Source organism: Saccostrea cucullata, unplaced genomic scaffold (genome assembly GCF_032062105.1).
Source record: "Saccostrea cucullata isolate Sc308-1 unplaced genomic scaffold, CSIRO_AGI_Scuc_v1 ctg241, whole genome shotgun sequence".
NCBI lineage: Eukaryota > Metazoa > Mollusca > Bivalvia > Ostreida > Ostreidae > Saccostrea > Saccostrea cuccullata.
In genome coordinates, this window is record NW_026924811.1 from 87697 (window position 1) to 159785 (window position 72089).

Sequence of the window (72089 nt, forward strand, 5' to 3'; positions counted from 1 at the left end):
AGTAACTCAAGTAACATATCCTAATCTTCCTTGTTTTCATTCGCAGAGTTAATAAGAACAAAGAATACCGATGGACACAATTCATGTCGCTGTAGTCTTAAGCTCTCATGAAAAATAATAAAGGTAAGGTCCACCACCCATCCCAATCCTAACCTTAATCCCACATTAACAATAAAATAATATCATATAACAAGTTATCTTATTCTGAGGAGAAATGTACTTAGCCCAAAATTAATGTCCATGTTTACTGTTTTTCTCAGGTTTGAAAAGGTCATCAAGGAGATATGGTCTTCTGTAGGGCTTCTGTTTCCTTGCTGATGGTCGTCTTGGCATATGGTAAACAACCGATTTCAATCTGGGGGGTAGCGGGGACTTCTTCCGGTATGAAACATTAGGGTGTTCACCTTCCCCTGGTCAGTGATGCATAGACCACATATCCTGCTGTGTCTGGGATTTCTTGAGTTCTTTGAGCCTGTTGGTGGCAAGGGTGTTATTCTTCAGAGCTCTGGCCTGTTTCTCGATGATGGTTTTTATACGCCCGTCTTTAGACGGGACGTATAATGTTATAGGCTTCGTGCTCGTCCGTCTGTCCGTCTGTCTGTTAGCTTTTTCGTTTCCGGCTCATAACTTTTATACTATAAGGCCAAGGATGGACTTTGTCATCTGATGCATCTTGGGTGGGAGGTGTGTCGCGCACAAAAAGTAGGTCGCTCTGACCTTTAATTAAGCAGATATAGCCAAAAAATCCTTTCCGGCCCATAACTAGAAAACTATAAGACTTACAATCATCAAACTTGGCCAGTTTATGCATCTTAGATAGAAAATATGTTGCGACCTATTTGAAGATCACTGTGACCTTTAATTTAAGTGAAATTAAAAGAAAAATGTGTCTTTTTACTATTCATTTAAGCATCCCAAATAATGTAAAAGTATTGCACTGTCCTTATTAAAAAATGTTAAATCAAGAAAATACTTATTTTTTTTAGGTATATACTTGACAGCAATCCGTAACAAATATTATGTATGTTAGAGAAATCCTACTTCTCCCTTGAGTGTAATTACATGTATCAAGCACTGGTCAAGAAGAATTTTGATAAAAGAAAATTGCATGTCAAATTAGAGAGAAATTAATAATTTTTGAGTGTGAGTATCTAACTGATAGAGCATCAGTGTTATCCATATCCCTTGGGTATTTGGCAGATGGGTAAGCCTGTTGGATTAAAAATAGCTCTTGTTGGCTAGCCTAAGTTTTAAAATGAATTTGATGAAAAGTAATTAAAACTAATTTGATATTGCATAATAGACTAATCTGATATTATATAATATTATTAATTTAAAAACTAATTTTAAGGGGTGGGGTGGAATCAGCATGTTTATATGAATTACATATTAAAACTTGTCGGACATTAAATCTCAACCAAAAAAATCTTTGAATATTTTATATGTTAAAAAAAAATTATTGTAGATAGTGCAGACCCATTCATCTCTTGGTAGTAATGAGTAGACAAGCATCCAGTTAAAGATTAATTAATGAGTTCAATGTAAGAAGGCTAGCTGTCTCAATCATCAGTCTTATCTGTATCCTTTGGAGATTAGACAGAAGAACTGCTGGTCAGTTTATAGCATATGTCATTTGATGGCCGGCTTTTTCTTTTCAAATTTAATTTAGTATAGATTAAGTTGTTAAGACTAATTTGATATTGTTTAATATGATGGACATTTGACAAGGTCTAACACAACCAGCATAGAAATCTATTAATGATGTAAAATTTATTATAATCAATGCCTATATCACAGGGAATGGATAAATATTTGAAGGAATGGAAAAATCATGGAAATCTTAGAATCAAGGTTGACGTTATTTTCTTGCATGCTAAACTGTTCAAGAAAATTGTTGTTTTTTTTTTTGACGTGCGTATCATTCTGTGGCGCGGCACTTTATTATTTTTAAAATGTGTTAATTGATTAAATTTGAATTAGAAAATGCATAGCAGTTGTTTTTATTCGCAATTCTTGAAAATATATTTGAGATTTACTAATTTTCTCTATATAATATGATTAATTTGAAAGATGAAATTGAAGAAGTATTATGAGTAAAAAGACATTACTTTGAAAATCCATAGACATTTTTGTGAGCATTTTCAATTAGTCAATGCTTGATTTTCAGAATCTGAGGGTCGGAGTACCTTAAAATAATTTTACACTACTACCAATTGAGCTATTTTTATTGATTTTCTATTGACCAATTGCAGTTCTGAAGACTATAGCACAGAGCCTATAGTTTTACTTTCAATAAGATACTTTCTTAATGATTTAGTGAATGTGCCTTTAATTTTCTTTTTAAAATTCCTTGGTAGGATTGATGATATTTACATAGTAAAAAATTTAGAAACATCAATTAAAATCATCAAGACAACAAAGAAATGCAGATGGATAGTACTTATCTAAGAACATAAAAGTATTTTAAAGAACTATATGCAATATATTGCATATCTTTGCCCCAATAAAAGTCAAACAATGAAAAATCCTTGAAATGTGCTGAATTCTATACATTGTATGAAACAGATAAATTAACAGAACATATTGAAGTTTTAAAGTAGTTTATTAACAATTTTTGTTTTTATGAAGTCACAAACTAGTCCGATTTTATATTATTTCTTAGAAAGAGGACAAAACGGACAAAATTTTAACAATTTTAGCTTTAAATTTATAGAGCGCAAGTTTGCTCAGGAATAATAATTACATATCTCATTGATATTATCATTCTACACATTATATCAAAATATTGATCCTGATCCGACCTGCGCTCGGTGACATTTACTCAAAATATCGATGTAAAATATACATTTTTCTGTAGAAATCATGGGAATTTTAAATTTACGCCATTTTCATGACGTCATTTCAAACATATGACGTCATTGCTTATAAAAATATTCAGTGCTTTGAAGTCAGCAAAAACTCCCCTGTTAAAGAACTAGATTAAATATTTCTCCGTCAAAATTTGATTTGGGGGGCAAATATTGTTTACTACCGAATAAAGTTCTTTGCTATTTTAAGAATTACTTGTTACAAGTTTTTTAAACTGTCTTTATTCAGAATAAAAAAGCTGCTCAAAGTCATGGGTACTTGTATTAGACAAGGCCCCGTTAAGCATAATTTACCACGCTCTGATTCATCTGCTACCTTGTATCAAGTTTGTGACCTGATATCTTATTTTCCTTTTTTCCATAGTTAAACATGCAATATCTGTTAAGAATATTTTATCAAGGGGATCTGTGATATGCAAAAAGTTTCATATTATAATGTTTTAGAGCAATTTAATTAAAAGAGGGTGTATGTATTTAGTCCTTGTGTAATGTTTTTCACAGCTTTATTTGTCATTCTAAAACTGTACGATCTAGTTATAAACGTTATGTATTAAGTTTCGATTTAGTACCAGTTACAGTTTTTATAATTCAATATGCAAATGAGGTATTTACAAACAAAACAAAAGGATAAGCTGGCTTAATGACCCGAATATTACATCGAAATGAATATTTATTTTGTTTAACTTTGTGAAAATTTCACTAAGTCACTAAGATTTTCTTCTGTGTGTTTCATTTCTTTCTTTTTTTGCTATTTCTACAAATGAGTGTATTTTCATCATAGATTACAAAATAGGGCATTTCACCGATATACTGAATATGAGAATAAAATCATACATGTACCTTTTCCCTATTTATCTTATCCGGATAAATTATGCTTTAAACCGTAAACAGGGAGATAAATTCCCTCTGATCTCAAAAGAGAAGGCTTGGATCGTTAGTGCTCTTGGTATCTCAAGGTATCCTCTTTCTTACCTGGAAAAAATATTGATAATTCAATTTTTTTTTATATCCATCCAAGAAGGATAAAAAATTGAGGTGAACTTGTGACCTGTCGACCAATTATATTAGTGGTTCATATTGATAAATTCATTAACAGTTTAAAATCAAAGAATTTTATGAAATCTTGTACACATACTCATGCAAAAACATTATGTTTGGTAAGCATTACAAATTTTCTGCGTTAAGTTTTATGCAATGGTATAATCGTATTTTCCGAGTTTATACCAGTTTTTCCAGGGTGAAACGTTGTAGAATGGTGGAAAAAGTTGGTATCGTACATTTTATTTAAAGTGTTCAAACAATCGAGGACTTAAAAATGACGCCGAAAAGAGGGAGGCAATAATAAGCCAAAATTAGCACCTCCGCTAAAAAAAATCCTCCCAGTTTACGATAATTCACATTCTGACATTCATTATTTTTTTTTTCTACATGACATAGGCACAAAATATTTTTGTTTTATTTTGAGATAGTGCTTTGATGCTAAATCCTTTGATGCTAAATCCTTGGCAGATTAATTATTCTGTTATTTGTTTCATAAGATAATATCGTTTTGGGATAAATACGCAATATAAAAATAAAGACCAGGAAAGGAAGTTCACGAAAACTTGTTTCCTATTGTATAATAAAAGCAAGCAAAACCATGTTTGATTCCTGCAAGTATTTCCCTATAGGTTTAGGCAAGTGTTACCTTATGTTATGGCCTTTAATGTTTCGCGCTTCAAATACAGACAGGAAAAATATACTTGATGCATGATTCAGTCAGTGATATGTCAAATGTCGATCAATATCTACATGTCCAAGCAGTGCGAAGTTGTGTACATATTCTTTGTCTTAATTTCTTCAAAGTCTTTTTTTTTAATTAAGAAAATATTCGCATGCCTTTTCTTAATTCGGCGTATATAGATAAAACATTCCAATCAAAAGAGATAAGTTTCAAATACCTTACATTTACCTACGGAAGCGTATTATGTCGTATATACGAGAGAATATGTTGTTCGTATGACGTAGTATGTCTTACCTACGACTTACTATCTCGTATTTACGATTTACATGTACTATCTCGTACGTACGACGTAGAATTTTTTTTTCAAGTGGCAGCAATACGCTTCTGTATATACTTGATTTCATACCTTCCAAAAATAATCCTTACAAAGACAGGTACATCGCAAAGAAAACAAGCTAATTTAGAGAATATGTGTCCCCCAGTTAGGGAAAAAGTAAACCATGCGCAGTTCAGGGGAAGGGGGGAGTCGGATTCCCCTGACTGAATTTATAGAATTATTAAAGTATACATGTATACTGAAGCAAATAAAATAAGCCAATATGGATATATAGATTTGATTGCTTATTCTTTATTATGTGTATAGAAGATTCTTTTTATTTGGAATATTTAGCACATTGTAGTGATGATTTTATGAGTTTGTGCAAGCCAGACCTCATATATTTTTTATTTCACATGCTGAATATTATTATTTAGAAAAAAAAATATTTCGGAAAAAAAGAAAATGGATCGTCTGGGCTGCGATCCCGGTACCTCTCACATGTGAAGCGAGAGACTTACCAATGCACTAAGGAACCGCTTTAAACCGCTAAGAATAGTACATAATCGTCAGATTTTTACACAATGCATTGTGTCTGATTAAAAAGTTCTAATAGATGTAACAATGAGAATGCAAAGTCCGCCGAGAAACTGTTTTATACGTAATAACTCTCCACATGCCCCTGTGCTAAAAATAGCGACATGTAATACAATAAATACTAATAAAACAAACGGGGCGGGGCACTTTGAGAGGGGTGAGAGCGGTCCTAGGGAGTTTTGATATAAAATTACATTGAAAAAGCTCAAAATCTTCTCGACATATCCCCCAAGAAAGGACAGAGTTACACACAGACAGAATGTAAAAATTTACGAACTTGAAGTTGACCTTTTGACCTTAAATTCAATAGCGGTCTTCCTAAGACCATAGGGAGTTGTTACAATATAAAATTTCATTGCAAAAGCTCAAAGAATTCTTGACATATCGCGCGGAAACAAAAGTGTCATAAAAGACAAAATTTGCGAATTTATGACCTTGACCTTTGACCTTTTGACCTCAAAATCAATAGGGTTCTTGTTTTGCCCATAGGAAGTTGCTGTGCAAAATTTCATTGTGAAAGCTCAAAGGGTTCTTGAAATATCCTGTGGAAACGAAAGCGTTGCAGACAGACAGAAAGACGGAGAGCTAGACAGACGGACGGACGACAGACCCAAATTAATATTCCCTTTTCAAGCAGGGGACAAAAAAGTTCAACCTTTTCTTTGCTTCAAACAGAATCATTAGATCAGTGAAGTAAAATACATGAGAAGTATCCTGCTAAAAAATCGTAAAGAGTACTGATAATGAAATGTGAATTCTTTCAAAAAAGAAATTTAATTTTTGAAACTTTTTCTCTCAAAATCAAAAGCATATAAAGATATGCTTTATGAAGCTATGTGTAGCATTACTTACAGTAAATTGAAATTCAGTCATTTTACATCATATTTAAGTGCTTTTTACAAAAAAAAAACTTTTTGTGATGTCTTGAAACTTAATTTACGAGCACAATTTTTGCATACTTACTTTATGCTTTCATTTCTGCAATATTCAAAGCACATTGCATTACATTACATCTACATCGTAAATATTGAGTTGATATTTTAACTTATATCACTTTATGATAAATTTACTCCACAAAAGAAGTTCAGATAGATATTGTAAATACTCATTTAATTTAGCAGTGTTTACAAGTATTGATTCATCTACATACATGATTGTATAATTTTTTAAAAATAAAAATCATTGTTGTGATTTCGATCAATAAATTGTACAAATTGTGACTACTGGCAAAAAATTTATGTAATAAAACTTTCAATAATTTAAATTGATTAAAAATAGGACTTGGTTTCCAGTTTCTGAGGCCAACTACTTTTAAACTAAATTACAATTTTTCCAATATTGAGGAATCACGGAAGGTTTGACCAGTGAGAGTGGATGTTTACTTCTACATTTCCTACTAGGCACGGGATCCATTCCCGATCTTTCTAGAAGTCCATGGTTTCCTCTGTGTACAAATCAAATTGGATCTCATTTCATAACAACCACTTGCTCATTAAAATTAATGTCATTCAAACAAGTGCTAGGAAATGATATCGTAATTAGACATCACAATTTGCGAAACACTTGGTTCACTTCCTTAAACTATTCAGTATAAAAAGATGGCTTGTTTGTCGTAAATTAAAAAAAAATATAATTGCATGAGGGATAACAAACTCTCCCTAAGATCTCAATTTCTTTTTTTTTTTTAATAATAATGAAATTTCTCATTTTTTCTCTGGTTCTATTTTTCAAAGAAATTTTCGTCAATTCACGCTGTTCTGGGTAAGTTTTGGAAAAATAAATTGTGCTTAATAAATTATTATATTGTTCTTCTTGTCTAAATAGCAACTATTTTCATTTTCAGGAAAAATGGACTGGTTTGTTGCTCTGGTACTGTATGGGACAATTTAAAACAAGAGTGTGTTGGTGTGTATTTATCGTTTATATATTTTATTATAAAATAACTTTTCCTTAAATATCAATATGGAAATCAATTAACATTTTATCATATTGGGTTTTATTTCATATTTGTCAAAAATTTTAAATTTTTGATTATTTATAGAATGCAATCCAGGATATTACGGCTTGAATTGCACTAGCGTATGTCAGTACCCAACTTATGGAAAGACTTGTAAGTTTAAGTGTTCTTGCAATGAAGAGTTTTGTGATATTGCCTTTGGCTGTCCAAAAGAGAAGGGTATGATTTTCTTACTTATTTTTTCTCTATAAAAATTCTATGATTTATATCATAAAAGTTTGAAAGTTATATTATAAGATTCAGTGAGACTTTAAAGAATTAGGTTTAAAAACAAGCATAAATCTTAAATCACTTTTAATGCTTTTAGTTTAATAATACTGATTGTATGGAACACTATTTTTTCTGTATAACCCTCGGTTTTCAACACACATATTGGTGTACCCAAAACATTGCTTTGAACAGAACGTCAGAAGAGATTACTTAAATTTTTCCCCTTACTCAACAAATTAAAATATTTTGGTTTTAAAAAGTTCAGAGGAGAAAAAAAAAACATTTTAATTTGCATGCATTCCATCCCTGATATACAAGATTCGAAAATAACAATTTTAAAATTGTTTTCTAGTTCATTACTTGAAGGTCATATGAAAAAGCAAAATTTATATTCAACTAAAAATTCTGTAAATGATAGTCAGGACAACAAATTTGTTAATAATACAAAGTATACATAGTGTATAAAAAAAACTTCGGAGAAATAATTCATTTCACATCTATTTTACATCCTATAAAGCTTGAAGGTAGATGATTATCATATCTGAATTTTCGAATTCATAGAGAGGGATACAAACAGACAAGTTCCAAAATTGGAGGGAGCATTAGGTGTGTCAAGAGAATTAGGAATAACATCATTTGCTCTTCCTACAAATGTTGGAAAGACTTATAGGCCACTAACACATGAAGATATTAAACGCATTATCGAGGATAATGATACATTAACATGGAAATTAGTATTTATAATTTTTGCCAGCTGTAGCACTTGTGTCACGTTTATTATCATATGTTTCGTCTACAAGATTTTTAAAACAATTAAAAGACCCAAACACCAACCAGATAAAAAATTGTCGGTTGGTCCAGGGGATTATAGTGATTGTGAAATGATGGAGTTGAATATAACAACGGAAAAAATAATATTTGAAGGACTGGTTAATGCAAAAATAGGACACAACGCCATTCAAAATGTTTATGCAATACAACTACATGGGGTCTGTCCAAACTCTGATATTGATCAAAATGCTCAAGGATTTGAAATCAAATGTGAAAATTCTCCACAGTTTTGCGAAAATCATCTTCTTTCTCATGGACATGGCTATGTTGAACCAAAGATTGATGAAAAAAACCATCTTCTCAGAAAAGATTCTGACCATGAATCCAGTCTTACAGGTGATCAAATATTGGACTCTGAGAATAGAAATCAATATCTCATTGTAACGAAGTAACAAAATTAATTACCTTTCATTTTTCTTCTTATTATTTTACTATACATATACGAGGGTCATTTAAAAAGTTCGTAGACTTTTGCTTTAACTTTTTTATTTAACGTCATATTATAACCAGATTTGGTAAACATATTTTAACAACAGATTCAAATAATTATAGTAAAAAAATATATCTTCCTATCTTTAAAAATTATCAAAGATTTAGAATAGCAAAAATGGGGTCACGGAGCACCGTCAAAATTGAGTAATTTACTAATTTTCACTATATAGCATTTATAGCAATATCTCTAATAAATGTAGCTGAAACGAAATAAAAATGACATGTTTTAATTGCTGTATTAAGCAAAATGATATCAGGCTATGTAATATGTCGCTCCGCTTAAAAGATATCAATTTTTAAATATATATGGACTTGATTTTAAAAGGCAAAAAACCATGACGTTGGAGAACGTCACGGAGCAGCGAGTAGCAGTAAAATTGTGCTTTGCATTCGGGGAACTTTTTTTACAAACTTAAAAAACTCTGTATAAACCAAATCTGGAATGAAAATTAAGCCGTGTATTTGTATACTCAACAAAAAAAGAAACGCATATTGTTTTACTCGTCAAAGAAATTTTTAAAATGTACATGAAACAATTTTTTTTTATATCATTGGATACCTGTGACCTATTTAAAGGACAACATGGGGTTTTAAAACCCAAGTGTTGAATTATCTCCCTTGATTAAACATGTTTATGAAAGTAGTATTTTTCATGATTTCTTTTAAATCAAATGTCTATTTTCATTGATATTTTGGATTTAGAGAAACTTTTAACACTTCTATTAAACCCATATTTAAGATTTGATTGCAGTGTTAATACTGCAATGCCACGCCCAAACAAAGATGAATACATCCAGGCTAACGATGATACTAAATGGAGCTACGCAACAGGAAGTTGCAACTGTATTTGAAATAAATCAATGGGCTTTGCAACCTTAAAACTAACGTCTGAAGACCACTATCTGGCCATCCGCAGGTAACCACAACAAGGCAGGACCGTCAGACACCCCTCCCCCCCCTTCATCACCTCATGCGATTCAGAACTTGCTGTAAAACTGCTGCTACAATTGCTGGATGAATAAATCAGCATAAAAATGCATAAACTGTTCGTATGAGACTAAAATGAGATGATATTCCCCCACGATATCCGTACATTGGAAACCCACTAGCATTGAGACTTTGCACAGTACATATTGTTATGCCCCTTGAATTTGGGGGCAATGAAAATGACCTCAACTTGACTTTTCAATTTGCAACATTGATTTTTATCACAACACACTCTAAAATCGCTTAAATAATCAAGGTTTAAACTGAAAGCTTAGAATTTCATATTATTCTGATTATGCGTTTCTTTTTTTGTTCAGTATATAAAATGGAAAGTACAATTTCAGAGCGGTAGCGAGTTTGAATCGGATGATTGATTGTCTGCAAAGAAACAGGTTATGGGTTTAAAATTGTCAAAAGAGTTAGGAACGCCATTTAAAGGTCATGTGCGCTTCACTTTTGCAAAATTAATAGAGATACATGGTAAATTAAAGAATGTGAAAATTTTGTTAGCAAAATATGTGTTAAGTGTTATGGAGACGTTTTATGAATGGAGAAGATGTTACAAACTATGTATGAAATTAAAAAGCGGAGTAATTTTGAGAAACTTTCTCAACGTAGTTTTTTGACGTTACAATGTTGGTTGACCGTGCTCCGTGGTAACAAAACATGTTGCTTTAAAATTTGGCTATCATGAGTTTTATTTAATCAAATGGAATGAAACTTCACACTTCGACAAAATAAATGTTTTTGTTTACGAAAATGTGTTGATCTATAATTTTGTAATAATAATCTGAAGATGAGGAACATTGTCTACGTATTTTTTGAATGACCCTCGTACATCATTGAACTTAAGAACCATCATGGATTGTTTGCCCTTGAATGTAAAAGACATCATTAAAAAATTGAACTTCATTTTTTAAGCTTTAAATTCTTTTTTTCAAACTTGTAAAAAGAATAAAAGAAACGGTAACTTTCATTTTTTGAGTTAGTCTATTTAAAAGAAAAGGTGAGCTGGATATTTATGGCTGTAAAAAGACATTATATTTTAAAAAAAATAATTTATTACACCCAAATGCAGGCTTATATTATGTCATAATTTAATTAATAATTATAAAATCCTACGATTAAAAATGAAAATCAGATACGTTCACTTACTAGGACAAAAAGTTATGTCGATCCATATTGTTACTCATTTGGATACCTAAACTGGTGATTATAACTATCCTGTTATTTTTGAAATATATTTCCATCAGACAAGATCGCGATTTCCTTATGATACCTATCAGAAGCTATGCTATAGTTTGATCAGATAGCGGCAAATGACACACACTCCTCTGATATATATTTGTATTTATTTTATGGCCATAGCATGCAAAAATAAACTTTTCGAATATGAACCGGAAAAACATAAGTGGATGTTGATCAAGTCTTTATCGTTAAATTTTTACACCCATCTGTACGCCGGTCCGTCTAGCTGTCCGTCTGTCTGTATGGCCGATTGTTACACTTTCGGGGTAGCCATGTCTCATTCGCAAATCCTCTTACAACAATGAATAAAATTTTTTGAATTTTTCACAGAATCGTGTTTACATAGTGTCATCGTGAACCTTCTATTTACCTTTCTGATATAACACTTATTTTGGATTTCCCAATGCAAAACATGGACTTTGCCATATTCATGATATAGGATGCAGTGAGATCATTAAGTGATCTCAGTACTAACAGTACTTTTAGTTTTCAATAAAAAAAAGATGAAGTAAACACTGTTTGCAAACGTTTCTTCGCTTAGTTGCACATTTGAATACAGTGTTTTGTTAGTTTTTAACCTGTGCATCCAAAAAGTAGTATTTGCAATTTTTTTAACGACCTTTGATCTGAAATTAATTTAACAAAGAGTAGATTTGTTATTGTTTGAAGGTTTTGGGTGATAGCATGTCTGATAAAAGTATTATCATCATTTGTTTCCTGTGATGTTATATTTGTTTTAAGTGTACTTATGCAACAAACTGATTACATTTCAAAATAACATTATATCGTTTATTAATATCAGATATCTGATTTTTGATAAATTATATCAAAACATATACATGTAAATTTGTGTTTCCTAGAAAACTTTGTAAGACTTTTTTTTCATATTAATCAACACCATAGTAGGTAGAGGAAGAGAGAGTTATTATATATTTTTGTGTCAAAAATACACTTTTTTAATTGTAAAAAATAATAAGTAGAATTTGTGGTTGCTTTCATCAAACCAGATTTGGTTACAAAGTTCTCCATTAGCATGATAATACACAGGGTCAACGACGGATTTGTTTGTTGAACAGGGAATGCTGTCGCTGCCTATGAATTTTAACACAACCCCGCCTCTGATATTTCAGAGATTCTTGTTTATGGCCTGAACATGATTTTTTTTCTCACCGAAGTTATGAGATTCATCAATGTTCACAGCTCATCCCACCTTTTACACCAAAGATACAATTAAAAGCAAAACTAACCATGAAGAATGATTTCAAATCATATAGCGACGTTTGGATTCCATTTGATATTTCTTCTTCTGAGATTTGACAGCAATTACTGATAATTTATGAGGATTGTTCGAAAAGTTCGTGGACCAGCGCCATAAATTAAAACTGCATAAGATACATAAATGAATTTTATAATGTTCATTTAGCATAATCTTTTTATCTATTAATAATAAACTATACATTATTAATTATCTTTTTTTTAAATAAAAATGTTGACGTTTTTTAAGCAATGGTAATTATGTATATCTAGGCAGTGCAACCTCGAAGATTACGTTGTTTTCTACCTAAGCGTAACTGATAAAAAGAAACAACTTTTTTGTGAACTTTTTTCATGAAATAAAAAAATGTCGTGAACTCACTCAAGTGGTATTACAATATTATACCGTTAAATCTGTAATTCTATCCCCATTATGTAAGTTCTATAAAATTTCATAGTAAATTCTATATGAAATGTCCGAACAATTTATGAGTTGTAATGACGCCAGAAAGGGTGATGGATGGGTTTCTTTTTCTAACATGCTGTGAAGTTACAATCATTGGAAAAAACTAACATAGATCTAGAAAAATATTTAAAAGGGCCATTAAAAAATAAAATGCCATAAAAGTACTTGTTTTAAATACCAAAAAAAGATTAGATAGACGAGAGATGTAAAAATTAATGTGGATTTGTGGTAAGAGTGTTAAAAGTTTGTCAAGTAGAAAAGTGACGTTGATCGTGTGTGATACACTGTAGATGTGGAACGCCGACAAGTAAATATGCCGTTATAATTAAGTAAGAATCTTTCACCATGTACAGATCTATTTATGATATCATTTGCATTGAAATCAGCTATTCATTATTAACAAGACGAGTTTGAATCTTAATTCCAAGGAATCTCATCAAGATAAGTGTATGACGTAGAGAATCTGGACATTGAGAAACAATAATGTCATGCAACTAAATGGCGACTGCTCCGTGTGAACATATAACATCTTTTTTATCTTGTGATAATTTGGAAAATCAATCTAAAATGTTCAACATTTTTTTTTTACTTTTGTTGGTTTATTTTGCCTTTAAATTTTTAAGCATAAACTTCATAGTAATAATTTTAATAATAGTAAAACTTTAATCGCATTCCTTTAATCAAAATAAATTTATAAGAAGGAAATACTATATTTTTATTATTTGCTTATATTTTTCTCCAAGAATTTTATTCTATATTTTTTTTAAACTAAAGATGAATGAAAAAAAAATCGATAAACTTACTGTCTGGAAATTCCTCCCAACCCCCTTTCAATTCAGAAAATATTGCAATCGTTTGATATTCCTACATAAACCAACAACGGTCAAACACAAAACTGCTACGCAATCCTTCTATCCCATCACCTTGCAAAAATAAATAAATAAAGTTCTAATGAGGCATTAACCTTACTTGCCTTAATGCAATTGTTACGCTGTGGATTGATAAGAACATTAGCTCCCTTTAAAATATCAAACCAATGAATGATCCGTGTGATAAAAATCCGATGTTCTTTAAATAGTTCGAGTTTTTGGTAAGCCATATTTGTTTACAAATCTGAGTATATTGCATAAAAATTGTATCTGCTAATGCTTTCAATTTTTTGCTTTGTAAGATGCTTTAGTAAGATATTACACTGTAAATGATGTGAAAGAGATGATAAAAAATGAAAAAAAAATGTAAATAGCGATTTTTACAAAACGAAAGTAGGTATAGAGATAAGACATGTCATATCGTGTGTTGCAATTTTCAGTACAAAAATGACATGAAAGATAAAATATAACATGTTTAAAGTACATTTTAAATGTATTTATAAAACATGAATATAATCGAAAACAGCGGCTTTTAACATGTTGGAGGAGTGTAAGATGCATATTCAAAATAATTAAGACAATAAATTTAAAGTCACTCTTTTCATTTTGCACTCCTAAATGCTTTTTGGAATACATTTAATGAAACGGCACAAATCCACTCTTTTTACATGCGCATAAAAATCAACAATCCATAAGCAGAATTTTTCGAGAGAGACAGATAAAGAGAGGCACAGATTAGAGAAAGTCTGGGATGGAGAGAAAGAGAGACATTTAATTATGTCTGTCTTGCATGATTGCCTCTACTATTTACCTAAAGTGTGTTGATATTTTTTTTTAAATATTGACGTCATGATGAACATTTTAATTTTAATACGTATGGATACATTATAATTTCCAAAACAACAAAATATAAATTTAAAAGGGCAGTTCCCTGGATTGAAAAAAAACTTTATTTCAGTCGTTTATATAGGTGTCAAACGTTTGTTCCATAATTTGATAATATACAGAAACAAACAGATTTCCAAAAATTAGTTCTTATATTTTTTTGTAAGGTGGTGCATTTTTATTAATATGTCATACTTGTGCGCATGAGAGATTATTTCCCTTGCCGTTGCCATGCAAAATGTAAATAAACTGCCATTTTATCCCTTCAATCGAGTGGGTAATATATAAGGACAGATTATTTTAAGAATGGAAGTCTTTTCTGTTTCCACTCATAAAACTCCTGACTTTGAGCTTATTCATGTAATTTTACCTGAAATAAAAATGTCAAGTCATATATCAACCTTTTGTTGATCTTTCCTAAGAACTTTACTTGTAACACGTCATTTGATTGGATAAAAGATTTTATCCATTTTGTATAATATAACTTGCCTACGTCACAATGAGTTACGTCAAAAACGTATTACTCCGCTTGACATTATTTTTAAATTTAAATTTAATCAATGGGAAGCCTTAAACTGTGAATAAAATTGTCTCATTGTCTGCACTGAAATTAAATTATAAGGAATGAAGCTTATTTAACTTATACTTTGCGATATAACAAAACTTGGGGCAGTTCACGCTTAAAGCGTAAACTGCCCAAAGTTATGTTATATCGTATAATATAAGTTGAAATAAGCTTCATTCCTTATATAACGTGAAATTGATTTGTCCTCTTTTCGAAAATATACATGTTTGACTCGGAACTGAATATTAAGTCTTCCAATCGATCAGCTGATAAATTGAACACCACAAAACTACTCACTGGGAAAAAATATTGAAAAAAAATACAAGCAAATATACAACTTAATTTACAGAATATTTTTCCCTCCTGATTTTTATGTTGATTTTCATCTTTTTTTGCCAAGTAAACTCAAAATATTACATTCTGAAATCAAATGATTGTGCTTTTTTTTTTTTTTTTTTTTTCTAATATATATAAAACATAAAAATATATTCAACATTTACTTTGGTGATTTTATTTTACAATTTCATTCAATCAAAATAAAAACCCATTTAAACAGCATCACGAATACCGTTTGTTCCTCGACAAAAAGCTTTGAATGTAGTAAACCGTTTCTTGTTTTATGATATTAACAAGTACTTATCTATTGGTAAGTAGGTTTTGACTAACCATTCGTTTCATGTATTTCTAACAGCCCCTGATCTGCTTATTCCTATATATTGCTGGATTAATTATAATTGTATAATACGTGACTGTGTTTCAATTATTTTATATGTGTTTGTCATTCTGAATTTTCAATTTAAAATACACATTTTTTAACTTCCGTTTTTTTAATTATCATTTCAATAATAAATTTTGAAATTTCAAAATCAATTTGGTGATGTATTTGCTTAACATTAACAATCAAAATTTAAAAGGATATATAGAATATTAAGATCCCCAAACATATATAGCTAATAATACATGTACACACACTAGAAGTGTTCGTTGATGTTGTGCGACGTTAGACATTGATTGATTCTGCTACAATGAACTATATAAATGTATTAAGCACGGTATATAATTACCTAACTCTTAAATCATGGCTATTTTTTGTCATAAAGGTTATGATGTGAGTGTATACTTTTTTTTAAAAAATGTGTTTGAAAAAAAATATGCACTTTCCGTACATGTATCTTAGTTTTGTTTAAGGTTGTTTCCTCTACCTTTTGTAAGTCTGTCGTGGTAGAGAGTGAGTAGAGAGTAGAACAAACATTCACGTAGGTGTACTTCTTTATTATGCCATTGACGGAAACATACAGAAATATCAGGATAAATTACGAATCCTATTAATTGGAAGTGCCGGTTATTTTGTACAAAGGTGATCTCTTTTACAATTGCATGTACTGGTATGACAATATTATATTAATCTAGACGGATACTTTCAATGCCGAAACTTTTGAAAAAAATAATTGTACACTGATCAATCTTAGTTTAAAATTGATAAAAGATGTTCAAGAATTAATTTGTAACTGGTGTAAAAAATAATAAATAAATATTGAAACTGTGAGATATGCAAGCATGTTTGTATTTGAACAAATAATAGAGCAAATGATTATTTGATCAAAATAATTTATTATCATTATTATTAAATGAGTATTCATTTTAATATTTTATTAGTTCTTATCTGACAAATTTGTATATAATTTTCTTACACTTCGAATTCATTGACAAGCCCATCCAGTGAAAAGGGATGTACATTGATTTTCCTTCAAATAACAGGTGAAAGGAAACGTCAAGCTGAAGAGACATGGATTTGTCATTGTGGACTCTGATCTATGTTCTGGTCATGAAGATAAACCAAGTATGAAAATATGATCATAATAAAGTTTAAATATATCCTATCATACTATCATGATTTGATTGATGCATATATTTACATTTGTTTTTCTTAACACAGTTTCTATCGGTCAAAGTCACGAATTATATATATTTTTTATGACTAAAATCTTCTTCATTCATATTTTTAAAGATGTAAAAAGGTCATATATTTCAAAGTACTATTATATAACGTTCAGATCGAAAATATCACATTTTACTTCTCTGTCATATCTTTCCATTGTTTTGAACTAAATTAAGGTATCCGATCCATATTAGCCTCAAATTCGATGGAATTGAATGCATAATAGATATGTATGGGCTGAATACTCAAGGTAGTTAGAGCTATTTTTCATCTTGTAGCATCAGAATATAAGAGTGGGACATGTCCTAATTTATTAACGTTTCCTGTCCTTGACGGGTTATCTCCCTTTAATTTTATTCAATTAAAATTAATTTTTAAAAATCTGTCTGGTAAAAAATTATTTCTAACTGTTTTACTATTGCCAATGATCTAGAATATCTTTCCACCACAGCATTTTTTGATATCTTAAGTATTTATTTCTTTATCTTAAAAACTTCCTTCCTTCCATATACTTCAATCCAATCTTCAATTATAATTAATTTCTAGTTAAATAATACAATTTCTGAAATTTTCTCTTGGTAAATCCCTTTCTACTCAAAAATGCTTTAAAAGAATATCAGGATATCTTACAAATAATTGATATTTAAGTTTCGAAAATTTGGTCCTAATATGGGTCGGATACCTTAAGGTGATTGTAAATTTTCACTTTTGGGGTGTATCGTTATTTGAGCTTCAATAACTCAAGAATTATTAGACAAAATCAAAGGAGATTTTGGTTATACCTTTTTAAAAGAATATTTTAAAAGTAAGATAGGAATACTGAAGGAAATTGAAAAAAAAAATTTTTATTCACCTCCAAAGTTTACCCTGCGTTTCTTTTTCCTTTCTGTGTATTTTTAAACTAAATTATTTTAACTAATCGTTAAAATATTTTTACAAAAATGTGGATGACACTTGACTAAAAATAAAATCAATTATAGTAGAAGTCCACAAACTATCGGAACAACACTAGAGTGTCAATTAAATATATAATAAAAATGCTTTTCTTAGCCCTTGCTTTTTAAAAGGAATATTACAATCAATACAGAAAACAATCAAAACTAACTTTTGTTCGGTTAATATATTTCTTGCAATACTGTTGAGGATAATCTCAGAACGTTTTTTAACTCATAAAATCATTGTTATTCTTTAAAATATAGATTTATGCATTGTCACCTTGCCAAGCGTCCTTGCCAACGGTAGTAAGTGTAATACGCTGCCCTAAAAATAAAGCTGAATGGGAAAATCGATCAAAGAGGAAAGATTGTTCAAAATTATCCCAGTCTTGTGTCAAACCAGAAGAGTTTTTATACCACTGTCTGATAAATGAGTATATGAATATGACGATTGAAGTCTGTGCACCTTCAGTTCCCATATTAGGTAATACAAACGGTCTGATATTAAATATACATTACAGCAACATTTCAACTACATGCAATGTACAGTGTTAATAGCAATTTATAGAAAGTATGATGAGTGTATTACCATATTAAATACAAAATTAATTTCCTTAATTATTTCATTATTTGAAATATGAATTGTTTTTAGATATAAATAAGAAAATCTTTAAATTGTAGGTCAAAAGTGTGCAGAATTTAATACAGTTGGGGCAGTTGTTCAGGATAACTTTTATACCAAATGCGATGACTCGGATCCGCCTTGTCCATTCACATACAACTCTACTGACATGTACAAGTGTAAGAAAATATGATTTAAAGGGGAAAAAAGTGAAATTATTACACTTTCGCTTATCTCTTAATCTATTATACTCTATATTTCTGCATTTGGTAGTTAGTGCAAATTGCAGCATTAGAAGTAACGTTGTTCGAGTGGACTTGTAAATTTGAAGCAAATTAAAATGTATTAATTTTATTTGTTTTTAACTATATATACATGTATTCACTGTATGATACACAGGTGGTATTTAGATAATTTATCTCCCTTGGACACAATTTAGTTCTTTCTTCGAAAATAATTTTACAATAATATGAAATAAAATATTTTAATTTTTAAAGACAAATAGGAAGATTTTAACGAGAATCAAATAAACACCTCATTTTTGCGTTTATAAACTTCATGAAGTATACTTAAGTTTTAACATTCATTTTCAATATTCTTTTATGAACAAGTAAGATATTAGCCGGCATTTTTTAAGATAAAGGCATTTTCATGATAAAGAAAACAATACAAATTATTCTAAATTGAAATTTCAGACCAAAGGTGTTATAGCTACATCAAAAGCACAAACAACACAGAGGTTTTACCAAATTGTTCTGATTATAAAAGGTAAGCTCACTAATTTCTTAGACTTCTAAAACACAGTGTCTCAAATTGTTCATTGTATTGAAATCTAACAATTTTAATTGCTTTTTTTACAGAGAACAAAATACATGTTCCTGTGACGAAAACATATGGCTGGCCATTTCAGTAGTATTTATTATCTTATGTCTGATAAGTTGTGGTGTTGGAGGGATACTGCTTTATAGACATAGAGATCTACTTTGCAGCACTCACGATCAAAAACCCGAGGGTAATCAAACTTCAAATTAACTTCTACTTTATTTAATCAATATTTATTTCAAAGATATTGTAGGAATAGTTATAAAAGGGTGCTTTAACTTATTTTTTTAAATAGTTTGATTTAAATAATTTAATGAAGATATAAGGAAAAGAATAATTGTTGGGATCATAAGAAGTCAATTTCCTATTCTCATTAATAATGAATTTTGATGAATGATTTTTTAGTATATATAAACTTTTTTTTTAATACTTTTCACTTTAAAGTGCTTATCGTGCTATTATTTAAAATAGTAAAATAGTATCGTTTTGTTTTCAAAAAGATGCATTTACTTATTTGTAAATCATTTCATAATCTTGAAATTAGTTGTATAACTTATCTTTACTTTTATGAAACTATTTCTAAAAATGAAATTTGAGGTTAATTTAGATATTAAAGAAAAAATCTTATATTTTTTTGTCAGATGTCCCACTGATTGCAGAGGGGAAAGGTAATTATATTTCTATTTAAATCATATTTAAGCATGCATTTGTTAAATTGAGTGTATTATTCGTTTAACATATTATAACATAAACATTCCAATTTTCAGTCGATGGAAGTTATAAAAATTGACATCAATGCTGATTTTAAAAATATGTTCAGGAACCACACGCATGGTGCAGTGGTTAGAGCGTCTGCTCTAGAGTCGCGAAGTAAGGAGTTGATCCTTACATCGCGGGTTCATATCCTACTGTGGGACGTCTACATCGGTCCTTCGGATGAGATCGTATCAACCGAGGTCCCGTGTTCCAGTAGGTCTGGCACGAAAAAGCTACCTTCTTGCTCTATGGCCCTACGTACCGCGTATTGGACAAAATACAGCTCTCCACCGGCAAGTGGAGGAGTTTCCATATGATTGAAAATTTTGAGAGATAGTGAGAGAGGAGAGACTTTAGACAACATACAAACAATCAATCAATCTTTAATAAACACTTTCAATGTAAAGGACAATTCTTTCTAATAACATAAATGTCATTTTCATTTTGCCTATATGTGAGGTGATGCTCAACCGCCACCTAATCTTTGGTGAAATACGTGTTACTAGTTGTCAATTGTTGGCATCTGAGATATATTTAAATGCTTTAAATTCCAATTGTTATGATCAAATATTAGCTGTAGTGCCTGAAAATCCTATAATTGCATATTAACCTTACTATATCAAATAACGACCCATATGCAGGAAACATACATGTAATTCATTTATTTTTGTCTTCAAAGGAGGTTTCAAACTAGATCAGGAACTTGCTCATGGTAATATTTATAAATATATTTTCCTCTTAATCCTCAAAATTATTACAAAATAATGCATCTCTTCCGTTTTTGACAATAACAGTGTGAAATGCTAAATATCATTTTCAGACATTATTGTTCTATCCCAAATATGCGCTAAAAGAGAACCAAAAATCTCAAGTCACATTCAAAATCAACAGGTATTTAATTCATATGATTTGTATTTTTAAATTGAAGGCAAATTCATTGTAATTCATCTTGCATGAAAATTTATATTGGAGCTCAATGTAAGTATCACCCCGTGTTTCTTGTCGTATTCAATGCCGACATGCATAGGAGGTAATATCATAAAAATCTTTGTGTGAAACTGTTGTAATTAATATTTTTTTAAAGAAATGATTCATCTTTTTATTTAACAAAGAAAAAATATACCTTTATGATAAAATAAACGAAAAATATTTTCGTACTCTTGTATCATAAATTTTTACCTTTCTGCACTAAAGAAAGGTAAGTAAGCACCAAAAATCTTAATATTAAACTATTTTAAGAAAAAACGAGCATTTTGTTTTGATTAGAAATAATTTAAACAGATTAATTATTTTCTTCTTCATTCCAATCATTCTTCCCCCACCTCATTTCCCCGTCTACAACTAACACCTATTAAAACATAGGAATGACTTTATACAGTTAAATGTGCATGTACTATGAATTAATTAGCAAAATATGTACAAGTACATTTTTTAAATGTTTTTCTTCTTAGTTTTATCAAGAAAATACCATTGATGGCAAACATAATATCAAACGTATTTCCCTGATTTAAGCCGCTTTCTTTCTTTTTTTTTTTGCACTTATATATCAGCATATCATCGAAGTATTTCCTCACTAATAAAAATTGCTATGAATTACATGTATTAACAAAAGAAAGAGAATTCTAATACTTTTTAAAACTCCATAAATAAAAAAATGTTATCAATAATGAATAAATTTTCTTTTTGTAAATTGTGTACGTTATTGAATATTAACAATGTTATGTTTATATAATTTAATTTCACTTGTATCAAGCAATTTCATTGGCTGAATCATTCTGAGGAACATATAATATTTTGTATAACATAACTTGCTTACGTCACAATCAGTTTCGTCAAAGACGTATTACTCCGCTTGACGTTATTTTTAAAATAATGCCCAATTTGAAGACGTTTTCCGGAGGAAATTTTGTCTCATTGTCTACACTGAAATTAAATTATAAGGAATGAAGCTTATTTCAACTTATGTTATCCGATATAACAAAACTTGGGGCAGTTTACGCTTTCTTATAAACCGCTTCGCAGTTTATAAAGCGTAAACTGCCCCAATTTATGTTATATCGGATAACAAAAGTTGAAATAAGCTTCATCCCTTAAATAACAGTTGCAAATGTCAACAGGTAAAAACAAATGTCGCTATTTTGACGTCACATAACGCTGCTTTGAGGTAGAACTACATTGGTCCCCCTTACACTGTAATTGATTCTCATTTTAATCAAATTGATAAATATAGGATATCCCATGGTTTGTGGTTTGATATGATTTTTATCCAACGAGTTGTGTGTTTTATATCCTCGAGCCTTTCTTTTTATCACATATTTTTGTTCACTATAGATGTGTATTTTGTCTTTTTTTTCTAATTCAGAGTTCCTTTTCGGTTACCTCAGACCAAATAACATAATATTAGATAATATTCAGTGTATGAAATAGTTCGTACAAAAATAAATGAAAGAAAATATTTCAGTGCTTTATTTTTAATTCATGAATGAAAACTTGTACAAATACATCAAATAAAGTGAAATTTGACAAAAGAAGTCATTCTCTCCATTATAAACATGTATTTGTTTATTTACAGCTCAACAAACTTTTTAAGCTCACATGGTTTTTCGCACAAATTAAGGTCACATTGTTGTAATAAAAATTACCATTGTCGAACTGCAGTACAATGACATAACCTTACGTTACATTTCATTTACAATGTTCAAGCATAGATGTCTTTCAAACTTATTATCTTAAGTTTCCAAAGTGGAATTTTTGCGGGGAATTTATATGTAAATGGTACGATGTTTCGACTATACGATTCTACCATAGGTTATTAACAATTGTATAAGACGAGCTTACCTTGATATTATGTAGTTGAAATTTTTTAATTTTATTCTTAAAGGTAAGTATTTTTTAAATTTTTTTGTTCATTTACCATATTCCTCTTGGTTTTGCCGAAATATAGCGCCAAAAAGGGATAACATTGCAAAAGGAAACCACACTAAATGGTAGGATAATGAAGTATTGTTTATTTGTTTTAAATAGTAAATTCCTTCTATGAAAAGGAAAATTCCTCTGCATTTACGGTCTGAAAGGTTAGAATTTTGCAGTGGGATGAATCTCGCATGAGTCCAGATTTTAGAACTTGACTCTGAAAAATCCCACCTTATTAACATACAAAGCAGTCAAACAGATGAAAAATACTACTAAAGAGTCAAAATGTACAGAAAAAACAAGTTACAGTAGCTAAACCGTGTCCATGTCTACGTTTCTGCAAAGAGCTATTATTTAAAAAAAAAAAACGGATAAAAAGACAATTGCAATTGGCAAGAAAACACAAAAATTCAAATGAGAGTAGTTGTTATTTTTCAGCAATGAAAATATCAGAGTTCTACCAATTGGTATGAGTGAATTATGTTTAAGTATATGAAATACCCCCGGTAAAACTCAAATAATGTAAACAAATATTTTTAAAATGTATTTTGATGCCTTGATACACAATATTACATTATAACAATGCGACCTTAATTTGTGCGAAAAACCATGTGAGCTTAAAAAATTTGTTGAGCTGTACATTACGTCACGCGGCGTAGGTATACATAGTGTTGATACGAAAACAATATCACATTAGCTATATCAACGGGATAAAGGAGAAAATATGTGATAAATAACATAATTTTATTGTTCAAAAGGTATTAAAACACATTACTGACATTCCAATATGTAATGTCTTACAAAAGAATTAGCATTTTAGTGAGTGAATCTGATCAAATTTATCTCTTTAACACTGTATTGGTGTTATATTTTGCGGTAAACTACATATGCACTAAATTGTGATAATGCAGAAATACAAAAGAATTATAATAGATACCAAATTTCTTCTCTTTTGCTTTAAACAGATACCATGGAGTCTCTATCCAATACAGTAGATGAAGGTAATTTTATTTCTAAACATATCAAGTTAACTTCTGTACATTTGTATAATTGGTTATACATATTAAGTGGTCTTTCCAATTTCTAGTTATCATCAAATTTCACAAGAACTTAAATCAAAAAAGGACTTTCGAAAACAATTTTATGGAGTTCTAAAATAAATATTTCCATGTTTAAGATAATCAAATGTTAATTTTACGCAAAACTGAATAATACTATGGGGCTCCCAACACAACACACAAATTTAAATGTTCAATATTAGTAATTGCAATGAGCAAACAAATTTAATAATTTTTTTATGAAATAATAATCTGTGGGGTTGCATCGGTATATATGTGCTCATTTGCATTTCGATGTATTCATGTAATAGTCGTTGATTGGCAGGCATAAGTGTTTTGTATGTAATCGACAGAATTTACTGATTGTTTTTAAAAGTAACTCTCAATTGATTTTAAATGAGGAATACATGAGGAATACATGTGTTTAGAATTGTTAGTCTTTATCTAAAAACATAATGATCATAAAAATTGCATGTACATCTGTAACTGTGCGACTTCGAACCAGGATTAAATGAAACATATGAAGATAACGAACAGTATTTAATATAGAATAGGATATTACTATTAATGAAGTTTTACAAAAGATGATAATAGAGATGTATACTTCAACCTCACTAAACACTTACCTGAAGGATCCTATGCCTTTTTGAAATATCTGTAAATGTACATTGATCGAAGATGTTTGATATTTTTGGTAGGATACGAATTTGCCTCACCAATATAATTTGATACTGTTTGTAATATTTTACAACTGCAAAGGATGGCGAAAAAATGTCAAAGAATCATGTATTATGGAAAAGATAATTCTATCTCAGATCAAGTGATCTTTTTATACCCTCCTCTTGAAAAGTGGGAGGGTATATAGAAATCGGTATTTCCGTCTGTACATCCGTCCGTCTGTTACGCTTTGTCTCTTATCTGCAACTCCTCTTCTACTACTGAGTGAAATTTAATGAAACTTTCACAGAATCTTTCTTATTTTTTTTCCAAAATTTTGTGCACGCGATTTCTCAGCAACCATTCAATAGATTTCAATGAAATTTTCAGAAATTATGCGCATCAATATGAACTTGATACATCTGGGAGGAAATTTGATAATTCGCTTTTGGTGCCAAGTTATGGCCAGTTTCCTGATTTTAAAATGCGATTTTGTCGCGCACTTTTATCGAAAATGGCTGAGAATATGAACTGGAGACTTATCTAAGAGCATAGGGCATGGTTATTAGATGTGTGTAAGCCCAATTTCCTGCGTCGTCGGTGCTTCCGGTCGCTACCGGAAGCGAATTTAAAAAGTGCATTTTTTTAATTTTTTTTGTTTTCAAATGTTTTTCTACGATTTTAATTATCTTAAAAGTGACTCTTATGCGAATGAGAAATATGTAATTTGTTTAAGAATTGAAAAGGGCAATCTCGAGATATTTGCATTTAAATATTTGCAGCGGTGTTTTCAATGGCTGAATACGTAGCGCGTTGGATTGTCACGCGGGCGACCCGGGTTCGCTCCCCCGAATATCCGAATTTTTTTTTATCACTTTTTCATCTCAATTTTTGGTGTTTTTAATTCAGAATCGGACGGAAGACCTCTCGTTGCTCGCAACGAGATCTCATCTAGTTATTATTATTAAGGTCTTCCGTCTTCAGCGGAAGACCTTACTGTTATTCTTAGGTTTCTTTTCCACTATTTAAGGTCTTCCGTCTTCACGGAAGACCTTATAGTGATTCTATTGTTTCTTATTATTATTATTATTATTATTATTATTCTTTTTTTTTTAGACAAAATTTTGTGCAGGCGATTTCTCGTAAACTATTCGGTGGATTTCAATGAAAATTTCAGGAATTATAGGTCATTATATGAATTTTATATAAAATTCCGTTTTTTGGAAAATTCGCTACCAGTGCCAAGTTATGGGCATTTTCCTGATTTTAAAATGCAATTTTGTCTTCGAATGTTCTCGAAAACGGCTCAAGATATTAACTGGAGACTTGTTAGAGATGATAGACCATGAGTTATAGATGTGCAATTTTGACTTCGTTTGCGTTGTCAAGTACTTCCGGTCGCTACAGGAAGTGAATTCAAAATGTACACTTTTTCAATTTTTTTTGTTTTTCATTATTTTTCTTTGATATAATTAATGGTAATTAAGACCCTACTGGAAAGGCCAAATATACAATTTATTCAAGAATTGATCAATCCACACACTAGATATTCGCATTTAAAAATCTGAAGCGTGTCCAAGATGGCGGCGGTCTCCCTAAACTCCGCCATTAAGCAAGTCGGGATCTAGAAGGTCAGCTGAGCGTTTAGTTGAACGAAACTTCTACCAAAAAGATTTATGAAATTTAAAGGATTCTTTAGATTGCTAATCACAATTACGTTGCATTGAGTATAGTTTTAATATGAGGTTTCCTCAAACTTCTATTGAAATTGCTTTTGTCTGCATCCCATAGTAGAATACAACATGACTACAAGTTGAAATACGATGACTACAGTCTTTTGTTTTGCACCAGGGAAAACGTATCCTAAACCATGGTTATAAGTAATAGCTTTTCAAGAAACTTGCCTGACTTAATATTCACTATGTCTCTGAAGTATTACTTGACTTCTGTATATTTTACCTCGCAGGCTTATGACATATTAAATGAATAGAAAAGACAAAAGTAAGAAAAACATTTTTTATAAAAGATTGTTTATTAAAGGTTATATAAATATTCTTGTAATAAATGCAAGTTATTGAACATAAAGAGTATCAGATTCCTTGACCGTCGGAGGGCGAGTGATTTTTTTTTTTCAGTGAAACATTCCAGTCTTTTCATGAACGTGTAACTCATCTTCACTTTGGGGGTAAACAGGATACAAAATTCGTGGAAAATTTTACCGAATTCACAGCTTTAGTGTTACTTGGCCGTATACGATATTATATTTGTATAATGTGATAAATATTTTCGTACTTTCTAACGCTCGAAATTCCGGTAATAAGAACATACATTTCTAATTTTCATTGAAGCTATCAGATCCATTAAATAGATCAAACATTTCAAAGGAATAGCGTTCAGAACTACTTGTGACCTTTGGCACGAAATAATGTATCCTGACCCGACTTAAGTAGTAGACAAATGGCGACAATAGTGCAGAAATATAACATTGGCATGCCTGTATATGGAGTTGCATGGAATAAAATGTTGAATATTACATATCGAATAAAGGAAAGAAAACAGTACCATCTGTTCATCACTAATAGATTATCTATCCTAAAAATTACTGTTAAAACTCAAGTAACAATTTCCTATGTGTTCATCTTGAGCAAGTTTGGCGCGAAGATTTACTCGTGGCGTTTGGCGCAAAATTATGAATAGTGACCGCCTTTCATTATTCTAAGACAGATGTACTGTTTCAGAAGTATGTAAAAGTAGATTTAGAGATGTGGTCCCAATAGCGTAACAGTAAGCGCTTTGTATTTTCATGCTGGCGACCCGGGTTCAATCCCCTTTGTTTCCATAAAAAGTTTTATCACTTTTTCAGCTCGATTTTGCGGGTTTTCTTTTACAGAATCGGACGGAAGACCTCTCGTTGCTCGCAACGAGTTTCTTTTCTAGTTTTATTATTATTATTATTGTTTTTTTTCTTACCGATTTTGTGCACGCGAGTTCTCGAAAACGGCTGGCTCGATTTTCATGAAACTTTCAGGACTGATAGAGCATGGAAAATACTAGATATATTTTTTTTTTGTTTTGATGACGTCACTTCCGGTTTTGAGATTTCCGCGTTTTAGTGATTTTCAGAGGGACACTTTGTCCGGCAGTTTTCTGAAAAACCACTCAACACAGAAGCATGAAATTTTCAGTGATGCTAGAGCAACCTTTGGAGAACTGAATTTCGTATATCACAACCACCGGAAGTACGAAGTGCCGACGCTGGCTATGGCCCGAAAATAGTCTTGTCAAGAATTTCAAAATTTTTAACACCTTTTCTACGATAACTTTTTACCTAGAAATATTTTGTTAACATATGTAGAACAAAAAAAGTTTAGAATTTCAAGATCTTTCAAATGATACCTCGAAAAAAGGGCTGGCCCCTTAATTCAGGGTCCGAGAGGGGCCGAATGTTTTTCCTTTAGATCTCAAAAATTATTTAGAATTTGTAATACGTCAAAGAAGCAAAGTTGTTCAAAATGTCAAGCTTATTCTATTGGAGTCGTCAAAATACGTCCGGCGTCGTCACTTCCGGCCAAACCGGAAGTAGTCGGAAAACGCCATTTTTTGCCGTTCCTGACAAGTTTTTGGGTTACATATGTCTCTGAGAGCATAAAAAGTCATTTTTCCGTCCGTCGTCGTCACTTCCGGTCAAACCGGAAGTAGCAGAAAATAGCTTATTTTGAAGGTTTTGATGCAAAATTGAAATAAAAAAGTCACTGGAGACTACTTAGCTCATTGCTTTCTTTTGTTCCGGCACTTCCGGCACTTCCGGTCAAAACCGGACGGAAGACCTACTCGTTGCTTTGCAACGAGCTTTGCTCTAGTTATTATTATTTTTCTTCTCGGGAAAATTTTGTCCGCGAATGATCTTGTAAAGTACACATCCGATTAAGGGGAAACCTTTTTAGGGTAAGTAGGCATGTTATGTAGATTTGCGGAATCAAGGTCATTTTGCGCGCACGTGCTTGCAAGAGCGCGCACGTGCAAAACTTGAAATGACCAATATATAATGGATATAACCGTAACTTTTCTATTTTCAGACGAAATGTTTTGAAACTCATAATGTAAGGATATATGAGTAGTATGCACAAGATGACATGGTCAAAATAGCAAGATCGCACGTGCAAGCACGTTCGCTTCGCTCTGATTGGCTGAAACTAAAGTCTCAATATCTTTCTTGTTTTTTGATAAAATGATTTGAAATTTTGAACATAGTCATACATTAGGGAGATCTACAGTCCGTAATAAAAGAAATGTCCTGAAAACATGTACATGCACGTGTGCTTGCAAGAGCTCGCACGTGCAACAAGTGAAATGTCCAATATAATTGATAAAGACGTAACTATTTATATTATTGATGATATGCTTTAAAACTCATATTAGAAGTATATATTAGAAGCATAGACAAGATGACATGGTCAAAAAAGCACAATCTCACGCGCAGGCACGTGCGCTTTGCTCTGATTGGCTGAAACTAAAGTCTCAATATCTTTCTTGTTTTTTGACGAAATCCTTTGAAATTTCAAATATAGGCATGTATTAGGATATCCTACAATAAGATATATAGCAATTATCATGAAAATGTGTGCATGCACGTGCGCTGCAATCTGATTGGCTTATGATTCAAATAGCTATAACTCCCTTGGTTTTAAACCAAACGGGGTGGGATTTAGAACATAGATAGATGTAAAGGACTTCTACAAGAAAGTATGGTCGCCATTCTCATGTGAGCACGTGTGTGCACGTGAAATGAGTAAAATCAAAAATACACTTGAATTAGCGTATTTTTTCATACTTTTGTATTAAATACTTTGATATTTAGTATATTGAAATCTATAGATTGTGAAGACAAGATTATACGGTCTTTACGCACGTGCATTCACATGCGCACGCGTGCAATTCTAAAATTTGAATGAAATTGGTACACTTCTGGGTAAACGTTGTTAAAGTCTCAAATGCATAGAGTTTGTCTTATTTAATGAAGCTTATAGGGAATATGGCACCAAAAGGGAGTTGGGGAGCGTTTGGGGAACATCTGTAACGGTCCCCGTTACAATTAGCACTAGTTACATATTGCCATTATGCACTATCCTATTTCACATTTTTATTCGACACGTATTTTAAAATTCCAATAGCAAAATATTGACATTACCATAATATGTTTACCTATGACGTCACATAAAGAAGCTTCTGGATAACATTTGATAGGACGAGTTATTCCTCTTTACACATTACCGTAAAACAATATATAGCAACACATGGACATTATGGGAGGCGGGGGTATTATTTAGTAAGTTCGTTGCTCACAGTACCTCTAGTTTTTAAGATGCTTTAATTTAGAGATTACAACACTTTCAATATTATGTCACGGTTAAAAACACCCCTTTCATTTTTTTCACTTATTAAACATAACCCTTCGAAACCATCGACTTTATTTTAAATACTCAGATTAATAAGACTATTTTTATTGTTGTAAATATAATACATCGTCATTTCTATATGTAACGTCAAAATGATGAATTTCCATAGTTTAAATCGTCAAATTATGAAGTTTCTTACTTTTTCAGACAAGGGAACTAGTGAAACAGATGAAGGTAATGAAAATGCCAATATTATTAAAAGAAAATGAAACCATTTTTAGAAAATTATTGTACATACATGTACATGTACATGTATATGTTTGCGTCCAAAGTGTGGCCACTAATACTTGCAGGAAGATTAATGTAAAAAAAAATAATTTCTTTATAAAGAAACATTTGCAGATCGGGAGTTCTTCTTGAAAATTGATTTTTGTTTATCATGTCCATGAACTCGCATAAATTTAATTATTAAAAACTACTTACATTAATTTAAAAAAAAAAAAGACTTAAAAAACATGTCATAGTCCATAATTATGTTTTCATTACAATGATTTGGAACGTGTTTTTACTCTTTTTCTCAATATTGTTATTCTTCCGAATGAACTTCAAATTTACTCATTCAATTAATGAACTACATTGAGAAAACGAACAGATTTAAGCACTAAAGACGATTCAAACAACAATGTAAGACCTCTCAAAGGATAATAGGTATGCTATGTAGGGTTGTGGAACGTACATGCATGTGCCCACGCGTGCAATTAGTGTGTGATATACTTAATATAGTCCAAACTTTCATATTTTTGTTACATATTTGTTATTCAGAACATAAAACTATATTTTAAGAGTAAACAAAAGAACACGATTTTCATATAAAACAGTAATTTTTCCTTATAAATGAAGTTTAGTAAGAAAGAGGCAACAAAAGAGGGATTGAGGAGGGCATTTTGAGAACATCTGTAACGGTGTTCTTGGTACATGTAACGGTGTCTCTGTAACAATTAGAATTTATAACATAACATTTGTTGTACAATATCATTACTATATAGTTGACACTTCTTACCATTTTTGTCGTTGCAGAAAAGTCTTGGGTGTACTCGATTTATTTTGGTGACAAGTATTGTGGCACGGCCTATTTGAATCCAAAATATCCAGAGGATATAATAAGCCTCGGAAACCATGAAATAATTGGGGCTCTTGTTAAAAAGAATGGAGAAATAATAGATTTTGGAGATAAAGCTCGTAATATGTTTACTGATAATGAAACAGATTGCAGTGACTATACGTTTCTTGATCATGACAAACTGAATATGGAATATTGGAATGATACTGTAATTATACGGTTTAGTATATCTACATGTACGTTTTAAATGCAAAATAAATAAAAATAACTTAGTAATATCGTTTATTAATTTTCTTGATTATAATTTCTTTTTATCTTAGGATGTTTTTATTACAGATTCCCACACTTGGTTCGATGAAGGTTATTGAGGTTTATCAAAATATTATTGGTTTCCTGGTGAAGAAAATTTACAAGAAAATAACTGGCCGTGATTTGCCGGCCAAAGATGATACAACATGCTGTGAATCAGGATCCTGTATGCTATGTAACATGCATTGTGTCATCACAGTTCCTAATCACTGGAAAGACGACGTTATACCTCTTAGAGAAGCTTTTGACAGAACTATGGTAATATTCAGTCTGGGAATGCTAGGGATAAATAATATTGAACGTATTTTAATTGCATAGGAGAAAAAGGCAAGGAATTAAGGAAGCCTTTGCTAAGTTGACAAGACTGAAAAGCTGACCGATTAATTGTTTAATCTTTCGTTTTCACAATTTTCATTTGTATTTCTTTTCACAAGACCTTCAATGGGTGTCCAACAAATTTGTCCCATTGAAATTGACCTTGAAAATTGACTTACGTCCGCAAACATTTTCTAAACACCGTGGGGTAAATGGTCGCTTTTCGAGATGTTGCTAATTGAACACAATATCGTTGCCAAACCTTTGTTTCATCAATGTATTCAAGTAAAGTAGTACAAAACACTAATTTGCATCTAATATGTTCATAAATCACCAAACGATCTGGAAGTGCTGTTTCATTGTACCTCTGGCTGACACAATTTTAGCCTGGGTTTCATTCACTCATTCTATTTATCTTTTGTAAAATTTTGTCTGTCATTGTGCACTACCTTAAATAATTTTTATTGATATTTGCTATAACTAGGAACATCTGCATGAAAAAGTAAAGAAAGACAGATTGCACATAAAATCGAGAGAAGTGGCTATTTCTCCATATATTCACGAGGTTAAAGCATCTGTCACTTGTTTGAATTTCAACGTTGCCAATTTGACATTCAACGAAAACACAACATACGTCAATCTACATGTAGGATCAAGTAAGTATTGAGCGAGGGTCAGTTATGCAAAACATGAGTTTTAAAATCCATTGCAGACGAAGCACGTATTTTTATACTTTACAAAGTAAAAAAAGTTCTACTTAATATAGATTAAAGCGTGTTTTCTTAATGTTTTTGCAAAGGAATTGAAATGTAATAAAATATCGAGATATCAAACTCGAAATCAAAACATTATTGATGCAATACAAATTGTTGAGCAATTAAATAAGGACCTTAAAAAACACTAAAAGTGAATCTAGGTCAAAGGTAAGCATCCTCTCTTGATCTGTCAAACTCGCCGTGTGCTCCTTGACATTATTAAGAGAAGTAATCACTACATTGAGAAAGAACTACATGTAATAGAACAGATGAGAGTTCGAAAACTGCACGCTGTGCACTTAAAATATTGCAATGAGACACTTAACATTTCAACACCACAACTAATTTTTAGAGTCCTGACAATTAAAGGAAAAGAATATTTTTATGATTAGATAGGTGATTTTTTTCGCTTATGTAAGTATAAATGTAACATTTCATATGTTGGAATTATAGTTATAATAAAAAAAAGTAAAATAAAATTTTAATACAATATAAAAGGGGAAATAACGGGAAAAAAACCTAAATCATGGGTGATGAAATATGGTTGTATTTTTGAAGCCCTAAATGAAGATCACACGTAGCCTGTGTTTTGTTGAATAAGATTGTTATCAGCCTTTTGCATTTTAGAGATGCAAAATATTCAAAACAAAATTCAGTGTCATACTCGAGGTTTTGGATCCATTTGTATCTACGAGAACAAAAAAAAAAAGAAACATGAATGATAATTTTTATGCTCAAATTGCACTGTGGAACGTTACATGTTTTAATTGAGGAAAATGTCAATATAAGAGTTTAAAGCTGCAAGGAAATAATTTCGACTCAGATTCTAATAACAGTGATGTTGATAAAGGGTTCTTTTTTGTAGATGTATTGAGTATGACAAGTTTTTTTTAATGTAAGATAATATTACATGAAATTATTTTATTATATTTTCTATTCATTATATATGTATGTGATTTATGTCATTCATTTCAGAATATTGCAACCTTACATTCCTGAAATCCGAGAATTCAAAACGCCCAGACACTATCATCGATAAACCACACAGACAAAAATGGAGATCAGGAACAACTCCAGAGGATCAATTTGTAGAGTTAATCACAGATATAGTTACACCAAATATTTTCTATCAATGGAGAACACAATATGAAAGCGAATTTGTATCTTTGCTCTGCCTGTTGGAGGATCGGAAAAACAAAATGCGTGAAAACATGGACGAAGATGAAAAATATGAATTTCAATTGCCGTCTCAATTAGTTGAATTATTTAAAGAAGGTAAATTGAGCATAAATGATCTTGAGGACCGTGTGACAAAACACGAGGGAGAAGTTAAAAAGACAGATAGTGAATGCACTATCATTTTTAGATGGTCCGTATTGAAAAAATTTTTTACTCATGTAAGAGACAGTACCCAGAAAATCATAGAGGAACACACAAAAAAAATTGAAAATCGAAAGGTACGCTGTGTGATAATGACTGGTAGCTACTCTCAAATGAAAATGTTCTTACATGAGGCCGAAAAAAAGTGGTTTAAAGAGCTACGTCATCCAGTAACAGTTGTAGTTCCTGTGCATATCGGTTCAACATATGCGATGGGCGCAGCATATTTCTTTAAAAAATACCCAAAATGGATATCTTATGACCTTATTAAGTGACTGTCAATATTGATGCAGACAATAACTGTACGCCGTCCGTATTGTGATTGCTATATATATATATATATATATATATTATATAACTGTTTAACTGCATGTAGCTAGACTCATTAAGCACCAGTGGTGTGTAAAATCTAAAGATTTTTTTACAAAATGTTAAATAGTTACTAAAGAAACTGTCTTTAACACGGTGCACGTGTTAAAAATTTTCATGTAATATTTATGCATTCATTTAAAAAAATGCTGATCAGATTCATTGTGATATTTTGTGAAGTATGTCTTGTTGGCTTATTTATATAGTATTACAATATTTATGCCAAAATTTAACGTCAGTTTAATATTATAAAATACATTTACATTTTATGCTGGATATGACTGAGAAAACGTATTAGCTAGGCAGCTATCTGTAATATTAATATTGTGTACGTTTTTTTCTTTTTGTATATCTAAGACGAAATCAAATTAAACAAATACATTGTGTGGCATCTCATTGTTATTTCGATGTACTTTCAGACAGCAAATAACTAAATACCCTTATGAAGTTTTTTAAAAAAGTTATAGATAATTCTGTGAGCTTATTTCGCGGTACTTATAACTCTATAAAATTATATTACAGGGGATGACCACTCCTTCATGGCACCAAGTCCCATCTCTGATTTTTTGAGGTCCATATTTGCTCTGCTCCTATTTTGTATTGTTTTTTTTTTAACTTTTGATCTAGAATACTGTTCGTCATCTACTTATATTTCCTTGACGAGCATATATTTTATGCATTTCTCGTGCACAAAAGTGTACGTAGTATGCAAGTAAAACAACAGTTGCTTTTCTTAAATCAATTTTTAATGTATGTTTAATTAATTACACTCCACTTTATACACAATAATCACGAAGTTTTATGTCTGACGCCGCCTTGAATAGTAGTCTCAAGACAATATTTTCCTCATTTTTCTTGTAGGTCTTATTAGATCATCGTAAACGCAAAAAAATTTCAAGGCAAAAATGCTACAAACATTTCGTTAAATACAGAACACAATGAGCAACAAGAGTAAAGAAAGAGATTGCCAATTTCAACAAAATGATATACATGTATTATGATGCATTTTAGAAAGATTTTTTCAGAACTTCAGATTTTATGCTAACCTTTATCCTGTTATATCATTCTTTAATTATTCGACTTTTCCACTTTATACACAACCATTCCCACGGTAAATTAAAATCTGATATCATTGACAGAAGGAAATGGAGATAACAGACACTATTTAATCTCAAAGTCCATAAAACAATACATAATAAAAGCAGAGCAAACACGGACCCCCGAAACATCAGAGGTGGGATCAGGTGCCATGGAGGAGTGAGCATCCCCTTCCGACCGGTCACACCAGCCGTGTGCTCCTTGTCATGATCATGTCCAAAATCCGTTGTCATTCTGATTGCACACACAGGTACTCTAAAGTTGACATCAAGATGCTTGAAAGTCTGATCGACAATATCTTTGTGGTTTTTTGGAGACCAGGTCTTCCAACAATCTATTGGAATTCCCATGGGAACGTATCGCGCTCTGTTATTAGCAGACCTATTTTTGTATTTATATGAAGAGAATTTACGTAAAATCGTATGCGTGAAAAGAAGAAAACACTTGCTGTGGCCTTCAACTAGATCTTCAGATATATCGACGACGTATTGTCAATTAATAATGGTAATTTTCGTTCCTACCCCGAAACGATATATTGAGAAAAAAGATACCACAGATACCAAAGACGTCATTTTGTTAGTTCTATGGTCGAAACAATGACCTAGTCAACAAATACAATTTATCATTGAGTCTAATGCTGACTGACGTTTTTTATACTAATTCTAAGTCCATTTTTCATACACTGAATTGAAGACGGATTTCCCGTTATTTCACGATCATGACAATGCGCACACGGCGGGTCTGACCGGTCAGCAGGTCACTCCTCCATGGCAACTGATCCCATCTCTGATGTTTCGGAGGTCCGTGTTTGCTCTGCTCTTGTTTTGTATTGTTTTATGGACTTTGAGATTGAATACTGTTCGTTATCTCAATGTTTCCTTTCTTTTTCGACGTTCCCCTGGCAGCTAATTGGTTGAAACCAAACAACATGTACATGACAATAGGTACTTAAGTATAACAAAGTGGGAGGAACTGATACCTGTACTCTTGCTACCTTTATCTGTAAGTCGTTTATTTATAGCCATATACCAAGAACTCTGCCTTTGGGTTTCAAGTATTTTGTATCACATGTACTGTGCTTTTTTTGTTCTGACGAAGCAGCTTTGAAAAGGTTGGCCAATAAGCAAGGACATTGCTTAACGGCGATTGAAATGTTTGGCTTATCGAGGAGCAAACTGTTTGACTTATATAGATATATTTTTATTGAAGTAGGTATAAAATAAGATATTTGAGTTTTTGATTGACAATATCAAATTTTAATGAAAAAAATAATAATACAAAGTCCGACTCGTTTGTTTCTTTCTTTTTTTTTTCTAATTTTGATCAATAGAAAAAGACGTTGATGGTAACCGAAATAAAAACTTCATGATTAAGTTGATAACATTCTATTGTCAACTTACCATACATAATTAGCAATATAGTATATTATTATTATGCATATGGGGTTGATCTCCAACTTATTTATATACGGAAGAGCATACTCCACGAACGAAAAATTTCTTGAATGTAGAAAGCTATTGACAAACAAGGTTATGAAACAAGGAGATCAACAGACTCGATTTAATTAATTATTTTGCAAGTTTTTTTGACTATTCAATGACCTTGACCGTAAATACAATCAATCATTAATTAATCAAATGCTGTCTGACGTTTTCCATTACCCATTCATGACAAGCTAAGCACACGGGGTGTGGCCAGTCGACAGGGGATGCTCACACTTCCATGACACCTGATTCCACTACCTCTGATGTTTTTAGAGGTACGTGTTTGCTTCACTTTGAAATTTAATTGTTTCAATGAGCATTTGAAATTGATTGATGTTGTTTGATAGCCCCTTATCAAAACTCTTGAATTACATGCGAGAGTTATACAAAAGGAACGGGATAAACTTTATAAAACCGGAAAACGACTACAGTGGACGCCAGATATCCGGATTCTTCAGTATCCGGGCGATTTTTCATCGGAACGGAATTTTTCAACGTTCATTTGGCTTGTGATTCAGATATCCGGACGCTTCACATATACGGACAAATTGTCTAGGAACCAACGCGTCCGGATAAATGAGGCTATATTGTACTACATATGTAGTATTAAAGGCATAAATTTTAGAAAGAGTTTATTTTCCTTTATTTTGAGTGATAGAGCTTGATATACATCTCACATTAAAAATAATAACTTATCAAGTTGCAAACAAGACGTTAGCCAATATTCGACTAAACGATAGATTGTATTCGCATACAATTAAGCTCACTGTAATCATCTCAGGGTTTTTAAAAATCTTATCTTGTAGATGTTGTTAATATAAAGAAACACATATCAAAATATTTTAATGCTTAAATTTGTGATACAACGATTTGCTTGAACTTATCAAAATGAGAAAACTTTTCTCGAACGAAAATTAATTTACATCATGATTTTTTTTTTACATTATAGTCTCTTATTTATTTTTCTCTTTTCATTCATTCATTTGTCTACTTGGAAAAATATAAGACACTCCAAATATTTGAGTTTTTACCCTAAGCAATCTTTATGTAGTATTGAACTTCTTTTCATTTTAAGTTACAACAATCGATGATTCTAGAAAAGAATATGATAGAAATATACTTCTGGATTTTTCTCTATAATGTTAAAAAGCAATTACATACAAAATTATATTTCTAAGTGTTTCCCGGGAATGTCAATGAATTGTTTATATGTTTCCTTCAATGAATTGGATTTCAAATACATGGTAACAGGAACAATGTGACAATGTTTCTTATTTTGTTTGTTATTAACAACTACGTTCTACAAATATGTCTGTGAACATGAATCACACTTGATTATGGTCATATCTTTACATTGGTTCTCACTGGTACGGAAAATGAATGTTTTCTGTTATTGAAATTAGGGAGAAAACCATTATTAATTAAACAATACAGTTTATGAGTCAGTTTATGAGTGCATAGAATATTCATTTTAACCTATGTAGCACACTAACACGGGGACAATAGAACGTCATGTAATTATTGAGTTTTCAGTGGCTTACAAAGTCTTGCATAGCTAGGCTTGTTTTCTTTAAAATGGAATTGAATAAGTAATATGCATGTATTGCTTATTTAAGGGAAACAATGATTCAGAAGCAAGTTCGGGATTTTTACCTAAGACACACACATGTTGTATTGGCTTTACCCTAAAGTATCAGTCACAGTCACATTATCCAGCCATGGGGTGTTCGATGAGAAACCAATGCGTTATTGCCGGCCGGACACCTATAGTAATCGGAGAATGACTGAGGCCATTTTGCGAATCGGTGGAGGTCATCGGTAGAACGCTGTAGTTAAAAATCAGCGATGTCTCTACCGATGCCTTAAATCGCTCTTCATCGGCAACCCATCAATAATGCCTATCCCTGTAGGTGGTCGTAGACCTGTGGTAATCGGTGACAATCTGTGATGTGAGCGATGCCCCAACATCATTTCGGTCCACATCGGCTTAAATTTCCGTCACATTATCCATCGATGAGGTAAACGATGAGAAACCGATGCATGTTTTAATAAAAAAAATGACGTGGTTGCCGGCCGGTGTAAAGACGAATAATGACCCCCATCGAATAATGACCGGGGTCATTTTGTCGACAGCGAAAAATGACCCCCGGTCATTATTCGACGTAGAAAAATGATCCTTTTGCCCGTAGAAAAAGTGTCACCACCCTAAAAATTTGCAGAACTCACGTGAAGAAAAATGAACCATGTAGAAAAATGACCCCCTGTAGATTAAAGCTAAAATTTTTAGGGGGCAAAAAAAAATAAGATAAAGAAGCATATTGGCCAAAATGCTCACCTGAGCTTATTGGGAATAAACTGATGATATGTTGATCTCATAACATTATACAATTATAGGTATATTTTAAGGTCAATGCAATGATTCAGAATCTAAAGGAGTAAAAGATTTATCAAGCCTTAAGTGTTAGGTAAACATTGTTTTTTCATGGTGGAAATCATCGAATTGACAGAAAAAATCAGCAGTATTATATATTATTATATCCTCCGCTTGAAAAGCGGGAGGGTATATAGTGATCGGGATGTCCGTCCGTCCGTCTGTTACGCTTTGAGGTATCCATCTCTTATCCGCAAATCCTCAAAGATGTGTTTGTGAAATAGCTATGCCCCTGTATGGCAACATAGCGAAGATTAAACTTTTCTTAAATGCAATTTAAATATATTGTTACCCAAAGTAGGGTCTTCTCACAAGAAATACAACTGCAAAATAGGAAAGCCCTAGCACCACTTGTTCAAAAGTAATGGCTAAAGATAAGTTTTTGAAAGGTAGGTCAAACTCAAAGGTCAAAGTTGATGATTTCTTAAGAAAATGTTTAATGTAACAAGAATTACATATGTAAAGTATGAATACCCTAGCCCTTACCGTTCAAAAGGTGTGGCCAAGGTAAAAAAAAATCATAAGTACGGAAATCTCCAAGGTCAAGGTCAACAGGTCAAAGTTTTAAGTATCCAATGAAAGGTAATGCCAAAAAACTACATATGTGAAGTATGAGAGTACTAGTATCTACCGTTTATAAGTTATGGCCAAAGTAAAAATTTGGTATTTTTGTGTAAAATGGGACAAACTCCAAGGTAAAGGTCAAAAGGTCAAATTTGGTGGTACCCAAAGTAAGGTTTTGTCACAAGGAATACACATATTAAAAATGAAAGTCATAGCTCCAATAAATGAAAAGTTAAGGTCAAGGTTAAGGTTTTTGCGGACAAACAAACCGCCAGATAGACAGACGGACGTACAGACGATCACGATAAAACTATATACCCCCGAATCTTCGATTACGGGGACATAAAAAGAAGGGGTATTTGTCATAAAGGGAATATGAAAAATCACAAAAATACTTCTTCAAACATCGCCGTTTATTTTATTAACATAATAATATTAAACAATATTTTTTCAAGAATAATTTCTTTTTTATTCAATTAACATAAACGATAAGTCCACCATTAAAAAAATAAGCAAATGAACTCTATTATTTTTAGTCAATTATGCACCCTACATTTGTAAATGTTTTTTAGAAGTCTTTGTCACAATGTTTTCAATCTTCAATATGATGAAGAACATAGCCAAATGATTACAAAAAGTGATTAAAATATATACCTTTCCCCTCTAACTAATGAAAGATAGGCTATTTACCGATACTCATATTCTTGACCTAGCTTTTTGCACTTACACGGGATCTAATAATTAAATGTCTGTTTGGGGTTACTTTCAGATTAAATATTTATCAGAAATTGTACTTTTACTTTAAAAAGATCATATTTAATAGAAAAATTGTAATCAAACACCAAGAATATGAATAGGTAACAAATAATTGTTAAAAGGAATGCACATCATCTCATTATAGATATCACAAAAATGTACACACGATCAAACGATCTATAACACGTACATCTTTGACTTAGACACATTTCATCAAGATGTTACACTATATAGCTGGCAACTAAAGATTTCTTACCATTTATGCATTCCTTCAAAATGGTTACATACCATTCAAATTATTACGAAAGTTGTATGTACATTGTAATTTCATTACACTAGATAGTCTTGGGTTTGTCAACTTCAGGTCTAGATCTAGTAAATAAAAGGAGCCTACATATTTTCTCTTATACCAGAAATATATTGCCATTAAGAATTATAAACCAAAATATATATGAATTGAATTAAGATTATGTTGGCATGATTGAATTCTGTGAATTTCAAATGCAGTATTTTCTACCATTTCTATTGAAACTGTCAAGTACAGGAAAAAATGGCACTGAATTAATTATGACGTCTTAATGGGTTAGCACAGGTTAAACACATTAACCAGTTATGATGTCATACGAAGTAGGTTCTACGTTAAAAGAAATGTAATGAATACTGTGTGCTAAATCAAAAGTTTATGTCTACATGTATAGTTTTTGCATTAGAATGACTGTGTATTTTGCACTAGCCCATGGCTTTACAGAGCATATTTTTAGGTCTTATACTTACCCCACCCCCTTTCTTATTTATGAGGAAGTCGATATTGAACAAAAGCAAAAAAAAAAAAAAAAAAAAAAAAAAAAAAAAAACAAAAAAAAAAAAAAAAAAAAAAAAAAAAAAACAAAAAAAAAAAACAAAAAAAACCCCTACCTTTATTTTCTATAAGAAGGATTTAAAAATAAGCTTAAAATAATCTATTATTCTACTAATTTTTAACTTATACTTTGCCACAAAATTTTCAAGTATACCTCCACCAACATTTAAAGTATGCTTTAATCATGGCGAAGTAAATTTTGATATGGTAGTACTTGTGTGAAGGCTTAACTTCATTTCAATATTTTATCTAGAGCCTCTTTCAGAATTATTGAAATGTGTAGAGTTTTATTTATATTTTTGCTTTTCATTTATTATTATTATTTTTTTTTTGGTTTTGATTTAACGTAATGTTCTTTCTTTTGGGGGGGGGGGGGGGATAAGAATTTCCTCCTCTTTCATTGTCAAATAGAATTTGCCAGACTTAAGCAAACTAAAAGTTGAAATGAAGTAAAAAAAAAAATCCTATTAAAGCGTATTTAAACCTGATTTTTGCATGGTTTAATTTCTAAAAACAAGTGGAATATCATTCTTTAAGCAAACATTATAAGGAGGAATATTAAAAAGAAATTTTATTTACTTGACAATTAAAGAATCTCTTTTCAAACACAATTTTAGCATTGAAAGACTACGTGAATCTCTTAATTATTTCATACGACTTTTTGTATTTTTCTGGTTACAGAAAATGTAAAAATTAGTTTTGCTGTAAAAAAGATATCAAAAAGTGTATATTTTGTATCACTTTAAAGGGGGTCATTTTTCAATGGGGGTCATTATTTTATAGGACTACCATATAAAATAATGATCCCCTAGGACTCTTTTTCTACAAAAAATGATTTTTTTTCTACGGGTGGGGGTCATTTTTTGTCGTTGAAAAATGACCCCCCGGTCATTATTTGATGGGGGTCATTATTCGTCTTTATACCGGACTTACAAAGGCCCAGCAAGGATTAGCCAATACATGGCCGAGTATAATCAAGTGTCCGTTGAATCTGAGGTCATCCGGGTGTTGATTGGTGGGCAACGGGTATTGGCCGATCATCAGTCGATTTTCGTTGGACAGTAGTCAACCTACATGTACGTACTAACGATATACCAATGTATGAGCTATGTAATATACATCGACTGATTACAATGGAAAATCGTTTTATGATTAGCAATGCATTTCTGGGCCTTTCTTAGTCCGGTGTAACGTTGAATATTGACCAGAGTTGAAAAGTGACCGGGGTTCATTTTTCAACTTTGAATATTGAGCCAGGGGTGTTTTATCTCCGTTGAAAATTGAGAGCAAATGTCGTTGAATTTATACCCTGGATCATTTTTCAACAGCTTGATATTTTTTTTATTACTGATGACCTCAACATGTTGAAAATTGACCCCGTTGAATATTGACTTCGCCATTGGATCAGAATTGGTTTGAATGGTTTCATGGTCAAAATTCCCATGACCCAGCTCAGTTTTCAACGGACTAGGGTCTAAATTCAACACTTTTGGTCTCAGTATTCAACGTTGAACGTTGACCCCCGGTTGACCTCCGGGTCAATTTTCATCCCAGTTCAGATATCAAGGTTACACCGGTGCTCCGGGTGGGTTGCAATATTTGTGTAATTCAGCTGCGCCGAAGCGATTTATGTAAAATACTCAAAGTACTTAATTTAAAAATAAAACTCAGAATCAAACTTGCAATGTAATGTTATGTTTTAAAGCTATGTGTATAGATTTTAAAAATATACTTGATTAAAAATTCTCGTTACTTTTGATGACTGAATCCAACCTCCTTAAACTATTATTTATTATGAATTGTCGACAGAATTTTTCAGTTTTTTCCTGATCATGACAAGGAGCACCCGACGAATGTGACTGGCTCATCGAGGGATGCTCACTCCTCCATGTCAAATGATCCCGTCCTTGATGTTTAAATGTCTGTGTTTGCTCTGATCCTGATATGTATTGTTCAAGCTTTTGAGCTTTAAAGGTGCATGAACACAGATTTGAACAAGATTTTCTCTTTTCCCTAGCATTACGAAAAAAAGTAAAATTTGTGAGAGTGCAAGGATGTGTTAATCAAACCTGTCTGAAAATCTGAAGTTTAAATAACTTTTAGATGAAATAAAATTTTTGATACATTTTTGTGTGAAATGCTGTTAAAATACATAAGTTGTGATATTATACAGAAGGATATGGAGGTAACGAAAATATTAACTTCAAATCTGTGCACCTTTAATAATGTTTGTTATCTTTATGTATCCATGTTTAACCTTTTTTTATCGTGGATATGACTCATTGATTTTTCTAATATCTCTCTGTTATTTCGTTTGCGTGATGAAGTTTTAGTGGTCTTATTTGAAATAGTGTAAAACATTTGTTGTGAAGTTTGAAACACAGAATAAAAAAAATTCTCATGAATTATAGTTGGAAATGACTCTTATTCTATTCGTTGTGCTTTTTATCCTCTCACCAAAACTGGAGATATAAAAAAACCACACAACCAGCTGGATAAATACCATATCCCACTGCAGATCCTATATATACATGTATTTCATCACCATGCAAAAGTTTTACTGCTAAATGTACATAAAGGAATGAGAAAAAAATTATCTAATTGGTTTCATGCCAACTTTGGTTTAAGTTCCCCTGTGTTCCAAGTTTTGCATGAAAAATAACTTAGACAAAGACTGCGTTTGCCATTTATTTTGTTCATTGATATTACAGTGATTTTAATGTGAATAAGAAGAATTCTAAGAAGTTAAAGTTTACATAATTATTGAGTTTGCAAGATTTCAGAATTTTCTGAATATTTTAGACATAGCCCTTCTTCTTCATCACATAATTTTATATAGATAACATATCGAGGTATTTAAATTTCAATAATTCAGAAAACAAAATATACAAAGAATCTTAATGACATTTAGTGTACATAAAAATAATCTTATTGAATCCTCACAATTCAAAATAGCACTAAAGTTTGAGATAATAATGTGACATAATAATCTTTTCTTCATTTAACATTTCCTACTAAACAACATCAAGAAAATTCAGTATGAAAAAGTCAGAGAAGCTTGTAGAGGCCTCGTTAGCAGTGCAACATATGCAATATGAACCAATCCAAGTGGAAGGACATGGACACAACACCAATCCATAAATTGATCCATAAACAGGAACCACTTCAAACCTGCAATAAAGAGTACACGTCAACTGAGATACTGTCACACGAAACAAAAAAGCATATTAAAGTGGGCTGAAACAATTTCTTACAAGATCTGGAAATTCAACAAGAGGCCCATGGGCCTTATATGTCACCTGAGTATCATGAATGAATTTTCAGACAATTGAATTTGGTTCGTGTTTTTTTTTTAAAAATCAAAGACCATGAAAATTTATAGTTTTTAAAGAGACACCATTGTTCATCATAATTGCACCTTATGGGTCACCTTAAGGTGCAGAATAGTCCGGGGTTTCTTGACAATACGCTGTACATATGTAGTCATGGATCATAAAAGGGAGGGGCACTAACTTTTCCAAACCTGCAAAACAGAATAAATATATACATTTAAGCAGTTGTCTTCGAAAACCCCGACTAAATATGCAAACACTTCTTTGAACATTAAGATATTTTAAGGTGAGATTTTTGTAATCTAAAATACTGACTATTCATGGTAATCTCAAGACCTACATTAAACTAAGATTCGTATTCCTGTACATCTAACAGGTTTTTTTCTATCTCAGATGTGATTCACTATCATTTTTCTAACCTAGATAACAAATTATTAGTTTTACTAATTTGTTGATCTAGATTTATTTTGTACTTTATCTTGTGGTTTTAAGGAAACTATGAAATCTCCAAGTATGTAAATCATCTTAGTTTTGCGCACACGTAAGCGTTCTAATTCTGTGGTTTGTTGTGCAGTTGGAATAATCTGCCTACCTTAATTAGGAGTATTGATATTTGTAGAACATAACAATTATTCTTTATAAAATATTATGGCAAGAGGGATTTAAAATCTTATTGCCATGTATGTATGTAATGAAAACACTAAACATATAAGGGATATGTTGGGACACTATTATTACATGATCTTGTTTTTGCTGAATTTCATTAAAAATTATACACGAGGGAAAAAAGGCTAAGTTAGTAACACACAGATTTCATTGAATACACTCATCTCTTTGTGTAGATGTTATCTAGACCAAAAGTATACTATTCATCAAATAAAAACACTATACTACATAGTTCCTATGTAAACCAAACCTATTTTAACCTCATTTTCAGAGGTCTTCTGCTCTTCAACATCCCAGCCATTAGAACAATGCTTACAAAATAATTTTACGAATGAAATGGATAGAAAATAGTTACCCTTAAGAGTCACCTTAAGGTGCAAGATAGTCCGAGGTTTCTTGACCAAACGCTGAACAAATGTAGTCATGGATCATAGATGGGAATTACACGAACTCGTCCAAACCTGCAAATCAGAACATATAAACACTGAAACAGTTGTCTTTGAAAACTCCAAAAATTGCTTTTTTTTAATTTGTCGCCTATATATTCCAATACTTCTTTGAACATTAATATATTTTAGAGTGGGATTTTTGTAATATAAGACACTGACTATGCATGGTAATCTCAAAAACTTCATCTATTTTGTGGTCATTTTATTTAATCTGCCTACAGTTCATAAATAATATCAAACAAAATCTATAGTATATTATTCTAAAAAAAAATAATAACATATCATTTAGCAAGCCAATCAAATAAAAAGTTTCTTTTAACATATACTTCCCTCTATTGTGGCAAAGGAAGGTTATTACTGTTTGACAAAACTATAAACGTTGTTGTTAACCTTTTTTTCTCTGCAATAAAAGACGGATATTCTATCTCGGAAATGAAATAATTGAACAAAACGCATACTTTTTACATGTACAAAAAGCATTATCCATTAATTCATAGAGTATCCCTCATTTTTTAAGGTCTTAAAGAAAGTGTTACATCTGTATATGAAAAACCTTGATTATAAAAATAATGAGAAAACTTTTTCAAGTATAGCTTCGTATTTCCTGTAAATATAACAGTGTATCTATCTTAGATCTGTGTTAAAATCATTTCTTCTATCCTAGATAACAATTTGTTATTTTTACTTTTTTGTTGATGTAGATTCATTTTGTAGTTTATCTTGAGGCTTTAAATGTACGATCGAATCTCAAAGCTGTGTAAAATTTTTTTTTTAATATGTAAACGATCTAATACCGTCGATTGTTTGGAGCAGTTGGAGTTATATGCCCTTAGACCTTAAGTAAGCGATATAATATTTATAGTACCTCACTATATTCTTTATAAAATATTGCGACAAGAAAAAGATATTGAAATTCTTAATGTAAAGTGTACCCTACTTAAGAGAGCAGCAATGATATATTTGTTGAATGGCAACATTATCCTTATTTGGAAATGTTTGCTCCTCAGTGTAATCCTTATTGACTAAGAACACAAGGACAAATTATATATTATGCGTTTACATTTTCAAATTAATATATGTGCAAAAACGTTGTTTCTTTATTGATAAGGAATTCTAAAGATTAAATAAAATGTTATAAGTTCTACATGTATATAATGAAAAACACTGAAGATTAAATGGATGTGTTTGGAAACTCTTATATCAATGATTTTATATTTGTTGTTTATCTTAAAAACTTATACATACGAACAGGAAACCTGGGCATGTACTGCAATGTTTGTATTGAAGGCACTTATCTCTGTTATTTAGACCAAAAGCATACTATTCATCTGATACAGACCCTATATTATAGAGTTCCTATATAAACCAAAACACTTCAAACTTCATTTCTAAATGTCATCTGCCCTTTAACATGCAAGTTCGTTGTACAATGCTTACAAAATAATTTTACGAATGAAAAGGAGAGAAAATAGTTACCCTGAAGGGTCACACAATACTGTTCGTTATCTCCATATTCTTTTCTCCATTTGCTGCATATCATAAAAAATTAAAGACGAGGAAAAAAAATGGCTAAGTAGGTACCGCATAATTTGAATTGAAGGCACTCATCTTTTACAACTAATACAAACAGTAGACTAGAGATATTCTTTGTAAACCAAACCCATGTAAACCTCATTTCGAAAGATCTTCTGCCCTTCAACATGCAGGCACATAGTACAATGCTTACAAAATAATTGTATGAATAACAAAGATAGAAAATAGTTACCCTGAAGAGTCACCTTAAGGTGCAGGATAGTCCGGGGTTTTTTGACCAAACACTGTAGTCATGGATCATACAAGGAAAGGACTCCAACTCGTCCATACCTGCAAAACAGAATATATATACATTTAGGCATTTATTTCTTAAAAATTCAAGAATTGCTTTTTTATTTGTTGACTAAATATTCCAATACTAGACTTCTTCGAAAATGAACATATTTTAAGGTGAGATTTTCTTAATATAAGACACTGACTATTCGTGGTAATCTCAAAAACTACATCTATTTTGTGGTCATTTATTTTTATCTGCCCCAGTTCATAAATAATATTAATCAATTTTTTCAGTAAACTATTCTTTAAAAAAGTCACAAATAACATATCATTTAGCGAGCCAATCAAATAAAAAGTGCTTATTACATACACTTCCCTTTATTGTGGTAAGGGAAGGTTCTTAGTGATGAAAAAAAGCTATAAACATTGTTTTCAACTGTTTTTCTCTGTAGTAAATGACGGATAGTCTATCGTGGAAATAAAATAATTGAACATAACACATTCTTTTTCTACATGTACAAAAAGCATTAATCATTGATGCATAGAGTATCCCTAATTTTTCAAAGTTTTAAAGAAAGTTATAAATGCAACTGTATGTGAAATACCTTGATTATTGAAATAAAGGGAAAACTCTTTCAAAATATAGATTAGTATTTCCTGAAAATCTAAGAGTTTTTCGATCTGAGATGTGATATAAAATTATTTTGTAGCCCAGATAACAATTTGTTATTCTTACTTTTTCTTGATCTAGATTTAATTGTTCTTTATGTTGTGGTTTTAAAAGTACTATCGAATCTTCAAACTGTGTAAGAAATCTTTGTTTTGAGCACATGTAAGCTTTCTAATTCTGTTGTTTATTGTGCAGTTGGAGTTATCTGCCTTTAGACCTAAAGTAGGAGTATTGATAATTATAGTCCATAACAATTATTCTTTTAAAATATGATGACAAAATAATTAGATTTAAAATCCATTGTCATCTTTATTTTCTACATGTACCTACGAGAACAGCAATGCTTTCTTTCTCTCGTGGCAACAATTTCCTTGTTTTTGAAATGCGTAAAGGAAATTTAGGAAATTCCTAAATGTAAGCTCTAGTGACTAAGTTCACAGGTTCAAAGCATATATTGTCTGTATACTTTTTAAATTTAATGAATATACAAATACATTGTTTATTAATAGATAGAAAATACTCAGGATTATAAAATATACAAGACGCCGTGCATGTATATAATAAAAAACGGAGGTTTTGAGGGATATGTTGGGACACTATTATTACATGATTTTCTATTTGCTGTGTATCAAAAAAATAAAGACGAGAAAAAAAGACTATAAATGCACCGCACAGTGTGCATTGGAGGCACTCGTCTCTTTGTGTAGCAGTTAAGTAGACCAAAAGCATACTATTTAACTAATACAACCTCTATACTAGAGAGTTTCTCTTGAACCAAACCCTAGTTACCCTGAAGAGTCACCTGAAGGTGCAGGATGGTCCGGGGTTTCTTGACCAAACACTGTAGTCATGGATCATACAAGGAAAGCACTCCAACTCGTCCAAACCTGCAAAACAGAATAAATATACATTTAGTTATTTTTTAAAACTCCAACAATGGCTTTTTTCATTTGTCGACTAAATTTTCAAATACTTCTTTGAACATGAAGGTATTTTCGTGAGATTTTCGGAATCTAAGACACTGACAATTCATGGTTATCTAAAAAAAACTACATCTATTTTGTTGTCATTTATTTTTTTCTGCCATCACTTAATAAAAAGTATTTATCAAAATCTTCAGTATATTATTCTTAAAATAAAATAAAAAACACTTATGACATATCATTAGGCAAGCAAATCAAATAAAAAGTTTTCCACAATATATTTCACCCTTTTGTGGTAAAAGAAGGTTATTCTTCTATCAAAACTATAAAAAAAATTCAACCTTTTTTTCTCTATAGGAAAAGACGAATATTCTATCGTGGGAATGAAATATTTGAACATAACACATACTTTTTCTACATGTACAAAAAGCATCAATCATTAAAAAATAGAATATCTCTAATTTTTCAAAGATTTAAACATAGTTTTGATAGCATCTGTATATGAAAACCGTTATTATTGAAATGAAAAGGAAAACTCTTTCAAAATATAGATTTATGTTTCCTATACATCTAACAGATTTTCTATCTAAGATGTGATTTAAAATAATTTTTTGTAGCCGAGATAACATTTTGTTATTTGAATATTTTCTTGATCTAGATTTAATTGTTCTTTATGTTGTGGTTTTAAAAGTACTATTGAATCTTCAAGCTGTGTAAGAAATCTTTGTTTTGAGCACATGTAAGCTTTCTAATTCTGTTGTTTATTGTGCAATTGTAGTTATCTGTCCTTAGACCTAAAGTAAGAGCATTGATAATCAATTATTTCTTTTAAAATATGATGACTAAATAATTAGGTTTAAAATCTTATTGTCATCTTTGTTTCCTACCTAAGAGTATAGCAATGCTTTCTTTCTTGTGTGGCAACAATTTCCTTGTTTTGAAAATGCTTGTTCCTCAATGTAAGCCCTAGTGACAACGTTCACAAGTGCAAAACATATATTGTCTGTATACTTTTTAAATTAAATGAATGTGCTTAAACATTTTTCATTAATAGATAGAGAATACCCAAGATTATAAAATATGCAAGAAGATGTGCATGTATATAATAAAAAACCTCAGGATTTAAGGGATATGTTGTGACATTATTATTACATGATTTTCTATTTGCTGCATATCATATAAAAAATATACATGAGAACAGAAAATGCTAAGCATGCAATGCACAGTTTACATTGAAGGCACTTAAATCTTCGATTAGATATTATCTATACCAAAACCATACTATTAATGCAATGCAAACCTGATTATAGGGAGTTTTTATAATAACCAAAACTATTTAACCTCATTTCAAAAGTTTTTCGGCTCAACCACATACCAGAAAATATTAGGTTACAAAATGATTACAAAATGCTTACAAAATAATTTTTGGAATGAAAAGGATAGAAAAAAGTTACCCTGAGGAGTCAACTTAAGGTGCAAGATAGTCCGGGGTTTCTTGACCAAACACCGTAGTCATGGATCATACAAGAAAAGGACTCCAACTCGCCCAATCCTGCAAAGCAGAATATATATATATACATTTAAACAGTTATTTTTAAAAACTCAAAGAATTGCTTTTTTCATTTGTCGACTTATATCCCATTACTTCTTTGATCATGAAGGTATTTTAGGTGAGATTTTCGTAATATAAAACACTGACTATTCATGGTAATCTCAAAAACAACATCTATTTTGTTGTCATTTATTTTAATCTGCCTACAGTTCATCAATGGTATTAATCTAATTCTTCATTATATTATTTTAAAAATAAAAAAAATCTCAAATAACATATCATTAGGCAAGCAGATCAAAGAATGTTTCTTACCCATAAATTTGCCTTTATTGTGGTAAAGGAAATCTATTATTGATAATCAAAGCTATAAACATTGTTTTCAACCTTTATCTCTCTGTAGTAAATGACGCATAGTCTATCGTGGAAATGAAACAATTGTACATAACACATACTCTTTCTATATGTTCAAAAACATTAATCATTTATGCATAGAGCAACCCTAATTTTTCAAAGTTTTAAAGAAAATTTTCGTAGCATATGTTTGTGAAAACCCTTGATTATTGAAATGAAGAGAAAATCTCTTTCAAAACTTTAAATCTAACAGTTTTTCTATCTGAGATGTGATTTAAAATCATTTTGTAGCCTAGATAACAATTTGTTATTTTTACGATTTTGTTGATGTAGATTTATTTTTTACTATATCTGGTGGTTTTAAAAGCACTATCTAATCTGCAGGCTGTGTAAACATATTAGTTTTGTGCACATGTACGTGTTCTAATTCTCTGCTTTATTGCAGTTGGAGTTATCTGCCCTTAGACTTAAAGAAGGAGTATTGATTTTTATAGTACATTACAATTATTCCTTTAAAAATATGATGACATGATAATTAGATTTAAAATGTTAGTGTCATTTATGTTCCCTATTTTAGAGAGCAGCAATGCTTTATTTGTTGCATGGCAACATTATCCTTATTTGGAAATGCCTGCTCCTCTATGTAAACCCTATTGACTAAGTACACAATATATAGTATGTGTATACTTTTTTAAATATATGTGAAAAAATATTGTTCATTTATTGATAAAGAATTCGTAAAATCAAATAATATTTTATAAGCTTTTCATGTATAAAATAAGTCTCATTTGAAAGGTCTTCTTCATACCAACACATAGTACAATGCTTACAAATGAATTTACGAACGAAAAGGATAGGAAATAGTTACCCTGAAGAGTCACCTTAAGGTGCAGGATAGTCCGAGGTTTCTTGACCAAACACTGTAGTCATGGATCACACAAGGAAAGGACTCAAACTCATCCAAAACTGCAAAACAGAATACATACATTTAGCCAGTTGTTTTTGAAAACTTCTAGAATTGCTTTTTATATAATTTATCAACTTATTATCCTCAACTGTCTCATTTGTCTCTGAACATATCTCTGAAGATATTCTGAGGTGAGTTTGTCGTAATCTGACTCTGATTATTTATGGTAATCTCAAAATTAACAATCATTTCGTTTTCATTTATTTTAATCTGCCCACATATCTTAAATACTATTAATAAAATGTACAGTATATTATTCAAAACGTTTTGTAAAAAGTCAATCATTCATTACATATCATTTGGAAAGACTATAAAAGTTTTTTTAACATATATCTCCTCTTATTATTTTTTTGATGAAAGTTATTATTGAAAAACAAAACTTCATGGTTTTCAACCTTTTTTCTCTGTAGTGAACGACAGATATTCTATCGTGGAAATAATTGATCATAAGCATACCTTTTTCTCTTTGAAAAAAATATTAGTCATTTTTGCGCATAATTTTTCCAAGTTTTAAGGAAAGTGTTTGATGCATCTTCAAATAAAAAACCTCTATTGAAACGAAGAAAAAAAACCCCATTTTTTTCAATATAGATTCGTATTTCCTGAAAATCTAACAGTTTATCTATCTGAGATATGTGTTAAAATCATTTTTCTAACCTAGATAACAATTTGTTATTTTTAATTTTTGTTCTTAGATTAATTTTATACTTTATCCTGCGGTTTTAAATGTACTAACGAATCCCCAGGTTTGTTTAGGATCTCAACACAATGCACATGTAAGCGTTCTAATTCTGTGGGATGTTTGTGCAGTTGAGGTTATCCGCCCTTTGATCTGAAGTAGGGGAATTGATATTTATAGTACGTTACAATTTTTCTATACAAAATACATGTATTACGGCAAGATTAAGTGATTAAAAAGTCTGTCATGTATGTTTAAGAAGGGAATAAGGATTTCTTTGTTGTCTGACTATTCACGATGCTTTCAAAAAGTGTGGATTTAGTTTAATTTGGCCCTGGATCTAAAAAAAAATTACAGGTTCCTCAAAGTAAACCTTAGTGATAACAAAGTGCTTAAGTGCAAATAGATATATTGTTTGCATAACCTTTAAATTCTTAACCCCATGATCCCTATTTTTGGAACATTGTGATATGTTTGGGTATCATTCCCCTTTTATATATAAAAATAATAACCACGTCTGTTTATGAGCACTCAGAATGTTTTTCAACCTTTTTTTTCTCTAAATTATATGAACGATTCCTTGTATGTTTTCAAATATATTTAACCTACTTTGGTAATAAGCGACCATTTCTGTACATAAACACACCCAAATATTGTTTTCAACTTGTTTCTCTTCATTAAATAAACGACATTTATATATTAGAAATGATATTGTTAAACACATCTTTTACTTTTTCTCTATGTACAAAACGCTTTTATCATAAGCGCTTTGAAAATTCATAATATTTCAAAGTTTAAAACAAAGTGTTAGATGCTTCTGTATATTGTTATTTCAACTGGAATTTTTGGGTTAATTTATATTAATTGTTCATTCATCTTTGTTGTTTAAAAAGTTGTAACAATTGCACTGTGAAAGATCCAAGTTTAGTGCATACTTAAAATTGTAATTCTGTAGTGTTTTTGAGCATTTTGAGTTATCCGCCCTTAGTCCTTAAATTCAAGGATTTAAACATAGACTTTACAAAACATTAAGGCAAGGGAAATTGATTTAAATCTCAATAGTCATGTATTTTCCATATTTAAGAAAGCAACAGTTATTTCCTTGTTGTTTGTGGAAACAGTTTCCTTATTTGCAAGTGCAGCCTACCCAAAATAAAATCAAGTGAAAAGTCAGTTGACAAGTGCAAAAAGTATTTCATTTGTGCACTTTTTAAAATTCTATAAATGTGCAAAAAATGTTGTTCATTTATTGATAGAAAATACATTAGATTGTGCAATGTGTCGAAGCTGTGAATATATATAATGAAAACATTGAAGGTAAAATGTATAATTTGGCAAAATCTTATAAAATTAATTAGTATTAATACGTCTTACAGTTATTACACGAGAACAGAGAAGGTTGTGCATGTATTGCATATTGTGCTATGAAATTATTATTTTGTTTAAGGAAATGAAAACTAGGACAAATAGCATACAATAAAGCCCATTCAAACATTACTCCAAGAGAGCTCCCCTGAATATCAAAATTATTTCAGTTTCGCTTTAGAAGGTATTCCTCTCCTCAATTGGCAACACAAAGTATAATGCTATTACATATTTTTAAAAATTCTTGAAAAAGATAGAAAATATGTACCTCGAAAAACATCATCCCAGAAATAAGCAGAAAACCACTTGTACCTAGATCAAGCACTCTAGTTATGGAAAATACAGAGGAAGGACAAGAACTCGTACAAACCTACAACAAAGAATACAGACAATAAGGGAACGTTTCTACAAAGAGGAAAAAATCATCCCCTGGCTTTAAAAAACAACTTTTATTTTTACCAGATCTTAAAATCTGATTCACTGGACATAAAGTTTTCCAAACAACCAGCCTCAGAAATGTCCTGCCAAGGACAGTGTGAACCATGAACTTAAGGGCTCATCTGTAAAAAAAAAAAAATAAAAAATAAAAAAAATAATAATAAAAAAAAAAACATCAAAGACCTTTAATCAGTGAACACGAAAACGTTTAATTCTGTGATTTTTTGTGTAAGAATTTAAACCAGAACTAAAATTAATCGAAATGTCTTGTACCTCAAAGTAAACTCTAGTGGAAACTAAGTAGACATGTTCAAAATTTACATTAAATATACTTTAAAATCATAAAGTGTCAAAACACTGTTCATCAATGTCTGATGGATATTTTACATTAAATAATATATTTGATGTGCATCAAAAATTAAGGTTGACGAAAATTATAGAAATTTGTGTTTTCTTTTCGTGCATGGTCCAAAATTATTGCACGAGATGAGAAAAGGATATGCATGTAAATCACTTTTCTAAAATACTCATATAAGTTATAAAGTTTACTCACATCTATTGTGTCCTTCTTTCATTTCGTACAAAACAAGCCACCAGTAAGGTTGATTGTGTAAAATTATTTAAATTTTCAAAGAAAAAGAAATCATCACTGTGCATTTAATTAAAACGAATCTTGATTAAGTAGTTACAGCACAACTCATCATAGCAAGTATGACTTTTTAAACATGAAAGTGACCAAAATTTATTTTTAAAAACATTTAGCATAAAATCTATAGGTTCTTTGGTTCTCATGTCTTAATCAACATTATTTTGACCCACTCTACCCGTGTGAGGATGATCTGAACAGAATTAATTCTAAACAGTTTCATTTTTATGGAAAAATGCAGACAAAATGACATAGAAAAGCTCACTTGAGCTTTTAGATCAAAATAGCTTCAAACTTTAAAACAAATAACATGTTAAATAACAACAGATCTAAAATAGTTAAATTGTCCACGAAAAAAATAAGGGAATAAGGAGAACTATAGAAAATTTGTATGAAAATAGCATCATCAACTAAGAGTAAACTATACCTATCTTTATATTATGTTTACTTACGAAAGTTAAACAAAGTAAACCATTTTTACTTAAGTACACCAAAACCAATGAATTTAGCTATGACGTAGAGTTTATGATATGATATAATTTTCAAATAAGATAATCTAAAATAGAAAAGAAAGAATATTCCATATGATGAGTAATTTCCACAAACACAAGTGTTGATATTATATTTGCATTTAAACAAAGAGTTCTAAATATTCACATTAAATCAAAATTCTTAAAGATATACGCAACGTGTAATATAAGAATTCAAATGAATATTCTACGCTTAGTATTTTATTTTACTTTATTCCAAAACAAAAGAAGGAATGTTCAGCTGAAAATATATATTTTATAATGTAAGCATAATTTTAATTAAAAAAGATTTCTACATTGTATCTATTGACATAAAACCCAATAATAATTGCTGAATTTTAGTTAATGAACATCTGATAAATGTGTTTCAACTTATAACCCCCCCCCCCCCCCAAAAAAAAGCAGAATGTAAAGTACGTTGCGTATATCCTTAAAACATATTTTGCATTTTTATGATGATTTAATTGTTAATGTCAGGGAGACATATTTCTCTGTCATATTCAGCTTTAAAGTAAATTGCAGCTGCTTCAAATATTTTGTCCTTACTACGGACACAAAATGACAGGTCATTAGAAAATTTCAAATCAAATTCAGCCATTGAAATGATGATTGCTACATCAGCACAATCATCGATTAGTGGTACCATTAAATCTAATATACCAATTGACTTCTTGTTTTCTTGGTGATTACTGTCACCACTAAGACTTCTAACAAATTTCAAGTTTGTAAATGTTTGATTATGTGAAGCCTTGTTTACTAATTTAACGCTTTGATCATTTGGCTTATTCAAAAAATAGAAAGTTAATGTATTTTCGTCAAGGTCTAAACTACGTTGTTGTCTAAGTTTGATGTTATTTTCATCAACAAATATAATCTTCTTATACATAAACGACGAGGTTTGACCAACAGATAAATTTCTAATGTAAAAGTCGCCCTCTTCAAAATTTCTAAATGTAGGTGGTGCAGATCCACATGCAATGATGTTGATTTCGATCTGATAAACTTTGAAAAAATAATATTTCGCCATATATATAATTTTCTTTTTGCACATGACATTTATTTGTAGTTCACGATCTGGATTATTAAGTATTATTTTGGCTAGCTCAATAATGATGGGGACAGCTACCGAATTTACATTTTCACTTTCTGGAATTCCTATAATTGTAAGTAGGTCTGATTTTTTTAAATCTATAATATCCCGAGCAGTTTCTCTACTGACTCTATTATCATAAACATTATTTTCTGTTCTCGTATCTTCACTAGGACTTTGAATAAAGATATTTTGTAACCATTTCTGTCTACTTGAAGCAAATAGCACAAAATGGCCATCAATTGTTATATTTCTTGCTTTCATTCTTCTTAAAAAATCTAAATTTAAATCGAAGTCGATAAGATAGACTCTTGTGGTACGTAATAAATAACCTGACCAATGGGGTGAATTGTTACCATCGAGTTGTTCTGGTAAAACATAACCAAGATTATAAAGAATACTAAATTTGAAAACATGGTCATCTGGTTCCGAACTGGTGGCCATTTTCAGTAAAAGCTGCGTGCGCAAGCGGAAGTTAAGAAGAGAAGAAAATGCTAAAAGACGATTGGTCTTTAAAAGACTTTTTTGTTGACCTTTTTTCAGTGGAGGTCCGAAAATTTATACCTATACTCGGCACTCAGGGCCATTGAAGAATGAGGGATCTTTTTGATGCAATCTCTTCTGTTTAACAGAAACTAGGTTTTTACAGTTTAATGAGGACCCATATCCACGTCCCGTAGTCAATTCGAAACCTGTTTTATTAGATAAGGAAAATAAAGGTGATAAGAATATCATAATATGACTTAACCTTCTTAATAGGTGAAGGGAATTACATGTAAAACCAACTTTGAATGGAAAAGACAATATCAACGAGATATTTATTTGGTATCAAATGCACAAAGGGGAAAACACATCTATAAGTAAAGTGCAGAAAACTATATTTTTTCCTGTTTTGTTTTGTGAAATGTCGAACATTACAGCAAGATTGTAAAATGTTCCATTTTTAATGAGTTTCTATTATTTCATAAAATAAAAGCTTTAGGTAAAGCAAAGTCTTATTTTGAAAATAAAGTCACTGAGTTCTCTTTATAACAAACATTTACAGTATTTCCTAGAAGAAATTCTCCCTGATTCTATTATTGAATATATGTTTACCCGTATATAAAAATATGGCTCTCCATGTACATGTACGTCTCTACAAGATACATTAATGTGTAAGACTTGCTGACGATAAGATCCTACTGTTTGAATAGGATTTAACTTTTCCTTCATGCTTTACTTGGACTTAAATCATGTTTCCCAAACGAAGCTTGAGAACATAAAGTTTTGACTCGGTTTCTTATAAAGATCTTTCATTATCACGTAAGACCTTATAGTGATTACTAGTATACTATTTCTCATTGTTATTATTATTACTATTATGACTATTAAACGGAATTTTCATGATTTCTTCAGGAAATATATGTTTCATGTGGACTTGAGGGAAAATTCACTTCCGGAGTGCCGAACTATGGATCACTTTCTTATCTCAAAATATTTGAAAAAAATAAATACTACTCTGTGCTTCTATTGTGGGGATGCTTGCAATTAAATAATTTGATTATAATTTAATTATTATAGTTTACATGTTCTTCAAAGGAATAATTTGAAAATTTTCCACTCAAAACCTTTTTTTTTTTGGAAAATTACGTGGAGGCTTATAACATAGAAAGTATTGCATTGACCCAGTTATTTTAAATAAAACTAAATATAACGCTACATCATATGTCAACAACATCATCAATTGTCTTTTTGTGCCAATTTATAGGACAAAGTTTTTAAACGTCAATGTAAATGTATCTGCATTCAACTGCACAATGTTTTGAACAAATATAAATATATACTTCATTAAAGACTTAAACGACATTAATTATTTCTTCCATCAAAGTGATCCTGACAGTTTTTTTTTAAAAGTTACACCATTCAATTTACACTGTCATCTATAGAAAGCGGAAATAACCATTCAGTAATCTAATGCAGCTATTGTGTTTGCCCGCTTGAAATTTATTTGCACCAATGCATTTCCACTTGCTTTTCTGCTAAACTTATGACAACATTTTTATGTTTACTTTCTTGAGTTCTGCTATTTCCTTAAAAAATTGCAATCCTCTTCAAAACTTAACGACGTTGGATCCTGATATTTAAAGTCTATTAAACTTTTTTGGCCAAGTATATTTTCTGCATCTATATACATAGCTTAATTAAAATCAAATAAAAAAATGAAGGTCAATATGCCTCTTTTGGCGCTACAGCACATTAAATATGACCTTTTTACACTGAAATTTGTGTCTTAATCAAAAATTACATCTTCGACTATTTCCCTCAAAAAGTTTTAGTCAATTAAAGCATGAAACAACATGAACTCTAAGTCTATTTAAAAAAAAAACACACTAAGACAAAGTTTCATATTGCTTCGCATAATTAATTATTTGACCTTTCTGCACTACTGAGATGTGATTTTTCTGACATTGAAAATTTAATAAGCAAGAAAGTTATTTTAAAGTCTTAAACTTTTTCTGATGTTAAGCAAATAGGTCAAAGTATCTCACATATTTAGAACAGAACATCAAAAATGAGGGTATATGATGTAAATTTTCAGATGTTACTAAAAAGGTGTCATATTTACGTTAAAATTCAATCAATTTTTCCCTGGATTTTCAGAATATTTTCACTATTTGTCACATTTCGTAGAAAGAATTCAGAAGAAATTATTCTTTAGATATTTTAGAACAAGCATAAGACATTTCACGGTAAAAAATAGCTTTGTGTGCAACCAGCCTGGAAAAATAGGAATCTAAAATTAATAGTACTGTTGTAGTTCAAAAGGCACAAAATATAGTTCCTAGCTAAATTCTACTTGAATGGAATTAAATTTTAAATTAAATGGAATCAGTTTTTTCACTGAATATAGTTCAATTTCATTGAAGAATTCATATTTAATGTTAGATCTTAAAAATGATACAGAATTTTTTAAATAATGGGCAGAACCAAAATCCACCCAAAAGCTCAGGATCGAACCTCCTTAAATTAAAATATTTGGTGTAAATTTTATTTCATTATAAGAATTATTTCAAAATTTTTACAAGTTTCAAATTTTGACTAAAGTCTCTCCTTAGTTTATGTTCTTGGAGAGTGATTTATCGTGTAAATGTTGATTTCTTGTTTTGTTTCTATTTCGATATATTCATTATTTACTTATAAATGTTCAGAAAAACCTTTTTAATCAGTTCATGTAATAAATAGGCCAAATCTTCCTTCAGCTTCATTTCTTTCAATTTTTTTTTATATTTTGTTCTAAGCTACAAAATCCTTAAAATGAACAAAATTCAACCACAATTTTTTGCCCACATACATGTAGTTTAAAATATGGTTTATCAGACCCCTGTTCGAAGACTGTGAAATCAGACAAAAGACTTGAGTCTTATTTCAAAATTATGAATTTATCTATTGCAAATTTTTATTTGCTGCTAAAGTATGAAGACAACATTTTTGTTACTTAAATTCAGTAAGATAAATTGAAACCAGTAAATTTGAGTGAAAAATAATGTAAAAATAGAACAAATATAGTGTTGGAATTGATTGTTTAACGTCCCTCTGCAAAATTTTTCACTCATATGGAGACGTCACCATATGCCGGTGAAGGGCTTCAAATTTAGACTTATATACTCGGCACTCAGGGCCATTGAGCAGTGAGGGTTCTTTATCGTGCCAGCGCCTACCGTGACACGGGACTTACGTTTTTAAAGCCACACGCGAAAGACCCGTAAATTTCACTTTTAGTGCCGAGCGCTTGGCGAAGGAACAGTCAATAATTTTGCTTACGTCTTAGGAATGACGCGTAGGAGAATCAAAACCGGACCTTCCGATCACGAAGCGAACGCTCTACCATTAGGCTACCGCGACCGGTACGTTTGAATTGCAAATTTCTTTGTACATATGCTAAACTTTAAGCTTTCCTAAGAGAAAATGTAAAATTTAATTCTTTGATAAAAAATCAATCGAATTATTCAAATGCATCCCAGAATAAAATATGTAAAGATAAGGAAAATTAAACCAGTGAATTAAGATATTTGGTGATTAAAAAAAGCTAAAAGCTAAGATTCAGTAGATGACGTCACAATGATTGATTTTTGACCTCTTGGGATGGCCTTTGACCTTAATAGTACATAAACAATACAGACTTCTTAAATATGTGTCCAAATATTAACCTTCTACTATTTAAGGAACAAAGGTTATATTGGACTTGATGACAAACTATATCAAGCTTGTTTATTGCAATTAAAAAGCATAAACACATTCAAACATATAAACTACCAAGTGACCGATATAAAGGACTCTAATTTTTTTTTTTGAAAATATGAAGAAAACATGCCACAACTTCTTATTTTTCTTACAAACAATATATTATTTTCAATAAAGTGAAACTTTTTTTCCCTCCTGTAATTTTTAAGAAATCGCTCAAGATGAGATTCTTTTAATTGTTGAGGAAATTTAAGACGCAAAATTTTCATTATCAATTAATATGTATTTTTTCACCACAAAATATTTTTAAAGGCGATAATGGAGACATAACTCTTGTAGACATATATATATTTCAATCTACAAGCACAAAAACCAATGCGCTAAACTGATTTAAGGACACACGCAAGGTATCTCACCTACATATAGTTTTTCATATTATTCTATATCTAGAATTACAACATCATTATTCATTACCTGTTCTTAAACAAAAAGCTGCATGCTTTACCAGGGGTTCTAAACAGATATCGCATGATGAAGTTTCTTAGCTTGAAGACAAGTATTAAACATAAAAAAAAAAAATAAATTTCAGATTTTTTTCATCAAAATTTGATTTAGAAGAGGTGTGTAACACCATATATAGAGATTAAAAACATTGCACACAGTCTTTCTTGTAATGCAACACTTCAACTCAAGAGAAGAAGTCAATAAAGTTCAAACTACATTGCGAATGTCCTTTAAAAGATACACCCTCCTATTTTTTCTAATGTGAAATGGATATAGGTAAGATATTACATATTCTTTTCAGGTATGCCTCATATTTTTAATGTTATTGTGATAAAAAAAATCCTTGATCTTTCTGTTAACCATATCAAATTTTCTTTACATCATGATTAGACATAATATTCATTTCTGGAATAGTTAGCAACACTTAATACTTAAGAAAATCTTATTTTTAGTGAATTGTACAGTTTCCTAAGACCTACAACAATAGCTACACATTTTTGTGACGCTTTAAAAATATGTTCAAAAACCACAAAGATAAGTTTTAAATTTATCAAATACAGGGTGTTTCAGCAAGCATGACCCGACTTTGTAGTTTTAACATAAAGTAAGACAGTATTAACTAAAAAATGTTTTTGCAAAAATGAAAACCACATAACTTAACAATTTTATCAATATGAAAGTTGAAGTTATTCCGAATAAACTATTTTTAAGACAGGCATTTTTGGAGTTTGAATATCAGCAGCAGTTTTCATTTTAACGTGATTTTTATGTGCTCTAAAACGTCACAATATTTCAGTCAGTATGCTCGTTCTGTCTCTGAATTCCTTTTATGGCATATATTTGGACATTTTTGATAAAAAGTCTATTTCCTAGAAAGATGGTTTTCATAAAAATACTTTTTTTCAAAATGTTTTCACTAATACTGATTATTTATAAGATTTTCTGTTTGTATTATTTAGTTTTTAAAAATAGAATGATATCTGAAGACAAAACTCTCACAAACTAATTTTTGAAAATGTAATTAAAACTTCAATGGAAAAATGCAAATTGATATTGCAAGAAAATGGGGTTTTAGTTAGAGTTATAATTTTATAAATATTTATCATTGTGCAAAAATATAGACATAAAAAGTCGGGACGTGTTTGTTGAAACAACCTTTATGTTCCATTTTCCTCTGTGAAACACAATAGGCATGGTAATTGAAAAACACCAACTTGGACAAGGAAGATTTCAAACTATACATCCTAATTAAAGCACAAAAAAGAATTTAAACATGCACAATATTTCTTTTGCAAGTAAATATTTCATTTCATTAAAATTGTCCCCAATGGATTCCTTTTAATCTGATTATCAGAAGAATGTAATGCAGAACAACTTTACCCGTATGGCTATTAATCCATTTTTCTCCTCTCTCCTTCAAACCACACTCTCACCCTTCTTTTTACATTGCCTGTGAACCTTAATTTAAGCTTTTCATGCTGTGACAGGCCATATTCAAATTTACGTATCTTGAATCATGATCTTGGAAGACAAATTTATATTGACTCAAGGGTAACTTCAAACCTGAAAACAATGAGTACTTTCTGGGTCAGTAGTAGGAAAATAGCACGGTTTTAATAGAATTAAGGAATTTAATTTAGTTCCCAGTTTTAAATGTCTTAAAAACTGTTATTATCTAGGGACACTCTATGATTTAAAAAAAAAAACTCAAAACCTTATGCCTGGTGTCATGCAAACTTTCTAAATCCAAGGTATTAAGATTATGGAGGTAAAAATATATAAGACTTGGTCGCAAACTTAGTTTTTGAATCATATAATACACTTTTATTTCATACGATTTCTGATGATGAAAATTCCCTTGTCATTGTATGACATCGACTATTTAATAAATTAAATTAATCCTAAATGATGTATTTGGAAATAAAAACTTTACCAGATTAATTAAATATATGATGTTATGAAATACTTCAGCTACTGTATGTGGATAACAACATTAGAAATTTCAATATTTCATAATAAAACGTCAGTTTTACTTGTTAATAATACAACATACATGTAGACACTTTTAATAATACTACAAAATTAGAGTGATGTTAACACAACAAAATCAGCTGATACATATTTGCTTATATGCTGATTTTTTCTTGGACACATTTTTTTTTAATCGTTGCACTCATATAAATGTAAATAAATGTAAATTAATATTCATAAGAATCAGTTACTCTTTTTTTTCTTTTGACGTCATTTTAATGGGAATATGAGGTCTGTAGTTACCGCCCTTTCTTCATTCTTTAAGGGTGATCAATACAAGAATAAAATTAGCATTTCTTTTTTATGACTATTGAATGCCCTTAAACATATGCATTTTAAAGAAGAATCGAGATTTAAAATGTTGGTTCAATGGTTCTCAGTGTATCATTATGCACATCATCTTTTTCTTTAGCTTATTTAAACGTGTATTTTACATAGCAAGAAGCTAATTCACTTTAGTGTGAACTTAAAGGATTCTTCTTTTTTGATTTCACATCATTTTCGTTTTGATAATGATATGAAATGTTGAAAAAATATCTCCTGATTTTACAAAAACAGTTAATTCAATTAATAAAAAAATATATCAATAATACATGTAAATTTTTTCTTATTTAAAAATAAAGATGTCAAATTGGTCAGCATTTGATTATTGGTTACTCGGACATTTAATTTTCAGATCGTTACCCGGGTACTCGGTAAAATTGTAAATACATATACAAGTCTGTTAATTAAGCTGTGTTACACCCCAGCTGTGTTTTATTACGTTTAATTGCATGTTTAAAAACATCGAATCCAACGAAAATGATTAAGTGTACTTTGTTTCTTTATTTAAACACACACACGCACCCTCACACACACTTACACCCTCACCCTCACACACATCCTCTCACACACACGAAAGACATCAATTTGATACACCAATAATTAAGGAATGTTTTTTTTAAGTTTTTTGTGAATTATCTACCTCTGTATTAATGCTACTCGCCCTCAATCTGAGTATTTTGAGTAGGGTGTGCAGCTGGCTAAAAGAAAATAAAAAGTAAAGGACAAAGAATTTCAAAAGTATGAAAAAGAGAAAAAAAAGTACATGTATATTACATTATTAGTGAAGATAAAGGTAAACAAAACAGGCACCTGGATCATGAAATTTCTTAAGTCAAAATATTCATGTTGAACCAGAATTTTTAGTTCGTCAAAAAGACAAAAATGAATTATTTTTAATATTGCTTTACAAAAATGCGGTTATCTGCAAAATTAGAGATTCTTTCAATAAATAATAATCATTTAATTGGCGTTTGAAATATTCAACATCTGGAAGTTAGACTGCTTGACAATCTTAACTATTGTAAGTGGGAAGAAAGAGTATATATAAACATTTTTGTGGTTTGTTTGTGTCGAAAAGTATGAGAATGAGACGAACAAATAGTCCTACTTGGGGGAACAAGTTGAACTGAGGGAATGGATATTAGACCATGTATGATCTTGTACACAAGTACAAGCCTGGTATCAGCACTCCTTAATTGTAAACAACGCCACCTAGCGTGTGTAGCACAGTTGATACAGTTGATGTCCTACTGTAATCTGATATCACCCACCTTGCAGTTCTGCGCTGTACTACCTTAATTTGTTTAGTGTGCGTAACCAAGTGAGGGTCCCAAACGCCGGCAGCATACTCAAGCTGTGGTCGTACTATGGCTTTGTACGCTGCTGGCCGAAGCTGCTGGTTTCTGGTTGGTATGTTTCTTCGTAAGAAACCAAAGGAGCTGTTGGCTTTGTTTGTATCCCGACTAATGTGCATACCGGTACACCAATTAAGGTTTTCCAATATATCAACACCACGATACCGAACTGATGAGGTACAGTAGTCTCTAATAAGCTACATGTAACTTACTTGGGTTGAATTCCATATCCGACAAGTTCACCAAGTGATCTAGTTGCTTTAGGCCCTCTTGAAGCATTGCTGGGCAACTCTGTCCATCTATAGTAATATAGATGACAGTGCCATCTGCGAAAAGTCTAACTTGCGTCTTTATATGCTCTGGCTAGTCATTTATACAGGAAAAAAATAGAATGATAGAATGGTACCAAGGGCTGAGCCCTGAGGGACCCTTGATGTAACAGGAATGGATGTACAAAAGGAAAGACGCTATCTACCACTTCCCTCCGGGAACGTTTACTGAGGAACTCCTTGATTAATGCTAGGTTTAGGCCTCAAAAACTATACTGATGTAGTTTGAAAAGTAATTTGTTATGTGAAACATTGTCAAAAGTTTTGCCTTAATCTAACAGGATCAAATCGGTTTGCTTACCGTGCTGGATGTTGCGGGCAAGCTCATCTACTAGCATCACCATCTGGGTTTCACAACAATCCATACTGGAGATCATATAGGATATTGTTCTGTCTAAAATGCATAACCAAGTTGGATAGGAGATGTGCTCCGTTGTTTTACACAGTATACAGGTAAGGGATATTGGTCCGTAGTTGGCCTATTTTGATCTGTCACCTTCCTTGAAAAAAGGACATACATTTAATGCGCACCACTCTCTGGGTAATACTAGTATATGTGAGTTGAATTATTGGACCTACCTCATGGTGCAGTTCCTTTATTACGATGGGACGGATCTGGTCAGGATCAGCTGCTTTGTCTTTTCAATAATTTGTCTATACCCTCTGTGCTTACCTTATTTCAGGTATGTTTCTTCTTGTTAAAGAGGTGTGACGCTCTCTAAGGGTAGGGCTTATTTTATTAGATTCCAAAGTTTGTCAAGATGTTGGTTCCTTTTATTTACTCTTTTCAGTATTTGTACTCTTGTGTTTAAAGTCTAGAATAACCAGACTGACTCTCCAGCTTATATATATTTATGTATATATAATAAATAGACATCCAGTTTACATGTCTATTGCTCATAATCTCAGTGACATACATACACAAAACATGCCAGCATAACAAACAAAGATTAATTTTGTTATTCAACAATACAACCTTGGTCTTCTTCAATAATTCATAATATAGAAATAGGGGTTTCACTTTTCTGGAGTATATATATGTATATCCTAGGAATTACCTTTGATATATATGTGTGAATAAATGAAATTATATTAATATGCCTTAAGAGCAATGAAGAGTATCTTAAAATAATTAAGAGATCTCAACAATTATCCAAGAAGTCCATAAATAAGAAAAATAATCTCTAAATTTTCTAGAAAACTAATGTAAGTTGACGTTTATGAAAATAAATTTTTTTTTTATTTCTGTATCAACTTGATTTTAGATGATAATTGCTAGTAATTAAGGAATTGATCCATGAATTAAATATGCAAATTCCTAGTCCTACTTCTGTAAAAACTGATAATTTCGTTACTTTAACCAATTAGGTAATTAATTAAGGTATTAACCTATTAATTATTTTACCGTATATCTAAAGGTAGAAAGTATAACCTTCTATTTCCTTAAACTAACTTCAGTAATTCTTACACGTCTAGCTAGCACGGAAACGTATCTAAAAAGTACCGGAGAAAATATACCGGCTGTATTTATACACAGATTCCTCCACCGGAGAAACCCACGCTTAAGAATGGAATCCACCAAAGACACTACCGTTGCTTCCAAATAAAATGATAAATACAACTTCAATTACAAATAAAATAACATAAGTTTAATCATTCTACTAAAAAGAATCTTCGTCACTCAAATAACTATCAAAACGCAGAAGAAATCACAATATATAAACACCAGACGAAAATACAACAGTGACCTGGCGTCAAATGCATAAATTACTACTCTTTGTGCGCCATACAAACAGTTCCGGAAAAATAGCAACATACATGTTACGAAGGTATATGTAAAGAGAACATTTAAACTTTGTTTTTTACATGACATATTGATAGTATTAAACAATATCCTTGTAACACTGGCAGAACAATAACTTATACGAGGTAAATTTGCTATACACAACAATGCATCAAGTATTGAACGTTCATTTACAATATTTTATAGCATGTTAACGAAGGGGTCGTATAAAAAACACAAAATACTAACAAATCAGCTGATCACAAACTTTGATAAGTTGATAGCATTAATAATGAAATAATTAATAGTGCTAAGAGTTATACGAGGGTTGATCCAAAAGTAATGTCACAGTGACCATAGGCACTTGGGGTAAGGACCCCCCCCCCCCTTTTTTCCATTTTTTTTTCTTTTTAAATCTGGGTTCGAGTCACCTTTTTCCTATTTTTCTATTCTAATATGCACTATATGTTACCAAAAATGCAACTCTTTTGTCTCTACAAGCTGTTTTTAAAAATGCCGTTTTTCACTGATACATATACTGAAAGGAAAAAGAAACGCAGGGTAACCTAATGTTCGACAAAATTTTGACCACATGACCGAAAATAACGAAAATTGGCCAGAAGAGAACTTTAGTTACTGTGCACCAAAATCGGCATTCAAAATTACTCAACCGTAAAATTGATGACGTCACGTAGGGAAAACGCTAAAAAGTCCAAAACACGTGCAATTTGATAACGACGAGTTTGTCAACAAATATTGTTGCACTATTTGATGCATATGATGTATGCACATCGTTTTTCAATATTGAGGAACATTATGAATTTCTTGCAATCTTGGCACAATGTACGGAAGATCAATGGGGTCCTGTTTTCGAATTGCCTAATTGATGAAAAAGGCAACAACGGTTTACTAAGCAGTTTCGTGTAAATTTTCCCCGCAAAAAAACTTGTTATCCGTTGTCAGAGAGGGCCTGGAATGGTTTTCAATCAACCCTGACGTTGACGTTAACGGGAAACAGATCCATGTTGCAAGCGGGTTATTCGTTCTGCCATCTCTTAAATCGCCACCTTAATTCCTCAAAAACAGCCATTTATACAGTGGACGATTATAATCATTACATTCATACGAAATTTGAAACAAAACAATTCCGCAATTTGGTTTTTTGAGCCAGTCAACTTACTGTTGTATTCCTCACACTGGCGCATGCGCACGCCGTTTGACATTTTTTTTGCGTGGGTACCCATGCGAAATATAGCCAGGGTTTGAAAGATAAACACTCTGATGAAATTTCATGCAAAGGAGAAATAAGGCTCTGACAGATGCACAGGAGAGACACTGAAGATAATGAGAGTTTTCGATTTTCACTTTTGGGGGGGTATCGTCATTTGAGCTTCAATAACTCATGAATTATTAGACAAAATTAAATGGGAAGTTGGTTATATCTTTTTGAAAGATGACTTTAAAAGTTAGATAGGAAAACTAAAAAATATTTTAAGAAAAACAAATTTAATTTACCTCAAAAGTTTACCCTGCGTTTCTTTTTCCTTTCAGTATATAAAGAGAGAAGGCTTGCAACTCTTTTCTAGTCATCCGCCTCACCTCGCTTAAACTTCGCTCGATTATTTATCTAAATCAGAATAAAACATGGGATATGCATACATTAATAATTTTGTTATACATTCTTCTTCCTTTTCATATTTCCAGTTAATTTTTATATGCCCCCGATTTGTAAATATTTCGATGAAATCACCCGCATCCAGGGTAAATTTTTTTCATGTGCATCAACCGGGACGGAAGTACCAAAGAACGATAAATCTATTTTACAAATGTTCTGCATTACAAAAAATCCAGGGTTTGTAATAACAATATTATGACATTGGGTTGATTATATCGTGTGTTAAAAGTGAATCTGTATCTATCAGAATATACTAGTAACAGCTTTCTAGTTATATATCGAACTTACCGTTACATATTACATGAAGAGAAAATTCGGGATTTAATCCCTCTCGAATTTAATGTTCCGAATAAAATTACACATTATGATGACGCCCGAAAATACCGGGTACTTCCGTCCCAATTGATGCACATGAAAAAATTTTACCCTAGATGCGGGTGATTTCATCGAAATATTTACAAATCGGGGGCATATAAAAATTAACTGGAAATATGAAAAGGAAGAAGAATGTATAACAAAATTATTAATGTATGCATATCCCATGTTTTATTCTGATGTAGATAAATAATCGAGCGAAGTTTAAGCGAGGTGAGGCGGATGACTAGAAAAGAGTTGCAAGCCTTCTCTCTTTATATGTATCAGTGAAAAACGGCATTTTTAAAAACAGCTTGTAGAGACAAAAGAGTTGCATTTTTGGTAACATATAGTGCATATTAGAATAGAAAAATAGGAAAAAGGTGACTCGAACCCAGATTTAAAAAGAAAAAAAAAATGGAAAAAGGGGGGGTCCTTACCCCAAGTGCCTATGACAGTGACCATATCTTTTATATTTGGTGTCATATTATCAAATACAATATACCAAAAGAAGCACAAATACAAATCTAATCAACATTAAAATCTTCTTTTAATAATGATTATTTAAATTTATTTCATAGATGTTTAAATCATAGAACATATGGGTTGTTGCTGCGTCACAATTAAACGTCACGTTTTAAAGTGTGTTTTTTTCTTATAATGAAAAAGTCAAACACATTAAAAAGATTCTTAAAAAGCACCTAATCTCCCAATTTTTTAAAGACACAATTCACGTCATTTTCAAGTCTTTAATTGAAAATTAGATGACGGCATTGGAATTTATGATCATAAATATTGTTGTTTTACTCTGTTGAACTGAACAAAGGACTTGACGAAATGAGAAAAAATGGCTCGACGAGTTGTAATGCATTTTTGCAACAAAATATGGGAATCATCACTGGTGACAGTTACGTTAATTAATCAGACTTACAGAATAATGAATGTACATAACTGCTTTATAGATAGTTTCAGCAATTTTGGGCAGATGATGGGTCATAGAATGATCAGCAGAGGACAAGAAGACAGAAGGATAGGAGATCGGGCGGAAACGTTCAATGGTGTCTGACGTTTAAAAAAAGAGAGTCGGATAGACTGACATGTGAATTTTAAAGTTTGACTTATGCTACTGTCAAAAAAAAATTTTACAGAGGGCTAAATTAGGAAAAGAGTGAGTGTATAATGGTACCAATTTTTCTTAAAGAAAGTGAAATTGGTGAATGTGTTTGCGAATCACAAATATGTTTTATTGAAACGAATGAGAAACGCTTGAAAACATGACGGCGCGGATCCTTCATATAACGTTAAATTTAGGTGCGGAGACTACCATTAACGCACATTGTGTAAAATCTGATATTTTGGAAAGTATACATCATATTCCTTTGAATTTTTCAGGTCTTATTTGAAATGAATAAATCTTCAATCATGTATGATTTTGTTGTTTTACGTCGATGTATAACAATTTTATCAAAGTTGTGACATTACTTTTGGATCAGGCCTCGTATTTATATAACAAAGGCATAACAATTATACATATTGTGATTCCACAGAGGATTCATCAATTGAGGTTTACTCAGCTGAGTTTGCGATACTGTTATGTTGATGACTTATCACGTAGGCATATCTATGAAGCGCGCTAGCCTTGTGTGATTTACACATAAATAATTAACACCAAACTTTAAAACATTATATTCATATTTTACATGTCAAAAAATACCAAAAATATATACAAAATGTTTAAATTTCTCGCTGCCCTATATTGTTACATTTTTACTAACGTCTAGGTAGCGCATGTTTCTCCGTGTATATTTCTACGCGTGAGTATCCACGAAAATGGTATTCAATTCAATTTCACAGTTCAACTTGGGTTACTCGAAAAACATAGCTTATGTAAATATCTACAAATGGTTAACATTTTTTTTGTTTGGGAAGACACTTTAATCTATTTGCTACGCACCTTTTAATGAACACACTAGCAAAGCAGAGGGAATGGACGTTGTTGTGGTCGTTTGTCAAATATTGGTCTCTTATTACTGTATATACACAGCCACAAGCGATGATGGGGTGTCTTACAGGTGTAGGCGATGACACTCTAATTATCGTATGCACATTGAAGCTATTTTTGACACGTTTTTGATAAATATATATTATTTAATTTTGTTTGTATTCTAGTCTCTCATTGTT

General features: G+C 31.1%; 1 protein-coding gene and 2 long non-coding RNA genes across 3 annotated transcripts; 2 read left to right on the top strand and 1 right to left on the bottom strand.

Annotated features, from left to right (window-relative positions):
• The first annotated feature begins 7148 nt into the window (after positions 1-7148).
• Positions 7149-7673, top strand: LOC134267350 (uncharacterized). The gene is made up of 3 exons (XR_009992138.1): positions 7149-7264; positions 7347-7408; positions 7545-7673. It is a non-coding gene; the product is annotated as an uncharacterized LOC134267350 (long non-coding RNA).
• Positions 7674-17090: 9417 nt separating this feature from the next.
• Positions 17091-32172, top strand: LOC134267351 (uncharacterized). The gene is made up of 10 exons (XM_062749571.1): positions 17091-17167; positions 18466-18685; positions 18883-19002; positions 19519-19591; positions 19684-19835; positions 20287-20313; positions 24280-24315; positions 30633-30659; positions 31503-31753; positions 31882-32172. The coding sequence occupies exons 1-10, from the start codon at positions 17114-17116 to the stop codon at positions 32170-32172; spliced, it is 1251 nt and encodes a 416-aa protein (XP_062605555.1). The 5' UTR covers positions 17091-17113.
• Positions 32173-45315: 13143 nt separating this feature from the next.
• Positions 45316-52574, bottom strand: LOC134267348 (uncharacterized). Its single transcript, XR_009992137.1, has 5 exons — positions 52486-52574; positions 49581-49678; positions 48078-48175; positions 46219-46324; positions 45316-45388 (listed from the first exon to the last, which is right to left on the bottom strand). It is a non-coding gene; the product is annotated as an uncharacterized LOC134267348 (long non-coding RNA).
• Positions 52575-72089: the final 19515 nt, after the last annotated feature.

Coding starts and splice junctions, on each gene's coding strand:
- LOC134267351 (XM_062749571.1), top strand. CDS start 17,114: ATGGATTTGTCATTGTGGACTCTGATCTATGTTCTGGTCATGAAGATA. Junction 30,660..31,502: donor AACTAGTGAAACAGATGAAG/GTAATGAAAATG, acceptor TTGTCGTTGCAG/AAAAGTCTTGGGTGTACTCG. Junction 31,754..31,881: donor TGGAATATTGGAATGATACT/GTAATTATACGG, acceptor TTTTTATTACAG/ATTCCCACACTTGGTTCGAT.